The sequence below is a fragment of the Bufo gargarizans genome, chromosome 4, assembly GCF_014858855.1.
Source record: "Bufo gargarizans isolate SCDJY-AF-19 chromosome 4, ASM1485885v1, whole genome shotgun sequence".
Taxonomy (NCBI): domain Eukaryota; kingdom Metazoa; phylum Chordata; class Amphibia; order Anura; family Bufonidae; genus Bufo; species Bufo gargarizans.
In genome coordinates this window covers 108,674,983-108,747,071 of record NC_058083.1, presented here as the reverse complement: position 1 = coordinate 108,747,071, position 72,089 = coordinate 108,674,983, and positions in this window count along the sequence as shown.

The window sequence follows — 72,089 nt, the reverse complement described above, 5'->3', positions numbered from 1 at the left end:
TTTGTTAGTCAATTGACCATTATTATTTTTGAGGAGGCCACCGAGGGGCAAAATGACAGTGTGGAGCTGGCAGCAGCAGCATCAGGAGGCCACAGAGTAGCACAATGACAGTGTGGAGGTGGTGGCAGCATCAGGAGACCACAGAGTGGCAATGTGACATAGTGTGTAGATCGCAGCAGCATGAGGAGACCACTGAGTGGCAAGGTGACTTATTGTGGAGGTGGAAGCAGCATCGGGAGGCCACAGAGTGGCAAGGTGACATAGTGTGGAGGTTGCATCAGCATGATGAGACCACAGCGTGGCCCTATGACAGAGTCTGGAGGTGGCATCAGCATAATGAAATGGCCACAGAGAGGCATAATGACAGTGTGGAGTAGGCAGCAGTGTCAGGAGACCACAGAGTGACCCTGTGACATAGTGTGGAGGAGGCAGCAGCATCAGAAGACCACAAAGTGGCAAGGTGACATAGTTTGGAGGTGGCAGCAGCATCAGTAGACCACAGAGTAGCAAGGTGACATAGTGTGAAGTTGGAAGCAGCATGAGGAGACCACAGAGTAGCCCTTTGACATAGTGGTGAGGTGGAAGCAGCATGAGGAGGCCACAAAATGGCAGAATGACGGTATGGAGGTGGCAGCAGCAGCCTCAGGAGGCCATAGAGTGGCGCAATGAAATAGTGTGGAGGTGGTGGCAGCAGCGGCATCAGGAGGAGGCCATGGAGTGGCACAATGACAGTGTGGAGGTTATGGCAGCATTAGGAGACCACAAAGTGGCAAGATAACATAGTGTAGAGGTGTCAGCAGCATGAGAAGACCACAAAGTGGCAAGGTGACATAGTGTGGAGGTGGCAGCAGCATCAGGAGGCCACAGAGTGACATGGTGACATAGTGTGGTCGTGGCAGCAGCATGAGAAGAAAACAGAGTGGCCCTATGACATAGTGGTGAGGTGGAAACAGCATGAGGAGACTACATAGTGGCAAGTTGACATAATGTGGAGATGGCAGCAGCATCAGGAGGCCACAGAGTGGCAAGGTGACATAGTGTGGAGGTGGCAGCAGTACGAAGAGACCACAGAGTAACCCTCTAATATAGTGGTGAGGTGAAAGCAGCATGAGGAGGCCACAGCATGGCACAATGACAGTGTGGAGGTGGCAGCAGCAGCATCAGGAACCCACAGAGTGGCACAATGACAGAATGCGGAGGTGGCAGTAGCAGCATCCGGAGGAGGCCACAGAGTGGCACAATGACAGTGAGGAGATGGCGACAGCATCAGGAGACCACAGAGTGGCAAGGTGACATAGTGTGGAGGTGGCAGCAGCATGAGGAGACCACAAAGTGGCCCTATGACATAGTGGTGAAGTGGAAGCAGCATGAGGAGGTCACAGAGTGGCACAATGATAGTGTGGAGGTGGCAGCAGCAGCATATGGAGGCCACAGAGTGGCACAATGACAGAGTGTGGAGGTGGTGGCAGCAGCAGCTTCAGGAGCAGGCCACAGAGTTGCACAATGACAGTGTGAAGGTGGCTGCAGCATCAGGAGACCACGGCAAGGTGACATAGTGTGTTGGTGGCAACAGCGTGAGGAGACCACAGAGTGACCCGGTGACAGCGTATGGAGGTGGCAGCAGAATAAAGAGGTCACAGAGTGGCAAGATGACATTGTGTGGAGGTGGCAGCAGCATCAGGAGAACACAGAGTGACCCGGTGACAGACTGGAGAGGTGGGATGACAATGGTGGGTGTAAGAAGAAGCAGTTGGAATCAGATGTGTGGCATCAGGCAGGTGGTAGTATCAGAATAGTAGCCGAGGCAGGTAGCCAGAATAAACCTGTCTCTTTCATCAAGGTTTGGGTGAGGCAGCATGGATGATCTAATTTGATGCATCAGGCATTGATGGTTGGAAATCCTGGCTGATCCACAACTGATTCATCTTGACAAAGGTGGACAGGTGAGTACTTCTTGGGGTAACTATGGCCCTCGCCGCACTAGACACCCACTCTGATGCCACACTGCTGGATGGGCAGGACAGCTTTTCCAGGGCAAACTCTGCCAGTTGCGGCCACAAATCTAGGCTTCCCAGTAGTCCAGCGGATCTTCAATGACGGCTGGCAGGGTGCAATTCCAAGTATTCCATCACCTGCTGGTTCACCCATTTCGCTACACATTGCTCGTGCTCCAATGTCCTCCTCCTCCTCCAGTTCAGCCCACACAGGGCTCATGTGGCCGTGAGATCTAGGCCCCACGTTTCCAGTCCCCTGACCAGCCATATTTACCAGCATCTGTTCCAGGACATGAAGCAGTGGAATGACATTGTTCATCCCGTAGTCCTGGCGACAGACAAATAAAGTGGTCTCCTCAAAGGGCCTGATCAAACGGCAAGTGTCATGCTTGAGCTGTCACTGGCTGCCATCGAAGTACTCCTGTCCACTTGGATCATCAAGAAATTATTTATGGCCTTTCTCTGTTCGTATAGTCGGTAGTGTTGAACACGAATATTCGAAAAGCAAATTTTTGTCTCGAATATCGCCACTTCGAGATTTTGCAAATATTTCAAATATAGTGCTATATATTTGTTATATCGAATATTCGTCATTTTTTACATCTGAACTCATGAATCCTCCTTGCTTCTTGTTTGTGGGCCAATGATTCATTGGCCCACAAGCAACTTAAGCAGGGAGAAATCATGACTTTACATGGAAAAAAAATGACAAATATTCTAAAAACAAATATATAGCACTATATTGAATATAGTGCTATATATTCGTATTTTAGAATAGTCATAATTTTTTTTTTCCATCTGAATGGAACACTGTTCACTTCAGATTGAAAAAAATGAGGACTATTCTAAAATACGAATATATAGCACTATATTAAATATAGTGCTATAGATTTGTTTTTTAGAATATTCATAATTGACGAATATTCTAAAAAACAAATATATAGCACTATATTCAATATAATGCTATGTATTTGTATTTTAGAAAAGTCATTACATACCAGAAAAAAAGTTTGTTCGCCTTAGAGGCAGACGACTGGCATTGCACTCTGTTATTTAGTTTCTAATCTACTAATACTAGGCATGATCAAACTTGTGTTTTTTAAGTTCAGTGTAAAGGTTTTGGATTATCTAAGAATTACGTTATGGATTCCACTACCACGGACCATAACAGAATTCTAAGATAACCAAACCTGAACCTTGTACCCCGAATGTGAAAACACAAATTCGTTCAACACTAACTAATACACCAAGACTCTCCCAGCTTTACTCCCCCTAGGACAAATGCTGCGTGCAGATTAAAAGGTCCTAGGTTCATCATTTTACATTTATCTATATTGAACCTCATTTGCCAAGTGGAGGCCCAATCAGTAAGTTTTCCCAAGTCAGCTTCTAGCTTATTAACATCTTCCATAGACTGTACCGTATCACAAAGTTTGGTGTCATCTGCAAAAATAGAAACAGTACTATTAAACCCATCCTCTATATCATTAATGCATAAGTTAAATAATAGCGGACCCAGCATAAAACCTTGGGGTACACCACTTATAACCGGGGACCATTCAGAGTAGGAATCATTGACCACAACTCTTTGGATACGATTGTGAAGACAATTACAAATTATATTTTCTAAACCAATAGACATCAATTTACCCATTAGACATCCCTGCAGGACAATATCGAACACTTTTGCAAAGTTAAACAACACAATAGCCACAGCTATCCCTCTGTCCAGGCTTCTATCCACCTCAGGTTAGTTTGATAGCTTCTATTTTTAGAAAAACCATGTTGGCTATCATTTATTATATTATTTAAAGTTACATAATCCTGTTTGCAGCCCCGTAGAAGGCCCTCAAACATTTATCCCCACAATGGATGTTAAGCTTACTGGTCTATAATTTCCCGGTAAAGACCTAGCACTCTTTTTGAAAATGGGCACCACATTCGACCTTGTGCCAGTTCCTTGGTACAATGCCTGTCATTAACCCCTTAGCGCAGAACGCTGTACATGTACGGCGGGGGATGCATTGTCAGAATGCATTCCGCCGTACATGCGCGGCGGGATGATCGGTCGGGCACCGGAGCGGTGTGCTCCCGATCACTGCAGGGGTCCGGCAGTCCTTGGTAGCCGGGCCCCTGCTGTATCCGCCGGCATCGCTGTTTACAGCGATGCCGGCGGATTAACCCCTTCTATGCCGCGGTCCGCGCTTACCCCGACCTAGAAGTTGTTTGCGGCAGGTGAGTGATCGCATCGAATCCCCGCGCTGCTGTGGCGGGGACCCGATGCGTGACAAGGCAGCCAGATGCCATGCAGAGGCTGCCCAATGCCCTGCACGGCATCAGGAACTGCCTTCTACGGGAGCCGAGGAGATCCAGCCTCAGGCTGGGTCTTCTAGGCAACCTGTTAGTGTATGACTCGGTGTCATACACTAACAGGCAATGCATTACAATACAGATGTATTGTAATGCATTGCAGAGGGGATCAGACCCCTAAAAGGGTGGGACAGAAATAAAGTTTAAAAAAAAAATAAGTTAAAAAAAGTGTTTTGAATAAACAAAATAAAGTTTAAAGTAAAAAAAACAAAAAACACCCCATTCCCCTGATTTTCTAATAGAAAAAAAAAAAAAGAAAAACCGCACATATTAGGTATTATCAAGATCCGTAACGAACGGCTCTATAAATATATCACATAATCCACCCTATCCGATAGACACCATAAAAAATAAAAACTGTGTATAAAAAAGCCATTTTTGTCAACTTCCATCACTAAAAGTGCAACACCAAGCGATCAAAAAGGCATATGCCCCCCAAAATAGTACCAATCTAACCGTCACCTCATCCTGCAAAAAATGAGCCCCTACAATCGCCCAAAAACTGAAAAAACTATGGCTCTCAGACTATGAAGACACTAAAACATAATTTTTTTTTGTTTCAAAAATGAAATAATTGTGTAAAACTTAAATAAATAAAAATTTATATATTGGGTATTGCCGCGTCCGTATTAACCTTCTCTATAAAAATATCACATGACCTAATCCCTCAGGTGAATACCGTAAAAAATAAAAATGATGTAAAAAAAGCCATTTTTTGTCACCTTAGATCACAAAAAGTGTAATAGCAAGCGATCAAAAAGTCATACACACCCCAAAATAGTGCAAATCAAACCAGCATCACATCCCACAAAAAATTAGACCCTACCTAAGATAATCGCCCCAAAACTGAAAAAACTATGGCTCTCAGACTATGGAGACAATAAACCATTATTTTTTTTTGTTTCAAAAATTAAATTATTGTTTAAAACTTAAAAAATTAAAAAAGTATATATATTAGGTATCACCGCGTCTGTAATAACCTGCTCTATAAAAATATCACATGACATAACCCCTCAGGTGAATACCTTAAAAAATAAAAACTATGTAAAAAAAGCCATTTTCTGTCACCTTAGATCACAAAAAGTGTAATAGCAAGCGATCACAAAGTCATACACACCCCAAAATAGTGCCAATCAAACTGTCATCTCATCCCGCAAAAAATGAGACCCTACCTAAGATAATCGTTTAAAAACTGAAAAAACTATGGCTCTCAGTCTATGGAGACACTAAAACATGATTGTTTTTGCTTCAAAAATTAAATCATTGTGTAAAACTTACATAAATAAAAAAAAGTGTATATATATTAGGTATCACCGCGTCCGTAATAACCGGCTCTATAAAAATATCACATGACCTAACCTCTCAGATGAATACCGTAAAAAATAAAAAAGGTGTAAAAAAAGCCATTTTTTGTCACCTTAGATCACAAAAAGTGTAATAGCAAGCGATCAAAATTTCATACGCACCCCAAAATAGTGCCAATCAAACCGTCATCTCATCCCGAACAAAAATGGGCCCCTACACAAGACAGTCGCCCAAAAAATAAATAAAACTATGGCTTTCAGAATGTGGAGACACTAAAGAATCTTTATTTTTTTTTCAAATTCTTTGTTATGTAAAACTGAAACAAACAACAACAAAAAAGTTGTCATATTTGGTATTGTCGCGTCCGTAATAACCTGCTCTATAAAAATATCACATTACCTAACCCCTCAGATGAATACCGTAAAAAATAAAAAAGTGTAAAAAAAGCAATTTTTTGTCACCTTAGATCACAAAAAGTGTAATAGCAAGCGATCAAAATGTCATACACACCCCAAAATAGTGCCAATCAAACCATCATCTCATCCCGAAAAAAATGAGCCTCAACACAAGACAGTCGCCCAAAAAATAAATAAAACTATGGCTTTCAGAATGTGGAGACACTAAAGAATCTTTTTTTTCAAATTCTTTATGTAAAACTGAAACAAAAAACAACAAACAAGTAGTCATATTTGGTATTGTCGCGTCCGTGACAACCTGCTGTATAAAAATACCACATGATCTAACCTGTCAGATGTATGTTGTAAATAACAACAACAAAAAATGTGCCAAAACAGCTATTTTTTTTGTTAATTTGCCTCACAAAAAGTGTAATATAGAGCAACCAAAAATCATATGTACCCTAAAATAGTACCAACAAAGCTGCCACCCTATCCCGTAGTTTCTAAAATGGGGTCACTTTTTGGGAGTTTCTACTCTAGGGGTGCATCAGGGGGGCTTCAAATGGGACATGGTGTCCAAAAAAACTGTCTAGCAAAATCTACCTTCCAAAAACCGTATGGCATTCCTTTCCTTCTGTGCCCTGCCATGTGCCCGTACAGCAGTTTATGACCACATATGGGGTGTTTCTGTAAACTACAGAATCAGGGCCATAAATAATGAGTTTTGTTTGGCTGTTAACCTTTGCTTTGTAACTGGAAACAAAATTGTAAAATGGAAAATTTGCCCAAAAATTGAAATTCTGAAATTTCATCTCTATTTGCCAATAACTATTGTGTAACACCTAAAGGGTTAATGACGTTTGTAAAATCAGCTTTGAATATCTTGAGGGGTGTAGTTTCTTAGATGGGGTCACTTTTATGGAGTTTCTACTCTAGGGGTGCATCAGGGGGGCTTCAAATGGGACATGGTGTCCAAAAACACTGTCTAGCAAAATATACCTTTCAAAAACCGTATGGCATTCCTTTCCTTCTGCGTCATACCGTGTGCCCGTACAGTGGTTTACAACCACATATGGGGTATTTCTGTAAACTACAGAATCAGAGCCATAAATATTGAGTTTTGTTTGGCTGTTAACCCTTGCTTAACACCTAAAGGGTTAACAAAGTTTGTACAATCAGTTTTCAATACCTTGAGCGGTGTAGTTTCTAGAATGGGGTCATTTTTGGGTGGTTTCTATTATGTAAGCCTCACAAAGTTACTTCAGACCTGAACTGGTCCTTGAAAAGTGGGTTTTTGAAAATTTCTTAAAAATTTCTAGATTTGCTTCAAAACTTCTAAGCCTTGTAACATCCCCACAAAATAAAATGTAATTCCCAAAATGATCCAAACATGAAGTAGACATATGTGGAATGTAAAGTAATAACTATTTTTACTATGTATTATAGAAGTAGAGAAATTGAAACTTGGAAATTTTATTTTTTTTACTTAATTTTACCAGTGTCATGAAGTACAATATGTGCTGAAAAAACAATCTCAGAATTGCATGGATAAGTCAAAGCATTTTAAAGTTTACACCGCTTAAAGTGACACTGGTCAAAATTGCTAAAAATTGCCTTGTCCTTACTTAAGGTGAAAATGTGTTCGGTCCTTAGGGGGTTAAAGAATCTGTAAATATTATAAACAATAATATTATAAAAATAACTAAACTGAGTTCCTATAAAAATCTAGGGTGTAATCCACCTGCTCCCGGGACCTTGTTCACTTTAACTTTTGTTAGCATATTAAGGACCATATATATAGCCAGCCAATTAAGTATGCTATTTGAGGTTTTTACACCAGTGCACCAGTGGTTCTACCCTCATGAAATGCCCTCTCTCTGTTGTTTTGTATATACAAAGCTATATATATATATATATATATATATATATATATACAGTACAGACCAAAAGTTTGGACACACCTTCTCATTCAATGAGTTTTCTTTATTTTCATGACTATGAAAATTGTAGATTCACACTGAAGGCATCAAAACTATGAATTAACACATGTGGAATTATATACATAACAAAAAAGTGTGAAACAACTGAAAATATGTCATATTCTAGGTTCTTCAAAGTAGCCCCCTTTTGCATTGATTACTGCTTTGCACACTCTTGACATTCTCTTGATGAGCTTCAAGAGGTAGTCACCTGAAATGGTTGTCACTTCACAGTGTGCCCTGTCAGGTTTAATAAGTGGCATTTCTTGCCTTATAAATGGGGTTGGGACCATCAGTTGCGTTGTGGAGAAGTCAGGTGGATACACAGCTGATAGTCCTACTGAATAGACTGTTAGAATTTGTATTATAGAGTACAAACAGTGGATAGCTCACCACCTCTCTCAAAACGGAACTGGTGCTCTAGCCCAAAGACTGATCACCCTATCAGTCAAAAGTTGAATTATAAAGCAAATATAAGGCTGGCACTCAAATATGTGGGATCAATCAGGAAATTGATTTATTCACATATACAATTCAGACATAAAATTAAGACCATATAATAATTATAATAAAAAGTGATAAAACCTGTGGAAATATAACACAATGTATATATAACAATATATAAGAGAATAAGACCGCAAATCAATTGACACTGGGGACGACAATCTGTAGGTGATTGACAATCACCTACAGATTGTCGTCCCCAGTGTCAATTGATTTGCGGTCTTATTCTCTTATATATTGTTATATATACATTGTGTTATATTTCCACAGGTTTTATCACTTTTTATTATAATTATTATATGGTCTTAATTTTATGTCTGAATTTTATATGTGAATAAATCAATTTCCTGATTGATCCCACATATTTGAGTGCCAGCCTTATATTTGCTTTAGAATTTGTATTATGGCAAGAAAAAAAACAAAGAAACTGGCTCACATGCGAACCGCCCCAGGAAAGGAAGACCAAGAGTCACCTCTGCTGCGGATAAGTTCATCCGAGTCCCCAGCCTCAGAAATCGCAGGTTAACAGCAGCTCAGATTAGAGACCAGGTCAATGCCACACAGAGTTCTAACAGCAGACACATCTCTAGAACAACTGTTAAGAGGAGACTGTGTGAATCAGGCCTTCATGGTAGAATATCTGCTAGGAAACCACTGCTAAGGACAGGCAACAAGCAGAAGAGACTTGTTTTGGCTAAAGAACACAAGGAATGGACATTAGACCAGTGGAAATCTGTGCTTTGGTCTGATGAGTCCAAATTTGAGATCTTTGGTTCCAACCACTGTGTCTTTGTGCGACGCAGTAAAGGTGAACGGATGGACTCTACATGCCTGGTTCCCACAGTGAAGCATGGAGGAGGAGGTGTGATGGTGTGGGGTGCTTTGCTGGTGACACTGTTGGGGATTTATTCAAAATTGAAGGCATACTGAACCAGCATGGCTACCACAGCATCTTGCAGCGGCATGCTATTCCATTCGGTTTGCGTTTAGTTGGACCATCATTTATTTTTCAACAGGACAATGACCCCAAACACACCTCCAGGCTGTGTAAGGGCTATTTGACCATGAAGGAGAGTGATGGGGTGCTGCGCCAGATGACCTGGCCTCCACAGTCACCGGACCTGAACCCAATCAAGATGGTTTGAGGTGAGCTGGACCGCAGAGTGAGGGCAAAAGGGCCAACAAGTGCTAAGCATCTCTGGGAACTCCTTCAAGACTGTTGGAAGACCATTTCAGGTGACTACCTCTTGAAGCTCATCAAGAGAATGCCAAGAGTGTGCAAAGCAGTAATCAAAGCAAAAGATGGCTACTTTGAAGAACCTAGAATAGGACATATTTTCAGTTGTTTCACATGTGTTGATTCATAGTTTTGATGCCTTCAGTGTGAATCTACAATTTTCATAGTCATGAAAATAAAGAAAACTCTTTGAATGAGAAGGTGTGTCCAAACTTTTGGTCTGTACTGTATATATGAGATCTGCCTTCTCTTGATCCCCAGCCACCATCATTTAGGGGCCCTATATGTTCTGAGTTTTTAAGTGTTTTTTTGCATTTACTGTATGTATTGCTTTTTTGGCCACATGTATTTCACAGATTTTATCTTAAATCTTAAATAATTTATTTAGTTCTTTATACTTTTTATTTAATTGAGGTCACTGTTACCAAGATTTTCATGGACAGCGACATTATCCACAAGCTCTGCATTGTTAGAAATTATAAACTACTATACAAAGAAAAACAAACCCGCTGATAGTTACTACATCTTCTCCCTTTTGCAACAGAGGCAGAACCATGGGTAATTAAAATCTCCCATTATCACCACTGTGCCAGCTTTTGCTGCTCAGAAAAGGTCCATCAATGCCTTCAGCTCAGAACTTGAAAACACCAGTGGGACAATGGTACACCCATTTACTCTTCTGAAAAGTCTGGTCAAAAGTGGTTTTCATGAAATAATTGTGTCCATAAAGCTATACTTTTGTATAAAAGTGTGCCCTTTGAAAAAGCGCGTTAGCGAAACGGACATCGGGCCGTTCCTCCAGCCAGGTTTGGTATTTTTCACAGGTTTATGCTTCTCACTGTTGTCTGTGTTTTTACCAGTATTATAGTGGTCATCTACTTGCATGCTGGTTGTCCCTACTTTTCATTTCATGTTCAATCTTGCATATGCCAGTTTATTGGCACAATTATATACTTGTCTGTAGGGCCATACTCAGCATATCCTTCTTTCTGGTGTATCACACGTACAACAGTGATTTTTTGCAACATCATTACTGCATTATTCTTGGTCCTGGAGGTTTTTATCCACACTCCTCTGCACTTCTTGATTTTATCATGCATGTCATTATATTTGTTCAATAAAGATTGATGTAGTAACTATCCGCAGGTTTGTTTTGCTTTGTATAGGAGTTTATGGTTGCTCACCGCATGGTATAATTTGCTGGTCCCAGCTAGTGCTGGTATTTAATTGTTAGAAATTATTAGATCTAGAAGAGCATCTCCTCTAGTAGGATCTTCTACAAACTGGCGCAAAAATTTGTCCTGCAAAAAAAGCTAAGGCATGTTCTCCCTTTTGCAGCAGAGGCAGAACCATGTATTATTAAAATATCCTATTATCACTGTGCCAGCCTGTCCTGCTCAGAAAAGGTCCATGAATGCCTTCAGCTTAGAACTTGAAAACACCAGTGGGACAATGGGACACCCATTTACTCTTCTGAAAAGTCTGGTCAGAAGTGGTTTTCATGAAAGAATTGTGTCCATAAAGCTATACTTTTGATGTAGAAAAAAGGCAAAGCAAACTATGCATGGAAATGTATCACGTTCAGAAAAAAAACTGGTGCTCTAGACTAATGAAACAAATATATATTTGGGCCTGTATTTCAGAATTAATGGTGTTCTTAATACTGAGAAATACAGACAGATACGTATCCGTCATACAATACTGTATGAGAAGCATCTGGCTAAAAATTCTGCAGAAGAACAATGACCCAAGCATACAGCCAATATCATTAAGTATTAACATTAACTATATTCAGCATAAAGAAGATCACAGAGAAATAGAAGTGATGCTATTTCCCACACAGATCCCTGATCTCAACATTATTGAGTCTATCTGGGATTACATAAAAAGGCAAAAAGATATGAGCAAGTCTACATCCTCAGAAGATCTCTGCTATAATGTCACAAGTCCAGGCCCGCCTCTGCCATTCTACTAACCATGCTGCCCAGTGTCCTCTGCAAGCTGCTGTCTCCATTGCTCTATTGCTCCAGTCTCTGTTCCCTTAGGGCACTTGCACTCTCACCTGTGGTTGCAGGATGTTCTAAACATATTGCTCAGCTGTCAGTGTCACTCGTATCACTATTAGGGGTGACAGACTGTCATATACAATGACTCACCAGATCATTACACTAGCTATTGGGGTCATGTGTCATGCTACAAAAAAGGCAGGATTGAAGTCTTCAAATCCCAAACAGAACTTGGATTATTCACTAGACGCTGGATCAGCAATGTTCAACACTCTAGCTATGCTGAAACTACAACTTCCAGCATGCATACTTGCTTGGCTATTCTTGGAACTCCCATAGATATGAATGAAGCATGCTGGGAGCTGTAGTTTCACAACAGCTGGAGTGCCGGAGGTTGCTGACCCCTGCACTAGATAATATGGTTTCAGTCTGTAGCAGTTCAGGTTTCTCATTCACTAAACCACTGCAAACGAAGAGACTGGCTCTCAATGGCAGGACATCTAATGGATGCTATGACACCAAATTTGCTTTTGTTAAGTGCCTAGAAATGGTCCAGGCAGAGACAGGAATGGGAATGAAGTTGTCCCCTTTGTCTGGATGGCAGATAATGAAACTGCGGGAACTGCTCTTGCTTTTAGGTGGATCAAACTATCCTCTCTAGCTGTGGTTTGTCTGGGCAGTCTGGTCCTGTTGTCTAGGTCTCAGGAAGACGCTGGTTGCTTTATTTGGGAAGGAACCAGTAGTCTCATTCCCTGCCACCATTCCTAGGGCCTTCCAGGGTGTGTGTGCCCTAACTTAACCACTACTCCCAACAACTCCTAAAAACTAGGTCAGAATTGGCTAGATGGTGAGGAATTTGTTAAAACAAACTCTTACCGTTTTTCTCAGTTCAATTAAGTGCCCCCTCTCAAAGTCTGTCAACTGGGCAAATGGCTTTGAGTGTATTATAGAGGCATGTCTTGTAGTGTCTCTCAACAAAAGGTACACTACCCAAGAGTAGCCTCTGAGACCTTTTTTTTTTATAGGGCAGTAGGGAAAGCATGTTAAGCCCTCTTGTGGAAATACAACCAATCAGATTCCACCTTTCGTTTTCCAAAGAAGCTCTGAAAAATTAAAACAGGAATCTGATTGGTTGCTATGCGCAACTAAGAACATTTTTCTTTACACCAGTTTTGATAAATTTCCCCCAGTGTCTAATCAGACCACACCTCTAATCATTTACATACCTGCCTGAGACATAATTGAACGCTGGACTTTGCATAGTGTATATATAAGCACATTTCTCTAGATTCAAGTTATAATTGGAGATGTATAAAACAGGCATGTCCTAAATTAAAACATGACACTTCTAAAAATATTATACTTGTTTCCAAAATTAATTGTATTATAAAATCAGCACTATCTGAAAATGGAATAAAAGCAATTAAAAGTAGCATATTGGAACATCTGAACAAGCATTACAAAAATCTATACATTTTGCATTTAAACTTCACACCTTTCCTAGATAGCATCTTATCTGAATATGGAGTTGCCAGAAAGATATATTATCTATTAGTCATCAAACCTCTGCCACTAAAATGATATATAGAAGTGATACATCATAACCTCTCCATCCGTTCTTTGATATATGACTTGGTGTATTACATAGTGAACTGGCAAAAATTATTCTGGGCATTCAGCAATTTTTAATATGTCATTTGAAAAGGATCATTACTTAGTGCATTATGCATGGGTACATAAAAAAAATTAATTTTATTAATTGTCAGCCAGAGTAGAAAATTTATTAGATGTGTCTTTGCATTCTCTGCTACAAGAGCAGAAACAATTAAGCTCTAAATGAGTTTTATCATTTTTGAGAAGTTAAATATTTTATATAAATAAAGTTAGATATTTGCCCCTTATATGAACTTTAAGATAATTATTAATGAATTATTACCATATACACCATAGAGTAATAATATTGACAAAATTAGCTTCACTGTAATGACACAGCTGAAGATCAGATTGCCTGAATATATGCTCCAGGCATGTCTTCAGGTATTTAATTTACAGTATGTTTATTATCATTTGTATAACAGTACTCTGAATGCTGTGATGTATTTTATAGCTGACACCAATAGCTGATGACTAGAGTTGAGCGAACACCTGGATGTTCGGGTTCGAGAAGTTCGGCCGAACTTCCCGGAAATGTTCGGGTTCGGGATCCGAACCCGATCCGAACTTCGTCCCGAACCCGAACCCCATTGAAGTCAATGGGGACCCGAACTTTTCGGTACTAAAAAGGCTGTAAAACAGCCCAGGAAAGGGCTAGAGGGCTGCAAAAGGCAGCAACATGTAGGTAAATCCCCTGCAAACAAATGTGGATAGGGAAATTAATTAAAATAAAGATTAAATAAATAAAAATTAACCAAAATCAATTGGAGAGAGGTCCCATAGCAGAGAATCTGGCTTCACGTCACCCACCACTGGAACAGTCCATTCTCAGATATTTAGGCCCCGGCACCCAGGCAGAGGAGAGAGGTCCCGTAACAGAGAATCTGTCTTCATGTCAGCAGAGAATCAGTCTTCATATCATAGCAGAGAATCAGGCTTCACGTCACCCACCACTCTAAGAGTCCATTTTCATAAATTTAGGCCCAGCACCCAGGAAGAGGAGAGAGGTCCCGTAGCAGACAATCAGGCTTCACGTCAGCCACCAGTGCAACAGTCCATTGGCATATATTTAGGCCCAGCACCCAGGCAGAGGAGAGAGGTCCCGTAAAAGAGAATCTGTCTTCATGTCAGCAGAGAATCAGTCTTTATGTCATAGCAGAGAATCAGGCTTCACGTCACCCACCACTGTAACAGTCCATTTTCATAAATTTAGGCCCAGCACCCAGGCAGAGGAGAGAGGTCCCGTAACAGACAATCTGGCTTCATGTCAGCAGAGAATCAGTCTTCATATCATAGCAGAGAATCAGGCTTCACGTCACCCACCACTGTAAGAGTCCATTTTCATAAATTTAGGCCCAGCACCCAGGCAGAGGAGAGAGGTCCCGTAACAGACAATCTGGCTTCATGTCAGCAGAGAATCAGTCTTCATATCATAGCAGAGAATCAGGCTTCACGTCAGCCACCAATGCAACAGTCCATTGTCAGATATTTAGGCCCAGCACCCAGGCAGAGGAGAGAGGTCCCGTAACAGACAATCAGGCTTCACGTCAGCCACCAGTGCAACAGTCCATTGGCATATATTTAGGCCCAGCACCCAGGCAGAGGAGAGAGGTCCCGTAACAGAGAATCTGGCTTCATGTCAGCAGAGAATTAGTCTGCATGTCATAGCAGAGAATCAGGCTTCACGTCACCCACCACTGTAACAGTCCATTTTCATAAATTTAGGCCCAGCACACAGGCAGAGGAGAAAGATCCCGTAACAGACAATCAGGCTTCACGTCAGCCACCAGTGCAACAGTCCATTGGCATATATTTAGGCCCAGCACCCAGGCAGAGGAGAGAGGTCCCGTAACAGAGAATCTGGCTTCATGTCAGCAGAGAATTAGTCTGCATGTCATAGCAGAGAATCAGGCTTCACGTCACCCAACATTGGAACAGTCCATTGGCATATATTTAGGCCCCGGCACTTAGATAAAGGAGAGGTTCATTCAAATTTGGGTAGCCTCGCAATATAATGGTAAAATGAAAATAAAAATAGGATTGAATGAGGAAGTGCCCTGGAGTACAATAATATATGGTTAAGGGGAGGTAGTTAATGTCTAATCTGGACAAGGGACGGACAGGTCCTGTGGGATCCATGCCTGGTTCATTTTTATGAACGTCAGCTTGTCCACATTGGCTGTAGACAGGCGGCTGCGTTTGTCTGTAATGACACCCCCTGCCGTGCTGAATACACGTTCAGACAAAACGCTGGCCGCCGGGCAGGCCAGCACCTCCAAGGCATAAAAGGCTAGCTCTGGCCACGTGGACAATTTAGAGACCCAGTAGTTGAATGGGGCCGAACCATCAGTCAGTACGTGGAGGGGTGTGCACACGTACTGTTCCACCATGTTAGTGAAATGTTGCCTCCTGCTAACACGTTGCGTATCAGGTGGTGGTGCAGTTAGCTGTGGCGTGTTGACAAAACTTTTCCACATCTCTGCCATGCTAACCCTGCCCTCAGAGGAGCTGGCCGTGACACAGCTGCCTTGGCGACCTCTTGCTCCTCCTCTGCCTTGGCCTTGGGCTTCCACTTGTTCCCCTGTGACATTTGGGAATTCTCTCAGTAGCGCGTCTACCAACGTGCGCTTGTACTCGCGCATCTTCCTATCACGCTCCAGTGCAGGAAGTAAGGTGGGCACATTGTCTTTGTAGCGTGGATCCAGCAGGGTGGCAACCCAGTAGTCCGCACACGTTAAAATGTGGGCAACTCTGCTGTCGTTGCGCAGGCACTGCAGCATGTAGTCGCTCATGTGTGCCAGGCTGCCCAGGGGTAAGGACAAGCTGTCCTCTGTGGGAGGCGTATCGTCATCGTCCTGCCTTTCCCCCCAGCCACGCACCAGTGATGGACCCGAGCTGCGTTGGGTGCCACCCCGCTGTGACCATGCTTCATCCTCATCCTCCTCCACCTCCTCCTCATCCTCGTCCTCCTCGTCCTCCAGTAGTGGGCCCTGGCTGGCCACATTTGTACCTGGCCTCTGCTGTTGCCAAAAACCTCCCTCTGAGTCACTTCGAAGAGACTGGCCTGAAAGTGCTAAAAATGACCCCTCTTCCTCCTCCTCCTCCTCCTCCTGGGCCACCTCCTCTTCCATCATCGCCCTAAGTGTTTTCTCAAGGAGACATAGAAGTGGTATTGTAACGCTGATAACGGCGTCATCGCCACTGGCCATGTTGGTGGAGTACTCGAAACAGCGCAACAGGGCACACAGGTCTCGCATGGAGGCCCAGTCATTGGTGGTGAAGTGGTGCTGTTCTGTAGTGCGACTGACCCGTGCGTGCTGCAGCTGAAACTCCACTATGGCCTGCTGCTGCTCGCACAGTCTGTCCAGCATGTGCAAGGTGGAGTTCCACCTGGTGGGCACGTCGCATATGAGGCGGTGAGCGGGAAGGCCGAAGTTACGCTGTAGCGCAGACAGGCGAGCAGCAGCAGGATGTGAACGCCGGAAGCGCGAACAGACGGCCCGCACTTTATGCAGCAGCTCTGACATGTCGGGGTAGTTGTGAATGAACTTCTGCACCACCAAATTCAGCACATGCGCCAAGCAAGGGATGTGCGTCAAACTGGCTAGTCCCAGAGCTGCAACGAGATTTCGCCCATTATCACACACCACCAGGCCGGGCTTGAGGCTCACCGGCAGCAACCACTCGTCGGTCTGTTGTTCTATACCCTGCCACAACTCCTGTGCGGTGTGGGGCCTGTCCCCCAAACATATGAGTTTCAGAATGGCCTGCTGACGTTTACCCCGGGCTGTGCTGAAGTTGGTGGTGAAGGTGTGTGGCTGACTAGATGAGCAGGTGGAAGAAGAGGAGGAGGAAGTCGAGTAGGAGGAGGTGGCAACAGGAGGCAAAGAATGTTGCCCTGCGATCCTTGGCGGCGGAAGGACGTGCGCCAAACAGCTCTCCGCCTGGGGCCCAGCTGCCACTACATTTACCCAGTGTGCAGTTAGGGAGATATAGCGTCCCTGGCCGTGCTTACTGGTCCACGTATCTGTGGTTAGGTGGACCTTGCCACAGATGGCGTTGCGCAGTGCACACTTGATTTTATCGGATACTTGGTTGTGCAGGGAAGGCACGGCTCTCTTGGAGAAGTAGTGCCGGCTGGGAACAACATACTGTGGGACAGCAAGCGACATGAGCTGTTTGAAGCTGTCTGTGTCCACCAGCCTAAATGACAGCATTTCATAGGCCAGTAGTTTAGAAATGCTGGCATTCAGGGCCAGGGATCGAGGGTGGCTAGGTGGGAATTTACGCTTTCTCTCAAATGTTTGTGAGATGGAGAGCTGAACGCTGCCGTGTGACATGGTTGAGATGCTTGGTGACGGAGGTGGTGGTGGTGTTGGTGGTACATCCCCTGTTTGCTGGGCGGCAGGTGCCAACGTTCCTCCAGAGGCGGAGGAAGAGGCCGAGGCGGGCAGCAGCAGAAGAGGCCGAGGCGGCAGCAGCAGAAGAGGTAGCAGGGGGAGCCTGAGTGACTTCCTTGGTTTTAAGGTGTTTACTCCACTGCAGTTCATGCTTTGCATGCAGGTGCCTGGTCATGCAGGTTGTGCTCAGGTTCAGAACGTTAATGCCTCGCTTCAGGCTCTGATGGCACAGCGTGCAAACCACTCGGGTCTTGTCGTCAGCACATTGTTTGAAGAAGTGCCATGCCAGGGAACTCCTTGAAGCTGCCTTTGGGGTGCTCGGTCCCAGATGGCGGCGGTCAGTAGCAGGCGGAGTCTCTTGGCGGCGGGTGTTCTGCTTTTGCCCACTGCTCCCTCTTTTGCTACGCTGTTGGCTCGGTCTCACCACTGCCTCTTCCTCCGAACTGTGAAAGTCAGTGGCACGACCTTCATTCCATGTGGGGTCTAGGACCTCATCGTCCCCTGCATCGTCTTCCACCCAGTCTTGATCCCTGACCTCCTGTTCAGTCTGCACACTGCAGAAAGACGCAGCAGTTGGCACCTGTGTTTCGTCATCATCAGAGACATGCTGAGGTGGTATTCCCATGTCCTCATCATCAGGAAACATAAGTGGTTGTGCGTCAGTGCATTCTATGTCTTTCACCGCTGGGGAAGGGCTAGGTGGATGCCCTTGGGAAACCCTGCCAGCGGAGTCTTCAAACAGCATAAGAGACTGCTGCATAACTTGAGGCTCAGACAGTTTCCCTGGTATGCATGGGGGTGATGTGACAGACTGATGGGGTTGGTTTTCAGGCGCCATCTGTGCGCTTTCTGCAGAAGACTGGGTGGGAGATAATGTGAACGTGCTGGATCCACTGTCGGCCACCCAATTGACTAATGCCTGTACCTGCTCAGGCCTTACCATCCTTAGAACGGCATTGGGCCCCACCATATATCGCTGTAAATTCTGGCGGCTACTGGGACCTGAGGTAGTTGGTACACTAGGACGTGTGGATGTGGCAGAACGGCCACGTCCTCTCCCAGCACCAGAGGGTCCACTAACACCACCACGACCATGTCCACGTCCGCGTCCCTTACTAGATGTTTTCCTCATTGTTATCGTTCACCACAACAACAAAAATATTATTTGGCCCAATGTATTGTATTCAAATTCAGCTGAATATAAATTTGAGGCCTAGTATTTAGGCGCTGGGTGACCGGTATAGATTTACTGACAGAATTAGACTTGGAAATGCACAGTAGCGTGTGTGTGAAGTTATTCTGAATGACCCTATGTGCACCTTGAATATTATATACCCTTTTAGGGATAGATTTCAAATAGCTCTGATACAGCAGAAACCACTAAATTATGAAATTGCTAAATTGGGAATTGTATTTCAACCCAGAACAAAAAATGTGCTTTGACGGACACTAAATAACTTGCCCAGCCAGAACAGTACAGCGGTAACGACAGATTTAGCGGGATATAAATTTGAGGCCTAGTATTTAGGCGCTGGGTGACCGGTATGGATTTACTGACAGAATTAGACTTGGAAATGCACAGTAGCGTGTGTGTGAAGTTATTCTGAATGACCCTATGTGCACCTTGAATATTATATACCCTTTTAGGGATAGATTTCAAATAGCTCTGATACAGCAGAAACCACTAAATTATGAAATTGCTAAATTGGGAATTGTATTTCAACCCAGAACAAAAAATGTGCTTTGACGGACACTAAATAACTTGCCCAGCCAGAACAGTACAGCGGTAACGACAGATTTAGCGGGATATAAATTTGAGGCCTAGTATTTAGGCGCTGGGTGACCGGTATGGATTTACTGACAGAATTAGACTTGGAAATGCACAGTAGCGTGTGTGTGAAGTTATTCTGAATGACCCTATGTGCACCTTGAATATTATATACCCTTTTAGGGATAGATTTCAAATAGCTCTGATACAGCAGAAACCACTAAATTATGAAATTGCTAAATTGGGAATTGTATTTTCAACCCAGAACAAAAAATGTGCTTTGACGGACACTAAATAACTTGCCCAGCCAGAACAGTACAGCGGTAACGACAGATTTAGCGGGATATAAATTTGAGGCCTAGTATTTAGGCGCTGGGTGACCGGTATGGATTTACTGACAGAATTAGACTTGGAAATGCACAGTAGCGTGTGTGTGAAGTTATTCTGAATGACCCTATGTGCACCTTGAATATTATATACCCTTTTAGGGATAGATTTCAAATAGCTCTGATACAGCAGAAACCACTAAATTATGAAATTGCTAAATTGGGAATTGTATTTCAACCCAGAACAAAAAATGTGCTTTGACGGACACTAAATAACTTGCCCAGCCAGAACAGTACAGCGGTAACGACAGATTTAGCGGGATATAAATTTGAGGCCTAGTATTTAGGCGCTGGGTGACCGGTATGGATTTACTGACAGAATTAGACTTGGAAATGCACAGTAGCGTGTGTGTGAAGTTATTCTGAATGACCCTATGTGCACCTTGAATATTATATACCCTTTTAGGGATAGATTTCAAATAGCTCTGATACAGCAGAAACCACTAAATTATGAAATTGCTAAATTGGGAATTGTATTTCAACCCAGAACAAAAAATGTGCTTTGACGGACACTAAATAACTTGCCCAGCCAGAACAGTACAGCGGTAACGACAGATTTAGCGGGATATAAATTTGAGGCCTAGTATTTAGGCGCTGGGTGACCGGTATGGATTTACTGACAGAATTAGACTGGGATATGGCCAAAAAATAACCACACTATTGCTGGTTAAATGCACTTGGTGTGACAGCTTGACCAACCACACTACTGAGGGTTAAATGCACTTGGTGACAGGCGCAGCCTGCCCCTGATGTAGTACATGGTTAAAAAATGAACAGACTATTGCTGGTTAAATGCATTTGGTGTGACAGCTTGACCAACCACACTACTGAGGGTTAAATGCACTTGGTGACGGGCGCAGCTTGCCCCTGATGTAGTATATGGCCAAAAAATAAACAGACTATTGCTGGTTAAATGCACTTGGTGTGACAGCTTCACCCTGATGTAGGCTTTAGCCAAAAAACAACCACACCATTGAGGGTTAAATGCACTTGGTGACAGGCGCAGCTTGCCCCTGATGTAGTATATGGCCAAAAAATGAACAGACTATTGCTGGTTAAATGCACTTGGTGTGACAGCTTGACCAACCACACTACTGAGGGTTAAATGCACTTGGTGACGGGCGCAGCTTGCCCCTGATGTAGTATATGGCCAAAAAATATACAGACTATTGCTGGTTAAATGCACTTGGTGTGACAGCTTCACCCTGATGTAGGCTTTAGCCAAAAAACAACCACACCATTGAGGGTTAAATGCACTTGGTGACAGGCGCAGCTTGCCCCTGATGTAGTATATGGCCAAAAAATAAACAGACTATTGCTGGTTAAATGCACTTGGTGTGACAGCTTCACCCTGATGTAGGCTTTAGCCAAAAAACAACCACACCATTGAGGGTTAAATGCACTTGGTGACAGGCGCAGCTTGCCCTGATGTAGTATATGGCCAAAAAATAAACAGACTATTGCTGGTTAAATGCACTTGGTGTGACAGCTTCACCCTGATGTAGGCTTTAGCCAAAAAACAACCACACCATTGAGGGTTAAATGCACTTGGTCGCAGCTTGTGCTGGCGCACCACAAGCCACAAAATGGCCGCCGATCACCCCAGAAAAAAGTGACTGACAAACGGTCTGGGCAGCCTAAAAACAGTGAGCAATTGAGTATCAGCAGCTCAATGATGCACAGCTGCAGATCGATCGATTAATCAAGTCCTTTGGAGGAGTTAATCTGCCTAATCTCGCCCTACTGTCGCAGCCGCAACCTCTCCCTATGCTAATCAGAGCAGAGTGACGGGCGGCGCTATGTGACTCCAGCTTAAATAGAGGCTGGGTCACATGGTGCTCTGGCCAATCACAGCCATGCCAATAGTAGGCATGGCTGTGACGGCCTCTTGGGGCAAGTAGTATGACGCTTGTTGATTGGCTGCTTTGCAGCCTTTCAAAAAGCGCCAAGAAAGCATCACAAAAGCGCCAAGAAAGCGACGAACACCGAACCCGAACCCGGACTTTTACGAAAATGTCCGGGTTCGGGTCCGTGTCACGGACACCCCAAAATTCGGTACGAACCCGAACTATACAGTTCGAGTTCGCTCATCCCTACTGATGACGCACATGTAAAAAAAAAAAAATAATAAATACTGTATATATTTAAGGAGAGACTGAACAGGGGATCTGCAGTTTACGAACATTAGATATATTGCCCAAAAGTGCATGGGCCCCTGCGGTAACACCTCTAGCCAGCTACAGTCGAGTCACATCACAGGGGGACCCTGTCGCCTCACATGACGCCGCCGGGGCCTACACCTTTAACCACTTAAGGACTCAGCCCTATTTCACCTTAAGGACTTGGCCATTTTTTGCAAATCTGACCAGTGTCATTTTAAGTGCTCATAACTTTAAAATGCTTTGACTTATCCAGGCCATTCTGAGATAGTTTTTTTGTCACATATTGTACTTCATGACACTGGTAAAATGAAGTTAAAAAAAATATTTTTTTGCATAAAAAAATACCTAATTTACCAAAAAGTTTGAAATATAAGCAAATTTCAAAGTTTCAGTTTCTCTACTTCTGTAATACATAGTAATACCCCCAAAAATTGTGATGACTTTACATTCCCCATATGTCTACTTCATGTTTGAATTATTTTGGGAATGATATTTTATTTTTTGGGGATGTTGCAAGGTTTAGAAATTTAGAAGCAAATATTGAAATTTTTCAGAAATTTACAAAAACCCAATTTTTAGGGACCACTACAGTCACTTTGCGAGGCTTACATAATAGAAACCACCCAAAAATGACCCCATTCTATAAACTACACCCCTCAAGGTATTCAAAACTGATTTTACAAACTTTGTTAACCCTTTAGGTGTTGCACAAGAGTTATTGGCAAATGGGGATGAAATTTGAGAATTTCATTTTTTTGCCTAATTTTCCATTTTAACCCATTTTTTCCTCTAACAAAGCAAGGGTTAACAGCCAAAAAAGACTGTATCTTTATTGGCCTGACTCTGCCGTTTACAGAAACACCCCATATGTGGCCGTAAACTACTGTACGGCCACACAGCGAGGCGTAGAGTGAAAGGTGCGCCGTTTGGTTTTTGGAAGGCAGATTTTGCTGGACTGGTTTATTTACACCATGTCCCATTTGAAGCCCTCTGATGCACCCCTAGAGTAGAAACTCCCTAAAAGTGACCCCATCTAAGAAACTACACCCCTCAAGGTATTCAAAACTGATTTTACAAACTTTGTTAACCCTTTAGGTGTTGCACAAGATTTAATGGAAAATAGAGATACCATTTCAAAATTTCACTTTTTTGGCAGATTTTCCATTTTAATATTTTTTCTAGTAATAAAGCAAGGGTTAACAGCCAAACAAAACTCAATATTTATGGCCCTGATTCTGTAGTTTACAGAAACACCTCATATGTGGTTGGTAAACCGCTGTACGGGCACACAGCGGAATGCCATACGGTTTTTGGAAGGCAGATTTTGCTGGACTGGTTTTTTTGACACCATGTCCCATTTGAAGCCCCCCTGATGCACCCCTAGAGTAGAAACTCCAAAAAAAGTTAACCCATTTTAGAAACTACAGGATAAGGTGGCAGTTTTGTTCGTACTAGTTTAGGGTACATATGATTTTTGGTTGCTCTATATTACACTTTTTGTGCGGCAAGGTAACAAGAAATAGCTTTTTTGGCACCGTTTTTTTTTTTGTTATTTACAAAATTCATCTGAAAGGTTAGATCATGTGGTAATTTTATAGAGGAGGTTGTCACGGACGCGGCGATACCTAATATGTATACTTTTTTTTTATTTATGTAAGTTTTACACAATGATTTCATTTTTAAAACAAAAAAAGTTTTAGTGTCTCCATAGCCTAAGAGCCATAGTTTTTTTCAGTTTTTGGGCGATTATCTTGGGTAGGGTCTCATTTTTTGCGAGATGAGATGACGGTTTGATTGGCACTATTTTGGCGTACATGCGACTTTTTTGATCACTTTTAGTACCTTTTTTGGGAAGTAAGGTGGGCAAAATTTCAATTTTATCATAGTTTTTATTTTTTTATTTTTATGGCGTTCACCTTCTGGGGAAAGTAACATGACCGTTTTATAGATCAGGTTGTTACGGACGTGGCGATACCAAACATGTGTAGGGAATTTTATTTTTTTAATTTTTAATTAGTGATAAATGTGTTTATTTATTTTCACTTTTTTTTTCCCGTTTTCTTTTTTTTTTACCCAGACCCACTTGGTTCTTGAAGATCCGGTGGGTCTGATGTCTGTATAATACAGTACAGTACAATATATATGCCTTTAGCATAGATCTGTTCAGCACCATGGACAGCAGGACGCCTGAGAAGGCGTCCTGTTGCCATGGGAACCTTCCCCTGCTGTGAAGTTGTGGCCACAACTTCGCAGACGGGGAAGGGTAAGGACTGGGGCTCCCTCCCTCTATCACCCCATCCTGTTGGGGGTCTGCAAAGGCACAGCAGCCCCCCGATGGGAGAGGGAGGGAGCCGCATCTTACTGTTAACTCTTTCCATTCACGGATGTCAGCCGTTTATACCAGGGTGTCAGCAATGTGCTGACACCCTGGCATACCCACTAGAAGCCAACAATTATTCGGCGGGAGGCGGGCGGGGGATCGCAATCCCGCCTGCCGCACCGCCCGCCTCCCGCACCGCCCGCAACACCCCCCCTGCACCTCCCACCTAAAATCATGCAGGGATGCAGGGGGGGTGATACATATATATTTGTGCCACACCAAAGTTTCTGATTGTCGCGGTCAAGGACTGCGGCGATCAGAAACAGCAGAAATCGCAACAAACCACAGGTCTGAATTGACCTGCGGTTTGCTGCGATCGCCGATATGGGGGGTCATATGACCCCCCCAAGCGTTGTGACAGGATGCCGGCTGAATTATTTCAGCCAGCATCCTGTGCGGATTAACCCCTGGGGCGCCACAATCTCACTTTAAACTCATGACGTACCGGTACGTCATGGGTCCTTAAGGACTCAGGATCCATGCCGTACCGATACGTCATGGGTCCCTAAGGGGTTAAGTTGAACAACCGCAGCCATTGAGGTGAGATCACAATCTTCAATATAGAGTTGGGGTTGTCCCCTGTCCATGCTTAAGAGGAGACTGTACAAAGGACTTAGTGTCACTATGACCTACACTGTTCTCATTCCCTCATGCCAGCCTCTTTCTACTTATATGTTATTTTTATTTTTTTCTTATTACTGACAGTTTTTCTGGTCTGTGTTTTATTTTGCCATTTTTTGAAGTTTGTACAATAAATTGGCAATTGTCTGCTGTGATTCGCTTTTTACAAGACTCAGAGTGTCTTGCGCTTCTAAATGGTACCATAAGTACCACCATTCGGTGAAGATTTCATATGTGAAGGAGAGTTATTCAGCTTAATAAGGAGCCTAGAGGTCTTGCTCCCATTACTAAAGGAGCATCAAACTGCACTGCTACAAACATAGTCAGATACAGAAAGCGACAATGAGGACTCTGTTGATGTCTCAACCAACCCTCCTATCTCTGGATCTTTTATATCACTTTCACGGGTAATGGGGAGGGGATAACACCAAATGCCACACAGAAGGAATAGACTGGAATCTGGGCCTCAAAGCTAAGGGAGAAGGATGGTGACCTCATAGGAATCCCTAGACCTCACCCTGACTCCTGCCAGTATGAGTAGACTGTGAAGGTGGAAATACTCATACATTGGAACCTAGGCACTGAAGACCCTGGAAGGCCCTAGGAATGGTGGCAGGGAATGAGACTACTGGTTCCTTCTCAAATAAAGGAACCAGTGTCTCCCTGAGACCTAGACAACAACACACACAAGCAAACAACAAAATGCAAGACAAATGCACTTAGCTTAAAGTATAATGGAGGAGCAGGAGATCCAAAGGAAAAACACACCAGCTCAACCAACTCCAGCAGGAAATATCAACCACATGGTAAGCAGTGTAAGTCAGAACTAAATAGGGCCTTAGTAATGACTACAAGCTGCACCTCACAAGAGGTGTGGTCATTACCAAACATAACATTGAAAGAAAATAACAGAGAGACTGTCAGATACACTCACGTGCCGCCAGTCTCTCCGATCTTCTCACCTCTGTCATGGGAGGGACTGTGACAGTAACCCCCCTGCCCCTCTACAGATGACCTCCGGACACCCAGGAATGACTTTATCAGGATGCACCCTGTGAAAGGATTTCACAAGGCAACTGGCATTAACATCAGTCGCAGGAACCCACATTCTTTCCTCTGGACTGTAACCTTTAGAGTGCATGAGTTCTGCACTATCCTGGAAATTTGAAATTCAAGATTACCGCCCACCAAGTCCGGAGCCGGAGGTAACGATGAGAGTTCAGCAGGTTTGACATATCTTTTCAGTAATGATTTTTGAAAAACATTCTGAATTTTTAAAGCCTGCAGAAGTTCAAGACGAAAAGCAACCGGATTAATAATAGAAGAGATCTTATATGGCCCAATAAACCTTGGCCCCAACTTCCAAAACAAAATTTTTCTTGTGGACAATGAAATAGAGTCACCCATTCTCAGGTCCGGACCACTCATATGTCTCTTGTCAGCCATACGTTTATACTTTTTGCCAATTTTTTATAATTTTTTTTTTTTAATTTTCCACCAAATAGAAGACAATGAAGAGAAAAATCTTTCCTGTTTCGGTATACCAGAAGTTTCAGTACCAGAAAATGTGCCAAACTACGGATAAAACTAGTGTTGATCGAGGACCAAAGTACTCGGGTGCTCGGGTGCTCTGGCCGAATACATCGGGATGTTGTATAATGGAAGTCAATGGGAGAACCCAAGCATTAAACCAGGAACCCCCTGCTTTGAAGAGGGGGGGTGCCTAGTTCATAGGAAAAGGTCAGAAAACGATGGAAACACCACAAAATGGTTCAGGAATAGCATGGGGAGGATGTCTGGATGCATCTTGGACTCCCAGGTCGCTGCTGGGAACGATGTTGTCTGAGTAGTACGCCAGTTTTACAGACTGACAATAATACACATCAAACCGAAGATAAAGGAGGGCCTCATTCACATTGTTGTACAATTGTTCAGGTAGTGGAACTCCTACACTCATAAAGCCTATGCAATAAGTGAAAGGGCTGCCAAAAATTACAAGGATCGGGCACCCTAAAACACCCTTTGTTACACATAAAGGCGGGCATCATACACACCCTTGAAAAATTAGGATTGATGGCCTGCTGGTGACTCTCAATAACATTTGGAGCAAGGGCTTGCTGATCTGACCATCTAAAACCTTAGGGGTGAGGGCCTGCTGCCGCATTGGTGACGCTAGATAACCTCTGGGCAATTGCACGTCCCAGTGACGGCGACAATCCATTTGTTGCCTATCAACTTTTGATGTTCTTTTCTGTGCCTACCATGGTGATCATAGAAACATAGAAACATAGAATGTGTCGGCAGATAAGAACCATTTGGCCCATCTAGTCTGCCCAATATACTGAATAATATGAATAGCCCCTGGCCCTAGCTTATATGAAGGATGGCCTTATGCCTCTCCCATGCATGCTTAAGAGGAGGCAGTGATGTGACCCTCAGACCCACATTGTGGACCCAGGTGTTCGGCCCACTTATTAGGGTGCTTGGATGCCATGTGGCGGATCATGCTGGTGGTGGAGGTTGCTAGTCTTCACGCCTTGGCTGATTTTAGTACGGCACAGGTTGCAAACTACCACTCTTTTGTAGTCTGCACGTTCATCAAAAAAGCGCCATACTGTGGAACACTTACCCACAGAAACACACAGAATATGGACACTATATTATTGGATTATTGGAATTTGTCCTAAAGAAACAGTTTTCGGATGGTATACTGTATATATATCAAAGAAAGCCACACACTATGGACACTAGATTAGGCCCAGATTATTAGAATTTTCAATACAAACTCAGTTTTCGGATACAGGACAGTATATGTCACAGAAACCCACAGAATATAAACACTATGTTAGGCCCAGATTATTGGAATTTGCCCTAAAGAAACAGTTTACGGATGGACTACTGTATATGTCACAGAAAGCCACACACTATGAATTGGACACTAGATTGAGCCCAGATTATTTAAATTTACACTAAAGACACAGTTTTCGGATGGAGTTCTGTATATGTCACGGATGTGTATTACACACACTACAGAGACAGTAAATGAGGACTGGCCCCTGATTATTTAAATTTACGCAAAAGAAACAGTTTTCGGATGGCGTACTGTATATGTCACAGAACACCACAGAATATGGACACTATTTTAGGCCCAGATTATTGGAAGCTGCGGTATAGACACTGTTTTCTGATGTAGTTTATATTTATATTTTTCCCTATATATGGGCTTGACAACCACACATGGTATTGAGGCTTAGATCACACAATTCACGGGTTACACCGTTGACAGCAAAATTGTGGACAGATTATGGGCTAAAAATTGTTTTCTGTATTTAATTTTTTTTCCCTATATCTGGGCCTGACAACCACACAAGGTATTGAAGCGCAGATCACATAATTCACGGATTACAATTGATAGGTTATGGGAGAAAAATTATTGTTTTCACTAATATTCTTCCTATCTCTGCCCCTGACACACAGAAGGTATTGCTGCACAGATGTCACAAGTCACTGCAGACACATTCTATATAGCAAAAGAATCGCTATTTCACAAAGTATAAAAATTTTTATAAATTTGAGTACTACTTTGCACATTTAAATTGCTGCCACCACACACAATAGTCCTAAAAAAGGACTTTTGGGTCTTTGAAACGTTATTCACTGGAATATATTGCGATCACAATCTCCCTACACTATCTGTCCCTTCTTAAGCGCAGCTCTCCCTGACTCGCAATGAGCTGAACCTGCAGCATCGGGGGCTATATAGCACCCGATGACGCGTTTTGGCCAGCCAATCACTGTTATGCCAGTAGCCAACATAACTACTGGCATTACAGTGATGGCAGTACTTACCAGCACATTTTTTGGCTGCCTAGCAGCCGCAAAATGTGCGGGATGGGGACTCGAGCATGGCGCTCAAGCATGCAGTCAGGTCCATAAATATTGGGACATCAACACAATTCTAACATTTTTGGCTCTATACAAACACCACCACAATGGATTTGAAATGAAACAAACAAGATGTGCTTTAACTGCAGACTGTCAGCTTTAATTTGAGGGTATTTACATCCAAATCAGGTTAACGGTGTAGGAATTACAACAGTATGCATATGTGCCTCCCACTTATTAAGGGACCAAAATTAATGGGACAATTGGCTTCTCAGCTGTTCCATGGCCAGGTGTGTGGTATTCCCTCATTATCCCAATTACAATGAGCAGATAAAAGGTCCAGAGTTCATTTCAACTGTGCTATTTGCATTTGGAATCTGTTGCTGTCAACTCTCAAGATGAGATTCAAAGAGCTGTCACTATCAGTGAAGCAAGCCATCATTAGGCTGAAAAAACAAAACAAACCCATCCGAGAGATAGCAAAAACATTAGGTGTGGCCAAAACAACTGTTTGGAACATTCTTAAAAAGAAGGAACGCATCGGTGAGCTCAGCAACACCAAAAGACCTGGAACCCACGGAAAACAACTGTGATAACCAAATAATTATTGCCCTGGTGAAGAAAACACCCCTCACAACAGTTGGCCAGATCAAGAACACTCTCCAGGAGGTAGGTGTATGTGTGTCAAAGTCAACAATCAAGAGAAGACTTTACCGGAGTGAATACAGAGGGTTCACCACAAGATGTAAACCATTGGTGAGCCTCAAAAACAGGAAGGCCAGATTAGAGTTTGTCAAATTACATCTAAAAAAGCCTTCACACTTCTGGAACAACATCCTATGGGCAGATGAGACCAAGATCAACTTGTACCAGAGTGATGGGAAGAGAAGAGTATGGAGAAGGAAAGGAACTGCTCATGATCCTAAGCATACCACCTCATCAGTGAAGCATGGTGGTGGTAGTGTCATGGAGTGGGGATGTATGGCTGCCAATAAAACTGGTTCTCTTGTATTTATTGATGATATGACTGCTGACAAAAGCAGCAGGATGAATTCTGAAGTGTTTCGGGCTATATTATCTGCTCATATTCAGCCACATGCTTCAGAACTCATTGGACGGTGCTTCACAGTGCAGATGGACAATGACCCAAAGCATACTGCAAAAGCAACCAAAGAGTTTTTCAAGGGAAAGAAGATGAATGTTATGCAATGGCCAAGTCAATCACCTGACCTGAATCCGATTGAGCATGCATTTCACTTGCTGAAGACAGAACTGAAAGGAAAATGCCCCAAGAACAAGCAGGAACTGAAGACAGTTGCAGTAGAGGCCTGGCAGAGCATCACCAGGGATGAAACCCAGCGTCTGGTGATGTCTATGCGTTCCAGACTTCAGGCTGTAATTGACTGCAAAGGATTTGCAACCAAGTATTAAAAAGTGAAAGTTCGATTTATGATTATTATTCTGCCCCATTACTTTTGGTCCCTTAAGAAGTGGGAGGCACATATGCAAACTGTTGTAATTCCTACACCGTTCACCTGATTTGGATGTAAATACCCTCAAATTAAAGCTGACGGTCTGCAGTTAAAGCACATCTTGTTCGTTTCATTTTAAATCTATTGTGGTGGTGTATAGAGACAAAAATGTTAGAATTGCGTTGATGTCCCAAAATTTATGGACCTGACTGTATGTGGTACTCGGCCGAGTACCACCATGTGCAGAGCATAGCGATGGTCGAGCCAAACAGGTATTCGGCTGAGCATGCTCGCTCATCACAAGTGTTAAAGTATATACTGTGGGGTGTTAAACTATATATTGCATACTGTGGGCATTAGGAAGAGAGACTGTTCACGTGCCATTACCTAGATATGTAGTAGTGAATGCACAGTAACTGATCTGGTAGCACAAGCAAAGCTTTTGCACTTGTGCCACTACTCAGAGCAGCGGCCCAGACGTAAAATTGTCAGGGCCAGTGAGATGTCCAGATGTCAATCAAGCATCAGAGGGAGCTTCTTCAGCAGCGGGGACACCCCATCATAGGTGAAGAACTTTTGTTGATGAAACAAATTAATCAACTGATTTACTTATTCCTACTGATAGGCTAATTTGGACTTTATATTGTGAACTCCAATGGAGACAGAGAGATGTGAGTGATAACAATCTCTGTACAGCCATATAGAATATTTTGGCACTATGTATAGTAAAATTATAGTAAACATTTAGCTCCATTTTACCCCAATCATGGCAGAGTAATTGCTTTGTAAGGGTCCATTCACAAGTCCGTAGTGTATTGCGGATCCTCAATACACCGGGCCGGCACCCCTATACAAATGGCCATACTTGTCCGCAATTGCGGACAAGAATAGGAAATGTTCTATTTTTTCGGGGCCGTGGAGCGGAAGTACGTAGCCGCGGACTGAAAATGTGGATGCGGACAGCACAATGTGTGGTGTCCGCATCCTTTCCGTCCCCATTGAGAATGAATGGGTCCACAACCGTTCCGCAGAATGGATGCAGACCCATTCTACGGACGTGTGAATGGATCCTTAGGCTACATTCACATGACAAAAGACGACCATATGACGACTGTTGAAAGTTGAAATGAATGTGGCTATTCACATGGCTTCTTTTTTAACGGCGAGTGAATAGCAGATGTAAAAAAATAAAACGTTCTATTTTGTGCTGTTTTTACGGCTAGACAGACCTCATTGAAATCAATGACACCATGTTTAATGACAGGATTGTACCCATCTTACGGCTGTTAAAAATGTTGCTCTTATGCAATATGGCTTTTAGGGTAAAAAAAATAAATAAAAATCATCCACTTGCACATGCAGAGACAGATTTTCAAGGATCTGCCAAAGGACCTGCACTGAAGCGTGATGACTTCACCACTCAATCATGCTGGGAGCACATGGTGACGTTCTGGTCACACTTCGACCACAGGTTCTTTGGCAGGTGCTTCAGAATCAAAAGATTGTGCGTGCAAGTGGATGAGGTGAGGGAATTTTTTGCCTGAAAAACAAACATTATTACAGCTGGTAGCCACTATGGGGGACATCATAACTACTGGGGGCCACTATAGGGGACTTTAATAATTCTGGGGGCCACTATGGGGGACCGTATTACCGCTTGGGGCTACTATTGAAGGAAATTATTACTTATGGGGGACATTATTATCGCTGAGGGCCACTATGGGGGACATTATGTACAATGCAGGGGGTGAGAAAAAGCCAATAAAATTCACCCATTTTTAATGGTCATGGAAAACTGATGTAAAATGGCCATTGAAAACAGACAGACGGCAAGAAAAAGGATAGAAAAATAGTTTAAAAAAAATGGTCATGAAAAACTGACAATGCATTGTGTGGATGTAGCCTTCCTATATGCAGGTTGGAAAGCTATAGGGTGAGTAACTTTATACATTGTTTTGGGCTGTTTTTGTGGAGTTTTGTATCTTTTTGGCACTTTTATTTGTTGGTGTTTTTGCTGAATTTTGTTAGGAAAAATGCAAGTTGCAGATGACACAAAGGCATTTTCTTCACCCATGCAGGCATTTTTGGGTCAATGGCATTTTTTTTTCAAATCACAGCATATTCTGGTTATGAAGTCTTTTCTCTCATTGCCTGGGATTTTTTTTAATGATGTTTTTGCATGGCTTATTTTAAAGTGCTTTTTTTCACATAAAGCTCAACAGAAAAAGTGACATTTTAAGGGAAACATTTCATCTATAAAAAAAAAAACTATATCATTAAAGTGCCAGTTTCAAACTATAAATGTGTTTTTATATATTCATTGTATAAATTCATTATATAAATTCATTATTTATTTCTGGATATCCTGCATAGTATGGATTTGGATCACAGTATAATATGTTTAAAGGCTCATGCACACAAACGCATGCCGCCCATTCTGTGCATTGGGGACCGTAAATTGCGGTCCCCAGTGCACGGGCATTGTTCGTGTGGCTGGTGCATATGAATGCTGACCCATTCAACTTGAATGGGTCTGTCATCTGTCTGCACCGTAAAGAAATAGAACATGTTCTATTTTATTTTTTGTGGGCTGCAGGCACAGATTGAAATGCCATGGAAGCACTCCACTCTGTGCCTTCACACCATCTGGATTGCTGACCCATTCAATGACATCCGTGTGCATTCCATATTTTGCAGAATGGAACAGCTGGCCCCTAATAGAACAGTACTATCCTTGTCCGTAATGTTTTTGTGGAACGGAAATACGGACATGCGGGTACCTTCCGTTCTTTTGCTGAACCATTGAAGTGAATGGTTCCCAATACAGTCCGCAAAAAAACGTAATGGACACGGAAAGAAAATACATTTGTGTGCAAGAGGTATCATCTAATTTCCAGAAAATATGAAATGCCACTTCCAGACGATATTGCTTGTGCTCCTTAAATTCTGTTTGTAAATCCCCCTCCACTAGAGGTGTTTTCATTTTAGTGAAGGACTTTGTCCTTTTTTCTATTATGAAATTGGAAAAAACTTAAAGGTCCTTCATAGAGGAACCACAAGTTCCAGCCAAGTGACAAGTTCCTCTGTAGCCTGCTATAATCCTGTAAGGATGCCTTCACACAGCAGATTTTGTGGCAGAAAATTCTGCGACTGAAAAAAAGTTCCATTCATTTGAATGGGGCACATCGATTCCTGCAAGCCCCATTGTAGCGAATGGAATTGATTTTTAGCTGCAGAATTTTTCTGCCACAAAATCTGCTGCGTGTGAAGGCACCCTAACCTGTCTGAGGTCTCACAAGTGCTGATGGTTTTGGTTGCTTGACATTAGGAGCTACTTAAGTTCATTAGGGCATTCTGGTCTGAGGACCAGGAGACTGCCGAGGGGATGGATCAGACTCCACCTTTAGGGCTGTTTCACACGAGTAGATGCCGTGCGTGACATCCGCTGCGTGAATGACAGCCAAGACCCGATGCGGACAGCAGAGGCACGGAGCAGTAACATGACTGATAATGCTCCGTGCCTCTCTGTGATCTCTTTACTACGACATCACAGTGAGATAAAGTTGTCACTGTGATTTCGTAGTAAAGAGATCACAGAGAGGCACGGAGCATTATCAATCATGTTAATGCTCCGTGCTTCTGCTGTCCGCATCGGGTCTAGGCTGTCATTCACAGAGCGGATGTCACGCACGGCATCCGCTCGTGTGAAACAGCCCTTAGGGGGCCCAGGGTTTTTGACGTAAATGTCTCCCATTCAGCATTGTTGTCCCAGGATTAAGCTTGTAATACCTGATAAAGCTTGTAATAAAGGGTTTAAGCAGATGTTTCCTCTCCAGCAGGAACAGCAGCTAGCATGGCTGTTTCTCCCAAAATGGATGTGGTTATCGCCAAATTATCAAAGTGGTTCATAATGGCTTCTAATGGCTTCCCACAAACAGAAATGTATGAGTCCGCAATCCGTAAGGTGCAGTGCAGAACGGAGGCATGGAACCCCATGGAAGCACTACAAAGTGCTTCTGTGGTTTTCTGTCCGTGTCCCCGCACAGCAGGAAAGTTGTGCATGCACTACTATTTGCGGTGCAGAACATCAGATGCGGATCATGGGCCCCATTCAAGTAAATTGGTCCTGTATCCGCATACAGAGGCCCTATGATCAGTGGCCATGCATTTGCAGACTGCAGCACGAGCCTGGTTGGCACTCATTTGTGTGCATGAGCCCGTAGGCATTATTCATACTTCAGTGTTTTGGTCAGTGATTTCTGTGACGGCATCATGCTCACTGATATAACACCTGGCCACATGTAGGGTGGATTGTTCTTGATTTACACTAGGTATACTGTTTCTTTGTTCATTGTTTTGGGGAGGCAGTCAGGGACATAAGCTATTATTTAATGTGTCTTTCCTGTAGCTGTCTCATGACACCCCTGAGGAAGCTGGTTGACCCAGCGATATGCACCATGCCTGCCTATATCTACATTTGATGAACATTTGTCTTATTTTTCTGTCATATGTATTGCATAGTATGAATTTTGTACTCTTTTAGCGGCTTATATTTGTCCATATTTATGACTTGGTGATCTTAGGTTTGTGGATTGGACGTATGGTTTTGTACAAACACATGGTTGTTATTGTATACAATGCTTTAATCTTTTGCTTTGTGTTGCTAAATAAATTATAGATTTTAATAGGTGGGTGCCAGCCCAAAGCGGGGTTTTACTGACTGGAGTAGTTCGTCCTAGCTCACCCTGAAGTTGTAGAGGTTTAATCCCTGGCAAGTCACCGGAAGGGTGAATCGTTGTCATCACTTTCACATGCGCCATCCTTTGTCCTTTTTGAGACTGTATTGTATGCTGCTGGCTATCCAATAAAGTCTTCCTGGAGTGTTGTACCCTCACACTGTGCTGTCTGAGTAGTGATCCACCCATGGAAATGGAGCACGATCTTTATAAAGATAGCCAGAGCGGCAGACGAGAGAACCCACTGACCCTCGAGTCTCCACTATTTCCATTAGTGATTGTGAACCAAAACCAGGAGTAGAACTTTCACAGAAATACACGACTCACAAAAGTCAGGGATATTTGGTTTGTGGATGAAATTTCAGGATGAACCTAAAATGCACTCTAACCTTTACAGTTGAACTTAATGTCACCTTATCTAAACTTTTGAATGCACATGTCTAACTGTTCTGTGTTTTGGTACTTTTTGCACTAAATTCATAACAGGTGTTTGAATCGCTCAATAAATTTCCTGGTCCAATTAAAATTTGTATTTAAACAGTCCTCATCATTTAAAGAAAGTGAGAGGCACCCAAGTGTCACGTCAGACCATTCAAAACCATTTACATCAGCATGGTCTACATGCTAGACGAGCTGCAAGGATACCTGACCACACCATCAGACACATTTGTCATTGTCTTAAGTGGGCCAGGGAGCATCTACTTTGGAAGAGGGACCAGTGGGTTTCAATGCTGTTCACTGATGAAAGTCGATTCACGCTTAGCAGAAATGATGGCCACCAACGATGTTGGAGACGTCAAGGAGAGCGCTATAAATCAGCCACTGTTGTCACCAGACGAGCCTTTGGTGGTGATGGTGTTAGTGTGGGCAGGTGTGTCTAGTCAATACAGACCTGCCCTACACTTTATGCATGGTACAGTGACAAGCTCATACTACTTGAATAACATCATTAGTCCAGTCATTGTGCCTCTGCATGAACAACACAGGCCTAATTTCATCTTCATGGAGAACAATGTCAGATAGTTTGGAGGGCACTCAAATATCTAGTGTTGCAAGGAATCATCTGAAAAATAGATGTATTTAAACCATTTATTACAATATAAACAAAATTATCAAACAATTACTAATAAAAAGTAGAATAAAAATATACTGACAATATCTGCAGATCGGCAATAATAATATGGGAATTAAAAGATAAAAATAAAAGTAAAAATAATAAAAATAAAAATGCAGTCACATTTATAGTAGCATTAATTAGACAATAAACTGATTCCAATATGCCATTAAATTACAAGAGCATGATTATTGCATTTGTAAATATAAAAGTATACTCATAAGTCACGTGATTTGCAGTAAAATTCCATAACGTACTTAATGCGTACTATTACATGAGTAGTTGTGCAAACCAGTGTAGATCAGTGATCCTCTCAGATATAAATAGAATCTGGTCTGTGCAAATGGTACAGTGAACTTAAACCAATGAGTTAATAATGAATAATAATTAATGTACATATACTTGGCCAGTTTGTGTTAGGATATAGTAATACGGCTCATGTCAGTCCCTCTAGTATAATTCTCAGTTGTGCTGATATTAGTACATAAATATTATATTGGAAGTAATTAATATCCCCTCTATACAAGCAATTTTTTCTTCCTTATATTCTTTATATATTGTTAGATTGTTGTCAATTGATAAAGCCTTAAGTTGTTAGTCCTGGTTAATGTAACAAAACTTGCTAGTTCATTACCAATACTTTAATATTAAAAAGGAGTGCTATATCCTATCCTAGTTGAAGCGGTAGTAAAGTGTTAGACATTGTTTCTACGTTACCAGTCTCTTGCTGTAGCAAGGGGATTTTGCATCCAGAATCAGGCTTTGATGACGCAGCTTCTGAGCTATGTCAGCTCAGTTCTTTCACCGTCTCAGTTGGTAATGGTACGGATGCTGAGCTGTGTCTCCTCGGATCTTTGACCGTCCCATGTGGCGTCCCACGTGTTGGGAGGCTATTAGTTCGATCTGTCACTAGTAACCTGCAGGTAAATGTTTGATAAAGATCACACCTCTTACAATTGATGATCTGGTTATGAATTTTATTTAAATTTATTTATATATTAATGACATTGAGGACAAGATTAATAGCACCATTTCTATTTTTGCAGCTGATACTAAGCTGTGTGGAACTGTACGGTCTATGGAATATGTCCATAAACTACAAGTTGACTTGAACACTCTGAGTGATTGGGAATCAACTTGGCAAATGAGGTTCAATGTGGATAAATGTAAAGTTATGCATCTTGGTAGTAATAATCTCCATGCTTCATATGTCCTAGGTGATGTAACACTGGTGAGTCACTTAAAGAGGCAGATTTGGGTGTTCTTGTGGATAGTAGATTAAATTACAGCATACAATGCCAATCAGCTGCTTCTAAGGCCATCAGGATATTGTCACGCATTAAACGAGGCATTGACTCGCGGGGGAGGGATGTATTACTACCACTTTACAAAGTGCTGGTGCTGCCTAATCTGGAATATGCAGTTCAGTTCTGGGCACCAGTACATAGAAAGGATGCACTGCAGCTGGAAAAAGTACAGAGGAGGGTGACTAAACTGATAAGGGGCATGGAGGGTCTTAGTTATGAAGAAAGATGAAAATAATTAAATTTATTTAGTCTTGAGAAGAGACATCTTAGAGGGGGAAACATGATTAACCTATACAAATATATAAATGGGCCATACAGAGAATACGGTGAAAAACTGTTCTATGTAAAATGCGCTCAAAAGATAGGGGGCACTGCCTCCGATTGGAGAGGAAAAATGTCACTCTCCGGAAGCGTCAAAGCTTCTTTACTGTAAGAACTGTGGAGCTGTGGAATAGACTTCCTCAGGACGTGGTCACAGCAGGAACAGTGGACAGTTTAAAAAAGGGTTTAGACAAATTCTTAAAAGTAAACATCATTAATGCTTATGAAAACATGTAGAAATCTGAGTCTCAGTTCCTTCTGGGATTCACATCCCCACCTATCCCTTGGTTGAACTTGACAGATTTGTGTATTTTTTCAACCCTATTAACTATGTAACTAAGTCCAGTTATAAGGACACAACCATCTACTTCTTTAATATAGTAGGCTGTAAGTAGATAGAGAACCGCTCCAATGTTTGCTACCTATCCAATTTTTTCCGAACGCGTTTCGGAGCCTAGTGCTCCTTCTTCAGTGGTTAATAGTGAACATATCCATAGGTCATATTTAAAGGATAATACCTTAATCAAGGGGAGGTGTTTGTTGTAATAAATGTTCATATGAAAATGCGGACTGAGTTATCTCAACTGAGTAATCCAAGGTAACATGATAATAATAAGATATCTCATTAATAATTCAGCTAATTAAATATGTATAAATAAAAACTATGGCCTAATATATATATATATATATATATATATATATGGTAAAAATAAGCATTTGACAATAACTAAATTCATATAGAATACAATAAAATGAGCCTATATAAAATAAAGTAAACCTATATAAAAAAAATGTAAAAAATAAATAAAAAAATGGACCTATATAGAATAAAAAAAGTCCAGCAATTGTACCCTGTTCAATAATTAGATAGCTAAATTTAATGAGAATAATAGACTAACCTCTACATAGTCATTCGGGTGGGCCACGACACAGTTAGACACACTATGTGAGTGGTGGGGGAGATGTCCCTACCACTGCTACCCTAATCTGATCCTCTGCCCAGGGACGTCCCCTAGTGGTGGGGACTCCCTGTCCTCGTGCCTAGCCTCACCTCCTGTCTAACCCTGATAAAGGTGACAGGTGGAGAGAAGCTAGTGTCAGAGTGGCCCCCCAATGGATGACTAGCACAGACAAAAAAGAGGAAAAGAGGTGTCCACTGTATACAGCCCTCGTGACGGATCGCCAGGAGGTACAGGGTCCACCTAGTAAGTAAAATACGCAGACAAACACACGCACATGAACACACTGATACGATAGTTAAGTGATATAAATATGATACACTACAACCCCGACGCGTTTCACCCACAAAGTGGGATCATCAGGGGGTAATACGAGGTAGGTATAATACAGACAAGGAGCCAATAAAAATAAATAAAGCAGGCACCGTCCGATAATGATGCGTAATTTAAAATTGCGTTAGAAAATTACGTAAAGACAACAGACCCATACTTAATATGAAGGAGAATAGATAAATCTGTGCCAAATGGCGGAGTACATACGGTCACTTGGCAGTGAAATTGACGATGGAGTATGACGAACGCATGCAAAATGCAAATCTCTGCAAAGGATAAAAACAGAGATGGGGACATATATAGATGTGAAAACTAGCCATGGGAATGCACATCCAATACTTAATAAATACCTGAAGTCACAGAGGGCACCAAGTCACAAAATGATAAATTGTGAGAGTGCTCATGAAAGGGCATCAAAGGTAATAGCCCCGAACCTTCATAGGTATAGCTGTAAGAAAAAGGATGGTCACCATGCTAATATTGTTTATAACCCCCCAGATGTAAGAAATGGAAGTAGAAACAACTCAAGTACCTGAAAGTAACTGCCAATGCAGAGCGGTCCCGCAGGCTATGGCTCCTAAAATATAGAGCTACCAACCATATAGTGCCTGGAATGTAATGAAGGCTATAATGTTACAGCTGTGGACTGACTTTCAAGAAGATATAAGGATAGCGAAGTGTGTACTCACATAGCGCCGCCGTCGATATGGAAAAAGGGTCTGAAGCAATAGTAACAGGTTCCCCCACCCTTTAAATACCCAGCCCGCCAACTAGTGGGGGGCAGCAAGCCCCAGGTGGAGACATCCACAGAGCTGCTGGCTCATAATTGCCATTGTGCGTGCGTTCCACAGTGGAACGCACAACGAGATGCACCCCTTCAGACTGCCGCCGGACGGATATCCGGCATGTGAGACGCAGCTATCCAGGTGCTGCGTGGCTAGCATTAGGCGTGCGTTCCACCGTGGAACGCACGCCGGAATGGACACTTCTGGGCTACTGCCAGACAGGATGTCCGGCGTATGGAGCATATAACACAAGCGCACAATTACCCCATCTGCTGTATTAACCCTATAGGAAACCGGGCAATCTAATTTGGTAGGTGTAGTCAGGTGGTAGGTGTAATCTAAGAGGAAGTGTCTTAGATGTAATAGAGCTGACATTAACCCAATGTGGGGTAAGACGCCATGAAAAATAAAAAAATAAAAACAACGGGCATAATGATGGTAAAGGTTAGGGCTGGAGGAGGGAGAAAAAAAGGGGGAGGGGGAGAAATTGTGCAAAGAATGTATATATACAGGGAATGCAGAATTATTAGGCAAGTTGTATTTTTGAGGATTCATTTTATTATTGAACAACAACCATGTTCTCAATGAACCCAAAAAACTCATTAATATCAAAGCTGAATATTTTTGGAAGTAGTTTTTAGTTTGTTTTTAGTTTTAGCTATTTTAGGGGGATATCTGTGTGTGCAGGTGACTATTACTGTACATAATTATTAGGCAACTTAACAAAAACAAATATATACCCATTTCAATTATTTATTTTTACCAGTGAAACCAATATAACATCTCAACATTCACAAATATACATTTCTGACATTCAAAAACAAAACAAAATCAAATCAGTGACCAATATAGCCACCTTTCTTTGCAAGGACACTCAAAAGCCTGCCATCCATGGATTCTGTCAGTGTTTTGATCTGTTCACCATCAACATTGCGTGCAGCAGCAACCACAGCCTCCCAGACACTGTTCAAAGAGGTGTACTGTTTTCCCTCCTTGTAAATCTCACATTTGATGATGGACCACAGGTTCTCAATGGGGTTCAGATCAGGTGAACAAGGAGGCCATGTCATTAGATTTTCTTCTTTTATACCCTTTCTTGCCAGCCACGTTGTGGAGTACTTGGACGCGTGTGATGGAGCATTGTCCTGCATGAAAATCATGTTTTTCTTACCTTGCAGACTTCTTCCTGTACCACTGCTTGAAGAAGGTGTCTTCCAGAAACTGGCAGTAGGACTGGGAGTTGAGCTTGACTCCATCCTCAACCCAAAAAGGCCCCACAAGCTCATCTTTGATGATACCAGCCCAAACCAGTACTCCACCTCCACCTTGCTGGCGTCTGAGTCGGACTGGAGCTCTCTGCCCTTTACCAATCCAGCCATCTGGCCCATCAAGACTCACTCTCATTTCATCAGTCCATAAAACCTTAGAAAAATCAGTCTTGAGATATTTCTTGGCCCAGTCTTGACGTTTCAGCTTGTGTGTCTTGTTCAGTGGTGGTCGTCTTTCAGCCTTTCTTACCTTGGCCATGTCTCTGAGTATTGCACACCTTGTGCTTTTGGGCACTCCAGTGATGTTGCAGCTCTGAAATATGGCCAAACTGGTGGCAAGTGGCATCTTGGCAGCTGCACGCTTGACTTTTCTCAGTTCATGGGCAGTTATTTTGCGCCTTGGCTTTTCCACACGCTTCTTGCGACCCTGTTGACTATTTTGAATGAAACGCTTGATTGTTCGATGATCACGCTTCAGAAGCTTTGCAATTTTAAGAGTGCTGCATCCCTCTGCAAGATATCTCAGTATTTTTGACTTTTCTGAGCCTGTCAAGTCCTTCTTTTGACCCATTTTGCCAAAGGAAAGGAAGTTGCCTAATAATTATGCACACCTGATATAGGGTGTTGATGTCATTAGACCACACCCCTTCTCATTACAGAGATGCACATCACATAATATGCTTAATTGGTAGTAGGCTTTTGAGCCTATACAGCTTGGAGTAAGACAACATGCATAAAGAGGATGATGTGGTCAAAATACTCATTTGCCTAATAATTCTGCACGTAGTGTAGAGTAATAGAAGATATCCTCAGATATAAAACTAGCCACCTTCCCGATAACAAGGTGCCACATTATCGATGTGTGCAGATAAAGGGCCACACCACAATAAATATTACATTCGGGTACTTCGCGTACCCAGGCTAAGTAACGGGGAATACATAATATTTTCACTGATGGCCACAATTGCTAAAGGGACACCCCACCTACAGGGCAATCCCTACACTAGGCCAGGGCTGCAGCAAGACAGGATAAATTCAGTATTAATGGGAATAAAGGAAATATTGTGATGATAGATAAGTACCCCCGAGGGGGGGAGGGGAGGAAAAAGGGAGGGAGTATAGGCGGGCACAAGTGAAAAAACGAAGGCAGTCAGTTTTCATAGAAAACATGAAAACGTGAGTCGCTCGTTGAGTCCCCGGGGAGATTGTGAACGGAACCTATGTATCCACTCGCTCTCCTTTTGTAAAATTCGCCTGTCCCAGTCACCCCCTCGTGGGGACAGGGACACCAGCTCAAGGACAGTGAAACGGAGAACTGAGGGATCTCCCCCATGACAATCATTGACATGGGTGGCTACCGGTGTTGGCTCCTTCTTATTGACATCGTTAATATGTTCAAGGATTCTTCTCCTGAACTCGTGTATGGTCTTTCCCACGTAGTCCATGGGGCATGGACACTGGCATAGATACACCAATCCTTTAGACACGCAATTGATGAAATCGCGAACCTGATAGGAGTGACCCGTGACAGAGCAAGTAATTGTCTTTGCAGTCGAGACGTATTGACAGGCCTTACATTTACCGCATTTAACCTCCTCCCGTCACACTAACGCCGAAAGGCGTCAATGCTGCGGCGCTCCCAGGTCACACTAACGCCGATTGGCGTCATCTCGCGTGAGCCGAGATTTCCTGTGAACGCGCGCTCACAGGAGCGTGCGTTCACAGGATTGCGTAGTTCACAAGTTCATCTGCAGCCTGCCGGCCGCGATCATTGGCTGGCAGGCTGTGGATTTTTGAATCGTCCAATGAAATGGTTATGTCAGACGCTATTTTGAAAATAGCGTCTGATATAACTCCTGCCTGGTCCTCTGGTGGTCCCTTTTGCTTGGATCGACCACCAGAGGACACAGGCAGCTCTGTAAGTAGCATCAAATCACCACACTACACATTAGTGTCATGGTCTTACCTTCTTGCTGTTCTCCTTCGTTTGACATGTGCTGGCGGCCATCTTGGTTTCTGGGTTTCTTGTAGCCTCCCACCCTGCGGCTTCTCCTTCCCACTGGGAGGAGCTGGATGCCTAGCTCATATATATAGGAGGTCTGTGGCTTCAGTTCCTTGCTTGGTCCTCCTGTGTTCACATGCTTCTAAGACTGCTGCTGCTTCTTGTTCCTGATCCTGGCTTCGTCTGACTACCCTTCTGGTTCCTGATCCTGGCTTCGTCTGACTACCCTGCTGGTTCCTGATCCAGGCTTCGTCTGACTACCCTGCTGGTTCCTGATCCAGGCTTCGTCTGACTACCCTTCTGGTTCCTGATCTCTGGCTTCGCAAGACCCTGCTTCGGTTTAGCCATCCGTTTGGACTTTTGCCTTACAGCTTGATTTTCAATAAAGCCTTCTTATTTCCACTTATCTCTTGTTGTACGTCTGGTTCATGGTTCCATGACAATTAGATATTACCCTGTCATTTATTTAACCCCTTATTTAGCACCTGATCACCCATATTAGACTCCCTGATCACCCTGATCACCCCCTTATCCACCCCCCTGTCATTGATCACCCCCCCCTGTTAGGGTCCCTCATCCCTGACAGGTAGTTAGCTACTTGCTAGGTAGTTTAGCGCCCAGCCCACCGCACCGCAGTCACTGATTTGTCGCTGATCAGCGTCATCGCTGTCACTAATCAGCACTAGTACTATATAGTATCTGTAAGTGATCAATACTGATCGCAATCAGATCTATATAAGTATATTAGGGTCAGGCCTGATCTTGTGCGCACACTTGCGTTCAGTCCGCCCCACCGCAGTGACAGAATTTTTTTTTTTCTGATCACTGCAAAAACCGTAAAATCGCTGCGCCGCTATAAAAGATCACTTTTGAGCTTTTTGGATCTTTATTAGCGATCGCAGCTTTACTTCGCAAGCACTTCTTTTTACTAGGTAGGTTTGCTCTTTTTCCTGGGTAGTCTCAGAGGAATACCCCCTAAATTTAGTGAACCCAAAATGTCAAACAAGGGGTATTCCGCTGAAGAGGCCTACAGGATTCTGACCGTGATGGATGAAAGCGATGGGGACGCCTTATCCGCTGAATCCAGTGGTTCAGAATATGAACCTGTAGACAGCAGTGGCACTCTAACGGCTAGTGAGGATGACGAGGTAGAGGTCCCTGCTACGGCCAGACGTACCCGATCCCATGTAAGAGTTCTGCCTACCCTGCATGATGATCCTCATTTGCAGCAGAGTGGTGCTAGCGCTGATCTTGTTTATGGTGCGGCATACACCAGCAGCGCAGCACAGCCTGGACCTTCTACCAGCACTGCCGTAGTCCCTGGTGAAGTGGCGAGCACCAGAAGGGCAGTTCCAGCTGGTACGGTGGCACGTGCAATAACTCCCCCGTCGCAGCCACCGCGTTCACAGGCCCGTAGAACCCTTAGTCTCCCAGAGGTGCTGGCAAATCCTAATTGGCAATCCCCTGATTCCGCCGCACCCGTATTGCCCCCTTTCACCGCCCAGTCTGGAGTTCGCGTGGAGACGGCTCATTTAGGATCGGCCCTTCAGTTTTTTGAGCTGTTCTTCACTGCGGATCTCTATGACCTAGTTGTGGCTGAAACCAACCGCTACGCCACACAGTTTATTACCGCCGATCTGGAAAGCTACTATGCCCAGCCTTTCCGGTGGAAACCAGTCACCGTTTCCGAGTTAAAAAAATTTTTGGGCCTTATCCTCAGCATGGGTCTAACAAAAAAAAATGTATTGCGGTCATATTGGTCTAAAGACCCAATACATTTCATGCCCATGTTCTCTGCTGCAATGTCCAGGGCACGTTTTGAGGTCATCATGTGCTTTATGCATTTCGCGGACAATAGCACCTGTCATCCAAGAGGCCACCCTGCTTATGACCGGCTCCACAAAATTCGGCCCCTCATAGACCATTTGTCATCCAGATTTGCAGATGCCTATACCCCTAATCAAAACATCTGCATAGACGAGTCCCTAGTACATTTTACCGGGCGCCTTGGCATAAAACAGTACATCCCCAGCAAGCGCGCCCGGTATGGGGTCAAACTGTATAAGCTCTGTGAAAGGGCCACAGGCTATACATATCGTTTTAGGGTCTATGAGGGAAAAGACTCAAAACTGGAGCCGGTCGGATGTCCTGACTACCTGGTGAGCAGTGGCAAGATTGTCTGGGACTTGGTGTCACCCTTATTCCACAAGGGGTACCACTTATACGTGGACAATTTTTACTCAAGCGTGGCCCTCTTTCGGCACTTACATATAGTCGGAATTCAATGCTGTGGTACCGCGCGACCTAGTCGCCGGGGCTTCCCCCAACGGCTCGTTAGTACCCGACTTGCACGGGGGGAGAGGGCTGCCTTGTGTGACCAAGAACTGCTCGCGGTGAAGTGGAGGGACAAGAGGGACTTTTACCTTCTGTCCACCATTCACGCAGACACGACTGTACAAATTGAAAGGGCAACTGGTGTCATTGTGAAACCCCTCTCTGTCCACGACTATAACCTTTACATGGGAGGGGTGGACTTCAATGACCAGATGTTGGCTCCCTATTTAGTTTCCCGCAGAACCAGACGCTGGTATAAGAAGGTGTCTGTTTATTTGATCCAATTGGCGATGTACAATAGTTTTGTTCTCTACAGTAAGGCTGGGAGAACAGGATCCTTCCTAAAATTCCAGGAAGAGATCATTTCGGAAATCCTGTATCCAGGAGGGTCCGTGCCCCAAGGCCCTGATGTAGTGAGCCGGCTACATGGCAAACACTTCCCGTCTGTCTATCCTGGTACCCCAACTCAACGTTCCCCAAGAAAAAGATGTCGTGTCTGTAGCAGGGGTGGAATAAGGCGTGACACCACCTTATTTTGTCCTGACCAGCCTGCCCTATGCATAGGAGAGTGTTTCCGCAAGTTCCACACTCAGGTACACTATTAGCATAGGGATTGCGTACACAGGACAGGCACACAGGGGTCTTAGGGCCCTTTCACACAGAGCTGCCACAAACCTCTCCTTTCACCTGGGACAAAGTGCATAATGCACTTCGCCACATGTTTGGGCGATTTGCGCTTTGCACATTGTCCCATGGGGAAGGAGAGGTTTGTCCAATAAAGGTAAAAAAAAAAAAAAAAAAAAATCACCGGTAAGCAACAAAGTTATTGTTCTGTTTCTAAAGTTTAGAAAAGTTAATGTTCTCTAAAGTTAATGTTAATAAAATTATTGCGTTGCGGCCTGGTTTTTTTTTTTTTTTTTTTTTTTTTTTACCTTCCAGGTGGACAAAGCGATCAAGCAGCTGCAGCACTGATGTGCATTCTGACAGAAGCATTGCGCTGCTGTCAGATTACACGCAAGTCGGTGTATGCGGCGCTGCAAGACGAGATTTCTACTCTGCAGTAACAGATACGTTTTCCGAAGCATACGAGCTGAGGAGGAGGCGGCGTTCCTATGCTTTGGCAAACACTTTGTATGTAAAAAAAAAAAAAAATCCCGGCAATGATTTATTCATCCACATCGATTGATGTGAATGGAGAAATCTGGTTTGCCAGGGCATACGAGCTAAGTGAGTATGGATGTTGGGCGGAGCTCCTATGTCCTGGCAGACGCCTTTCCCCTCCTTTTTTTTTTGGGCAGAGATTTTTTCATCCACATTGATCGATGCGAATGAAGAAATCTGTGCCGTTCATTTTTTTCTTTCAGCCCAGAGGCTGAACGGAAAAAAAAATCTCATTACCTGTATGCTCAATATAAGGAGAATAGCAGAAACTCCTAATGCTGGCCATACATGTAATGATTGCGGAGACCCTCAAATGCCAGGGCAGTACAAACACCCCACAACTGACCCCATTTTGGAAAGAAGACACCCCAAGGTATTCGCTGAGGAGCATATTGAGTCCATGAAAGATTGAAATTTTTGTCACAAGTTAGCGGAAAGTGAGACTTTGTGAGAAAAAAACAAAAAAAAAATCAATTTCCGCTAACTTATGCCAAAAAAAAAAAATTCTATGAACTCGCCAGGCCCCTCATTGAATACCTTGGGGCGTCTTCTTTCCAAAGTGGGGTCACATGTGGGGTATTTATACTGCCCTGGCTTTTTAGGGGCCCTAAAGAGCCAAAAGAAGTCTGGGATCCAAATGTCTAAAAATGCCCTCCTAAAAGGAATTTGGGCCGCTTTGCGCATCTAGGCTGCAAAAAAGTGTCACACATCTGGTATCGCCGTACTCAGGAGAAGTTGGGGAATGTGGTTTGGGGTGTCATTTTACATATACCCATGCTGGGTGAGATAAATATATTTCTCTCACCCAGCATGGGTATATGTAAAATGACACCCCAAAACACATTCCCCAACTTCTCCTGAATACGTTGATACCAGTTGTGTGACACTTTTTTGCAGCCTAGGTGGGCAAAGGGACCCACATTCCAAAGTGCACCTTTCGGATTTCACCGGTCATTTTTTACAGATTTTGATTGCAAACTACTTCTCACACATATAGGCCCCTAAATTGCCAGGGCAGTATAACTACGCCACAAGTGACCCCATTTTGGAAAGAAGACACCCCAAGATATTCCGTGAGGGGCATGGCGAGTTCCTAGAATTTTTTTTTTTTGTCGCAAGTTAGTGGAATATGAGACTTTGAAAGAAAAAAAAGAAAAAATCATCATTTTCCGCTAACTTGTGACAAAAAATAAAACATTCTAGGAACTCGCCGTGCCCCTCACGGAATACCTTGGGGTGTCTTCTTTCCAAAATGGGGTCACTTGTGGCGTAGTTATACTGCCCTGGCAATTTAGGGGCCTATATGTGTGAGAAGTAGTTTGCAATCAAAATCTGTAAAAAATGACCGGTGAAATCCGAAAGGTGCACTTTGGAATGTGGGTCCCTTTGCCCACCTAGGCTGCAAAAAAGTGTGACACATCTGGTATCGCTGTACTCAGGAGAAGTTGGGGAATGTGTTTTGGGGTGTCATTTTACATATACCCATGCTGGGTGAGAGAAATATCTTGGTCAAATGCCAACTTTGTATAGAAAAATGGGAAAAGTTGTCTTTTGCCAAGATATTTCTCTCACCCAGCATGGGTATATGTAAAATGACACCCCAAAACACATTCCCCAACTTCTCCTGAGTACAGCGATACCAGATGTGTCACACTTTTTTGCAGCCTAGGTGGGCAAAGGGACCCACATTCCAAAGTGCACCTTTCGGATTTCACCGGTCATTTTTTACAGATTTTGATTGCAAAGTACTTCTCACACATATGGGCCCCTAAATTGCCAGGGCAGTATAACTACGTCACAAGTGACCCCATTTTGGAAATAAGACACCCCAAGGTATTCCGTGAGGGGCATGGCGAGTTCCTAGAATGTTTTATTTTTTGTCGCAAATTAGTGGAATATGAGACTTTGAAAGAAAAAAAAAATAAAGAAAAAAATCATCATTTTCCGCTAACTTGTGACAAAAAATAAAAAATTCTAGGAACTCGCCGTGCCCCTCACGGAATACCTTGGGGTGTCTTCTTTCCAAAATGGGGTCACTTGTGGCGTAGTTATACTGCCCTGGCAATTTAGGGGCCCAAATGTGTGAGAAGTACTTTGCAATCAAAATGTGTAAAAAATGGCCTGTGAAATCCGAAAGATGCACTTTGGAATATGTGCCCCTTTGGCCACCTTGGCTGCAAAAAAGTGTCACACATCTGGTATCGCCGTACTCAGGAGAAGTTGGGGAATGTGTTTTGGGGTGTCATTTTACATATACCCATGCTGGGTGAGAGAAATATCTTGGTCAAATGCCAACTTTGTATAGAAAAATGGGAAAAGTTGTCTTTTGCCAAGATATTTCTCTCACCCAGCATGGGTATATGTAAAATGACACCCCAAAACACATTCCCCAACTTCTCCTGAGTACAGCGATACCAGATGTGTCACACTTTTTTGCAGCCTAGGTGGGCAAAGGGACCCACATTCCAAAGTGCACCTTTCGGATTTCACCGGTCATTTTTTACAGATTTTGATTGCAAAGTACTTCTCACACATATGGGCCCCTAAATTGCCAGGGCAGTATAACTACGTCACAAGTGACCCCATTTTGGAAATAAGACACCCCAAGGTATTCCGTGAGGGGCATGGCGAGTTCCTAGAATTTTTTATTTTTTGTCGCAAGTTAGTGGAATATGAGACATAGTAAGAGAAAAAAAAATAAAAAATTCATCATTTTCTGCTAACTTGTGACAAAAAATAAAAAGTTCTATGAACTCACTTTGCCCATCAGTGAATACCTTAGGGTGTCTACTTTCCAAAATGGGGTCATTTGTTGGGGTTTTCTACTGTTTGGGCATTGAAGAACCTCAGGAATCATTACAGGTGCTCAGAAAGTCAGAGCTGCTTCAAAAAGCGGAAATTCACATTTTTGTACCATAGTTTGTAAACGCTATAACTTTGACCCAAACCATTTTTTTTTTTTTTACCCAATCATTTTTTTTTTATCAAAGACATGTAGAACAATAAATTTAGTGAAAAATTTATATATGGATGTTGTTGTTTTTTGCAAAATTTTACAACTGAAAGTGAAAAATGTCATTTTTTTGCAAAAAAATCGTTAAATTTCGATTAATAACAAAAAAAGTAAAAATGTCAGCAGCAATTAAATACCACCAAATGAAAGCTCTATTAGTGAGAAGAAAAGGAGGTAAAATTCATTTGGGTGGTAAGTTGCATGACCGAGCAATAAACCGCTAAAGTTGTGGAGTGCCGATTTGTAAAAAAGGGCCTGGTCACTAGGGGGGTATAAACCTGTGGTCCTTAAGTGGTTAAAGACCCCCATGGGTTTGCGATCTAGCCAGGAACCACATTTAGCTGATGGGGAAAAGTGGCTGCAGACGAGTCGGTCCTTCAGGCTCCTACCCCGTCTATAGGAGACCGAAGGATGTTTACTCACAATATCCAAAAGGTCAGAGTCCATATGCAATATAGGCCAGTATTTTTTAAGCACTTCCCTAATTTCCCTAGAATACACCTATATAAAATACTGAATCTTATACAAATTAACGCTTCGGCATTATTGGTGTGTTTCCAGTGTGCTATCACCTATAATAAAAAAAAATGGGATTTTAGTGTGTTTTTTGTATATGCTGTTAATAGGTGCCTATTTAATATATAAAGGGTGAAAATTAAACCTAATAAATAATTTTGAAAAATGTGTTTTTAGTGAATTTTTGTGCCTATTTCATATATAGATGGCAATATAAGTCAAATAGATAATTATAACATTCCATGTTTCCCAAATATGGAGGGTGCAGACATGTGGGGATGAGGGCCTGCCAAGGAGGGGAGATCAAGGTGCTTGTAGACAGCTGGACCTCGATGTCCTGTTCCTGATTGGCACCCATCCCAATTCTACAATAATCCGAATAGTTCCATCTCCGCAAACTGGAATTATGGTGTCAAATTCAAAACTTCTTCTTGACTCTACTCTAGACATATTGGCTATGTGTTTACCTCCTCTTCATGATCTTTTAAGCTTTACAAAAGGTACAAAGGCTGCAAAACTGAGTTTACTGGGATCTTTATGATAGTAGTCCTTAAAATGTTTTGAGACAGTGTTGTTTAAATCAGTTTTTTATATTAGTAATGTGTTTTTCTACCTTTTCTTCAGTGTTTGTTTCGTTCTTCATATATATTGTTTATGACATGGGCATTCCAATATATAAAATGCATCAGTTGAATCACAAGTGAGACTATCTTTACTTTTGCAAAAAAAGGAATCATGTGTTGAATGTATTTCTATGGTTTTCTTAGGGAAATTAGTGATTTTACAATTACTACATCTACCGCATTTATAGAAACCTTTTAAGAATAGCCAATTGGACTTTGTCCCCACTATTTATCTCTTTACAGTTGGTGACATTTTTAAACATAGGTTTGGAGCTTTAGTGTATATTATTTGAGGAGTGGTTGTTAAAACTGGTCCTATGACTTTGTCTCTGAGGAGGTAATGCCAATGTTTATTGATCATTTTTTTTGATTGTTCTATATTGTGCATTAAATGGTAATGTGAAACGAGGATTGTCATCCTGCTTCGTATCCCTTTTAGTGGCTGTAAAGGTGTTCCTATTCATGGTCCTGACTTTATCCAGGGACATTTCCAATGTCTTATTTGGGTATTTTTTTTTTTTTTTTGCCAGGAACTTTTTGGTATGTGCTACATGCAAGATTATGATTATCAATTTTGACTATTAGATCTAGAAACTCAATTTGTGTTCTACTTACATTAGTGTGAATTTCAAATTCCTCTCATTTATATTAATTTCCTGTAGGGAGATATTCAGGTTGTCCTCCCTTTTTTGCCAAACAAAATAATATTGTCGATACAACGACGCCAGAGTACCAGACTTTCCCCCAATCTAGGTTTCACCACATCCTCCTTCCACTGTGCCATGAAGATGTTGGCATAACTGGGGGCAAAACTGGTACCCATTGTTGTATCTGTCTTCTGAACATAGAATTTCAAATTATGGGTAAGTATATAGTCAACCCCCTTTAATACAAATCCGATTTGGTCTTAATATAACTGAATGTTTTATTCTAGTTGTTTTCCTAATGCTTCTATTCCCTGATGGTATATAGGGAATGGTATATAGGGAATTGACATCCATTGTGCCCAGTATCCAGTGATCCTGGAATTCTAAATGCTCTAGTACTGATACAATGTCAGTCATATTTTTTTTTATATATGATGGTATCTGCTTGACGACAGGTTGTAATATTTTATCTATGTATTGTGATAGATTTGAAGACACAGAACCAATACCTGAAATAATAGGTCTTCCCGGCGGATTATGATAATTTTTGTGGATTTTTTAAATACAATAAAAGTCAGGTAGTCTTTTTTGCGTACCAGCTATATATTTATAATAAGATTCCAGAATGATTCCTTTGTTATATCCTATGTCGCATGATTTTACTAGTGTTATTATTCTATTACAAAAATCCACAAAAATGATCATAAGCCACCGGGAAGAACTGTTATTTAAGGTATTGGTTCTGTGTCTTCAAATCAATCACAATATATAGATAGAGATGTTGCGAACATAATATTTTCCGTTCGCAAACGCGAATTTTCGCAAATGTTTGCGATCGGACGAACCGGGCGAACCGCCATAGACTTCAATAGGCAGGCGAATTTTAAAACCCACAGTGACTCTTTCTGGCCACAATAGTGATGGAAAAGTTGTTTCAAGGGGACTAACACCTGGACTGTGGCATTCCGGAGGGGGATCCATGGCAAAACTCCCATGGAAAATGACGTAGTTGATGCAGAGTCGGGTTTTAAACCATAAAGGGCATAAATCACCTAACATTCCAAAATTGTTTGGAATAACGTGCTTTAAAACATCCAGTGTGTGTATACGATCAGGTATGATGTTGTATCGATCAGGTAGTGCAAGGGTTACGCCCGCTTCACAGTGACAGAGCAAACTCTGACAGACCAAACTCCCCGTTTAACGCACTGCAAACAACCGCAAACAGTCCATTTGCATAACCGCAAACTCCCCATTTGCACAAGGTTGGATACCAAGCTAGCCATGTCCCGTTCCTTGTCCTCACTGATGTCATTGAAGGTCTCTTCCTCCACCCAGCCACGAACAACATCAAGGGTCCCCGAAAAGTGACAACAAGCCCCCTGGTCCATAAATTCAGGACCTAACCTGGGCAAGGTTAATCACAACTGTATTTACAAATGCCTATGAGGGCAATAGAAACCTATCTTGGCCCAAGTTTAACTAATACTTCACTTTTATTATACTATTTATTAAAAAGTGTCAATGGTAATTGTGATTCACATGTGATGGGACACAGACAAACAAACAGAATAACCTTCTAAGGTATTAAAAACACAGTCTACGGCCCACTGTGAGAGATGGTGGATATCACCGGTTGGAGGCGATGTGTGTAATCGCTCGCTCCAAACAAAAATGAGAGCAGCAAATGGTACTGCCACATGCCCACAAGTGTTATTCCAACTAGGTACCAGCTGGAATTGTCAATTTATATTATCAGATATCAATAGTGGGAGACTAATGCCATCGTCCCACTATATGGATTAAGAGACTGTTTGACAGCCTACAGTTTACCAACACACAATGCACTTGTCATATGTGCGGTAGACTGGAGTGTGTGAGCTACTGATAGTGCCAGTCAAGTACCAGTGAACGGGCCCAGCCACTGTTTATTACTGACAGGGTACGTTATCACGTCTGTAAATGCTGTTGCCGACTCAAGCTAGTTGTCAGCAAAGAACAACAAATTTACGAGTTGTTGCCCTTTGTTTGTGAGGGGGAATTTGTGGCATCCACCCTCCACACAATTGAAAGTGCTCTTTAGCAACTAGCCATTAGATACAGACGATGGCTACACTGTTGGTCACCTGAATGTGCAGCCTGCTGGTGAATACCAGACAGTTCATGTCAGCACATTCAGGGCTAACAACACCGTTATCCACCTAAAAATACAGCCTGCTTATAATGTCAGGCAGGTGCTGATAATGCATGTGGGACTGGCAGAACTGCTGTCCTCCTAAATGTGTGGCCTGTCGTTGATGCCAAACAGGTCACAGTGTAACATCCGGACTGCTGATAATCTTCAACAGTGGGCCAAATGCCTGCTAATTAAAACCTAGAACTGCCCCCCGACATGTTTCGCCAGTATCTCTGGCTTCCTCAGGGGTAACGGGCAGCAATGGATGGGATCCTGTACCGGAAGTCTACATAGTGTCCCCGTGATTGACAAGTGCTTCCAGGCCATCAGTGATAGGGGCGGAACCTGCCATCAACCAATCGCCGTGACAGAGGAGGCTGACATCATCTCCCTGTGCCAGCCCTCTCTGTCACCTCCCACTATAGCGTCATCGCGGCGTCAAAGTCCCTCACCGCGCATGGGCCGGCACTCCGACGTTGGCCCTCCGGCAGGGCAGCTCAGTGCGCATGCACTGCGCAATGGATAGCTGCGCACCGACTTTGGACAGAACGGATCACTCCGCACCAGGTCTTGTCTCACACCAAAAAAGGGGGAGGGATATATTGACAGTCATTGTGGGAGAGTGTAGCTAAGATGACAGGTGTCATTGCAACTGCTGAGTATTCACATGAAGCAATGCTGGTAATTAGTATCAATGACACAGAGAGGGCTGGCACAAGGAGATGATGTCAGCCTCCTCTGTCACGGCGATTGGTTGATGGCAGGTTCCGCCCCTATCACTGATGGGCTGGAAGCACTTGTCAATCACGGGGACACTATGTAGACTTCCGGTACAGGATCCCATCCATTGCTGCCCGTTACCCCTGAGGAAGCCAGAGATACTGGCGAAACATGTTGGGGGGCAGTTCTAGGTTTTAATTAGCAGGCATGTGGCCCACTGTTGAAGATTATTAGCAGTCCGGATGTTACACTGTGACCTGTTTGGCATCAACGACAGGCCACACATTTAGGAGGACAGCAGTTCTGCCAGTCCCACATGCATTATCAGCACCTGCCTGACATTATAAGCAGGCTGTATTTTTAGGTGGATAATGGTGTTGTTAGCCCTGAATGTGCTGACATGAACTGTCTGGTATTCACCAGCAGGCTGCACATTCAGGTGACCAACAGTGTAGCCATCGTCTGTATCTAATGGCTAGTTGCTAAAGAGCACTTTCAATTGTGTGGAGGGTGGATGCCACAAATCCCCCCTCACAAACAAAGGGCAACAACTCGTAAATTTGTTGTTCTTTGCTGACAACTAGCTTGAGTCGGCAACAGAATTTACAGACGTGATAACGTACCCTGTCAGTAATAAACAGTGGCTGGGCCCGTTCACTGGTACTTGACTGGCACTATCAGTAGCTCACACACTCCAGTCTACCGCACATATGACAAGTGCATTGTGTGTTGGTAAACTGTAGGTTGTCAAACAGTCTCTTAATCCATATAGTGTGACGATGGCATTAGTCTCCCACTATTGATATCTGATAATATAAATTGACAATTCCAGCTGGTACCTAGTTGGAATAGCACTTGTGGGCACGTGGCAGTACCATTTGCTGCTCTCATTTTTGTTTGGAGCGAGCGATTACACACATCGCCTCCAACCGGTGATATCCACCATCTCTCACAGTGGGCCGTAGACTGTGTTTTTAATACCTTAGAAGGTTATTCTGTTTGTTTGTCTGTGTCCCATCACATGTGAATCACAATTACCAGTGACACTTTTTAATGAATAGTATAATAAAAGTGAAGTATTAGTTAAACTTGGGCCAAGATAGGTTTCTATTGCCCTCATAGGTATTTGTAAATACAACAAGCCCCCTGGGATGCCTGCTGTGGTTGGTCTTCCACCTCCTCAAAGCCACCTTCCTCCTCTGACTCCTCTTCTTCAGACTCCTCTCTCTGAGTTGCCGCAGGTCCAGCAATCGACAATGACAATGCTGCTTCTGGTGGAGATGGTGACCACAACTCTTCATGCTCATCTACGCAGGGCACGCTCCAGAAAAAACGCATATGGGATGAGTTTGATGATGTTGCCTTGGGTTTGACTGACCAGGTTTGTCACCTCCGCAAAAGGACGCATGAGCCTACAGCCATTGTGCATGAGCGTTCAGTAACGTGGTCAAAAAATATCCAGCTTCGCAGAGGCTGTCCTCTTTTAAAAAAAAAATCTGTTCTTAACAGTTTAATCTCTGTTTTGTCCCCTATCAGGGGCCGGTGTATGGAATAGATTTTAGGAACCGGGAGATGGAAAAAGATGCTCGGTCGGTCCTCTTACTTCCAATTTAGGGCACGGTGCGTGCACCGTGCAATGTACTGTGCTACCAGATATGAGTGGTATGTTAAGTAGTACTATTCCTATCAGTTTAATCCCTGTTACGTCCCCTATCAGTGGCCGGTCTATGGAATAGATTTTAGGAACCAGGAGATGGAAAAAGATGCTTGGTTGGTCCTGCTACTTCCAATTTGGGGCACTGCGCATATGCATTGCAATGTACTGTGCTACCAGATATGAGTGGTATGTTAAGTAGTACTATTCCTATCAGTTTAATCCCTGTTACATCCCCTATTAGGGGCCAGTCTATGGAATAGATTTTAGGAACCGGGAGATGGAAAAAGATGCTTGGTCAGTCCTCTTACTTCCAATTTGGGGCACTGAGCATGCGCCGTGCAATGTACTGTGCCACCAGATATGAGTGGTGTGTTAAGTACTACTATTCCTATCAGTTTAATCCCTGTTACGTCCCCTATCAGGGGGCGTGTATCAAATAGATTTTAGACAACCGCAAAGAGTTGTCAATAGTTGACACACTGATGACATTTTTTTCCTCTATGTGTCAATCTTGGTGTAGTGATGACTGTGCTCATGCACACGTTTGGGAAATTGCAGGCAATGGCATTTTTTCAAAGCCTATGGTCGTGCTGAGGTAGTTCAGTGACAGTTAAGTGACCCAGAAAACAATGATTCTGCAGTGTGGGTCCATTGTTGGTCTAGTAGGCTTTAATGATCACCTTAGATGATCACAAAGAAAATTAATGTTTTTTCTATGCAAAATTATCCAGCCTATCACTATTGGTCTGTTCACAATGAAGCAACGACCTTATCATCTGGGGTGTGCCAACATTGTCATTGCCAACACACTCATAGAGGTGATCGCTTCATTGTGATATGCAAGCCCCTTCACCACAACAAGGTAATGATCACGAAGGGAAATTGACACATGTATGTGCCACAGCGCAGCCACAGTGCAGCACCAAAAGCCAGAAAAATTAGGCATGTACACATGCCTGAAAAATGAGGTATTGTTGCCTTTCCAGGAAGAAAGTGCACTAAAACATTGCTGCTTGAACCCTAGTTGGTGGCAGAAAAGTCATGCAAGTCATCCGGCATGCAGAGATAAAATACAGCAGCGTGTGGACCATTTTTAGCCCAAGGCATCTCATCAGGCCTTTTTTAGTCAAATGTATCGCTCACTGTCATTCCCTTCGGGATCCATGCCTCATTCATCTTAATAAAGGTGAGGTAATCTAGACTTTTTTGACCTAGGTGACATTACCTCCTGCTGCACTGAAGGTCCTTTCTGACAGGACACTTGAAGCGGGGCAGGCCAGAAGTTCTATTGCAAATTGGGATAGCTCAGGCCACAGGTCAAGCCTGCACACCCAGTAGTCAAGGGGTTCATCGCTCCTCAGAGTGTTGATATCTGCAGTTAAGGCGAGGTAGTCTGCTACCTGTCGGTCGAGTCGTTCTCTGAGGGTGGACCCCGAAGGGCTGTGGCGATGCGTAGGACTTAAAAAGCTCTGCATGTCCTCCATCAACAACACGTCTGTAAAGCGTCCTGTCCTTGCCGGCGTGGTCGTGGTAGGAGGAGGATTACTTTCACCTCTTCCCCAGTTAGATTCCCGTTGTGCTGTGACATCACCCTTATACACTGTGTAAAGCATACTTTTTAACTTGTTTTGGAACTGCTGCATCCTTTCCGACTTCCGGTAATTCGGTAACATTTCAGCAACTTTCTGCTTATACAGGGGGTCTAGTAGCGTGGCCACCCAGTACAGATCATTCTCCTTCAGCCTTTTTATACGAGGCTCCCTCAACAGGCACAACAGCACGAAAGACCCCATTTGCACAAGGTTGGATGCCGAGCTACTCATGTCCCATTCCTCATCCTCACTGATCTCACTGAAGGTCTGTTCTTCCCCCCCAGCCACGTACAACACCACGGGTACCAGATAGGTGACAACAAAAAGCACCCTGGGATGCCTGCTGTGGTTGGTCTTCCTCCTCCTCAAAGCCACATTCCTCCTCTGACTCCACTTCCTCAGACTCCTCTTCCAGCGTTGACGCAGGTCTAGCAAGCGATGCTGATAAGACTGTTTCTGGTGGTGATGGTGACCACAACTCTTTCTCTTCCTCTTCACTCTCATCTACGGCCTGATCCAGCACTATTCGCAGGGCACACTCCCGGAAGAAAACAAATGGGAGGCTGATGGTGCCTTCGGTGCGACTGACTATATTTGTCACCTCCTCAAAAGGACGCATGAGCCTACAGGCATTGTGCATGAGCGTCCAGTAATGTGGCAAAAAAAATTCCAGCTCCACAGAGGCTGTCCTAGCACCCTGGTCATACAATTACTCGTTGACTGCTTTTTCTAGTTGAAGCAGGCGGTCAAACATTAGGAGTGTTGAATTACAACGTGTCGGGCTGTCGCAAATCAAGCACCTCACTGGCATGTTGTTTTGCCGCTGAATATCTGAAAAGTGCGCCATGGCCGTGTAGGAACACCTGAAATGACCACACATCTTCCTGGCCTGCTTGAGGATGTCCTGTAAGCCTGGGTACTTATGCACAAAGCGTTGTACTATCAGATTCAACACATGTGCCATGCACGGCGCATGTGTCAACTTGCCCAAATTCAATGGCGCCAACAAATTGCTTCCATTGTCACACACCACTTGGTGATCTCCAGTTGGTGCGGAGTCAGCCACTGATCCACCTGTGCGTTTAGGGCAGACAGGAGTGTTGGTCTGGTGTGACTCTCTGCTTTCAGGCAAGTCAACCCCAAGACGGCGTGACACTGTCATATCCGGGATGTGGAATAGCCCCTGGGGAGCTGGGGGGGTGCAGTTGATGTGGAGCAAGACGCAGCAGCAGAAGAGGACTCAGCCGAGGAGGTTAGCGAAGAGGATGGAGTAGGAGGAGTAGAGGAGGTGGCAGCAGGCCTGCCTGCAAGTCGTGGCAGTGTCACCAACTCCTCTGCAGAGCCACGCATTCCATGCTCGGCAGCCATCAGCAGGTTTACCCAATGCGCAGTGTATGCGATATACCTGCCCTGACCGTGCTTTGCAGACCAGGTATCAGTGGTCAGATGGACTCTTGCCCCAACACTGTGTGCCAGACATGCCATATCTTCCTTTTCCACAATAGAGTACAGGTTGGGGATTGCCTTTTGTGAAAAGAAATTTCGGCCGGGTACCTTCCACTGCGGTGTCCCAATAGCTACAAATTTTTTGAAGGCCTCAGACTCCACCAGCTTGTATGGTAAAAGCTGGCAGGCTAAGAGTTCCGACAAGCCAGCTGTCAGACGCCGGGCAAGGGGGTTACGCTCAAACATTTCCTTGACAGACACCTGATTGTGGGCAGATGAGCAGGAACTGCTCAAGGCGAGAGGCGGAGTGGCGGGTGGTTGAGAGGGGGCAAGGAGGAGAGCAGTGTTTGACGTGGCTGAAGATGCTGGACCAGGAGGAGGATGGTGGCTTTGAGTTTGTGTGCTGCTTGTACTCATCATCATGTGTTGATCCCATAGGCGTTTGTGATGTGAGATCATGTGCCTTCGCAAAGCAGTTGTACCTAGGTGGGTGTTGGACTTCGCTGTTATCAGAGGCAGACACACTGCTGAGCTTTGCAATGACGGCATTCTGGTGGTGGCAACAGCATGCGTTGATTGGCGTGCTGTCTGGCTGACCCCGGGTGCCGATACATGCTGTCTGTCTGGGCAGCGGGGTGGCCTGCCTCTGCCTGTCATATTTTTTTAGATTAGTTGTACTAGGCGTGCAAGCTACTCTGACACCAGATATGTGTGGTGGCACTGTGCACTGGCAGTAGTTGGCACAGTACACGCTGTAGGCCTGACACACACACTTGCAGGCAACTTACTGCAATTATATTACAGTCAAAATTTATATATATTTTTTAAATGTAATCTACTATGACACCAGATATGAGTGGCACTGTGCACTGGCAGTAGTTGGCACAGTACACGCTGTAGGCCTGACACACACGCTTGCAGGCAACTAACTGCAATTATATTACAGTCAAAATTTATATATATTTTTTAAATGTAATCTACTATGACACAAGATATGAGTGGCACTGGTGGCACTGTGCACTGGCAGTAGTTAGCACAGTACACGCTGTAGGCCTGACACACACGCTTGCAGGCAACTAACTGCAATTATATTACAGTCAAAATGTATATATTTTTTTATGTAATCTACTGTGACACCAGATATGAGTGTCACTGGTGGCACTGTGCACTGGCAGTAGATGGCACAGTTCACGCTGTACCTGACACACACGCTTGCAGGCAACTAACTGCAATTATATTACAGTCAAAATTGTTTTTGTTTTTTTAAATGTAATCTACTATGACACCAAATATGAGTGGCACTGGTGGCACTGTGCACTGGCAGTAGTTGGCACAGTACACGCTGTAGGCCTGACACACACACTTGCAGGCAACTAACTGCAATTATATTACAGTCAAATTTTTTATTTATTTTTTATGCAAGCTACTGTGACACCAGATATGAGTGGTGGCACTGGACAATTGGACACAGTATATGCAGTGGGCCTGACACACACGCTGGCAGGCAACTGCAATTAGATTACAAAGGAAAAAAAAAAAAGCTGACTGATATACTAGCCCTAAAAAAGGGCTTTTTGGGGTGCTGTCAGGACGCTGTCCTTACAGCAGATCAGATAAGTCTTTCAGGACTGGAGTGGACACTGAATACACTGGCCTAGCTATCGATTTCCCTATTAAATCAGCAGCATCTGCTCTGTCCCTCCTCTCACTAAGACTGCAGCTTCTGAATGATGGATGCTGTCCTTGCTTTTTGCTAGGAGGTGGGAGGGTCTGGGAGGGAGGGTATGCTGCTGATTGGCTGGAATGTGTCTGCTGACTGTGATTTACAGGGTCAAAGTTTGCTCAATGATGACAAATAGGGGGCGGACCGAACATCGCATATGTTCATCCGCCGCGGCGAACGCGACCAAGCGATGTTCGCAGGGATTTGTTCGCCGGCGAATAGTTCGGGACATCTCTATATATAGATAAAATATTACAACCTGTCGTCAAGCAGATACCATCATATATAAAAGATACGAATGACATTGTATCAATACTAGGGCATTTCGAATTCCAGGATCACTGGATACTGGGTACAACTGATGTCAATTCCCTATATACCATATAGAACCAAAATGTCAAACTGGCCCTAATTTTCTCTGTATTGGCCTTGATTAAATATGTAAACCTGGTGACAGAATTGTTGTCTGTTTTTACTGTGTCCCAGTTTAAATGGCTGCCTTGCAACATGCACTCTCCGTAACGGGCAGGAACACTACATTTAGTTAGAACCTTGGCAGAGATAAAATACAAAAACAGGCTGTGTAACTACAAGATTTGTCCAAGTAGACTTTGTAGAGCAGAACTAGATGAGCTGATTGGAAACTTTTCTGGTAGGAAGGGCAAGCTCAGACCATGTGCCTGAACTTAGATTGCAGATTAAAGCTTGAGGCCTGGCAAGCACAAGCATGGGGAGACTGGCTGAGTATGCCTGGTTTTGTTGACTATTTTCAAAACAGACCACTTACTCAGAAAAGAACCAGCACCATGCTACAAGTGGCTCTTTTTCAAAACAGACCACTTACTCAGAGGGAAATCAGAACTATGATACCAGTAACTCTTTTTCAAGACAGGCCACTTACTCAGAGGGAAACCAGAACTGTGATACCAGTGAAAAGAACCTGGATTTCTTATGTCAGGAACAAACCAGTTGGAGGTTGCCTCCTTCATTTTTATTCCCGACTGGGAGAACAATGTTGTAGATGTTGTAAATAAATTTCCATCTCTAGGGCAACTGAATAACAGCAGCTGGGTAAGCCCATAGTCTGTGCACTAGATACCATAGAACAACTCTTCAGAGGAAGAAAATGGTGAAAAGCTAAATCTCTTCAAAGCAGAGAGAGAAAGCATAGCTTGGTCAGGCAATCCAGTAAGACCAGGAGAATGCCCAGAGGGAGAATAGTGACAACGGACTGGAAACTTAAAGTAGCCCTGAAAAGAAAAAAAAAAAGAAAAATAACAATGTCCCCATGTTGTAGATGGGTTCAAATTCTGAGAAGTAAGTAGACAGGGCCAACATAAGTAGGCAGGGCCAGCAATACTGCCTTTTTTTCTTCCCTCCACTTAAAAGATCTCAGTTTGTTTTTCAATTGAGTGGTAGAGTTTATAGGTCATATTAAAGGTGAAAAAAGTTCTGAAATGATTTATCTTTGTCTCATTTTTTTACATTACAGAAACCTAACATTTTAACAGGGTGTGTAGACTTTTTATATCCACTGTACATACATCTTCTGGTATACCATTATCCTTGCCGTAATCAATGCTTGGCTCCTCTACAAACAGGACTGCAAAACTCTCAGCATTCATAAAATGGAGATTCTGAACAGGAGACATTTTCAGGCAGAACTAGCATCCTTTCTCATATTGTTGAATGTAGCTCCCAACAAGAGCTACAGTAAGAGCCCAGTAACATCAAGGAGCCCTTTAAAGGGGTTCTGCATTTTTTTAAAACTTATGATCTATCCTTTATCCTCACTGTTTACCACAGGCCCAGTGATGCCATGACTAGTATCACTGGCCGGGGCGCAGCTAAGCTCCATTCAAGTGAACCGAGCTTAGCCCCGCCCAGGCAATTGATACTAGTGATGAAGTCACTGGGCCTGCGGTAAACAGCGAGAGGGCGGCGGCACTACTGCTAGCGCCGCAGCCTTCTCAAACAGCTGATTGGCTGGGGTCCTGGGTGTCGGACCCTCGCCAATCAGATACTGATAATCTATCCAAAATGTTTGCACATTTCCCAGTGAAAAACCATGTGAGGACGCTGCAGACACAGTGATAAAGGATATACCAGCACACTGTGCAGCAATTGCAATGTCCGTCTCTGTTTTTCAGATGATAAGAACTGTCTTTGGGACTATCACTGTAAATGAACACTGTTATGAGTAGGGTTGAGCGAACCTGAACTTTGTAAAGTTTGGGTTCATACCGAACTTTAGGATTTTTGGACCCCGGACCCTAGTTAGGTGTTTGGCGATTTAATGGCACTTTTTGAAAGGCTGCAGAGCTGCCAATCAACAAGCGTTTAACTCTAGTGCCCTTAGAAGCCATCCCAGCCATGCCTACTAATGGCATGGCTGAGATTGGCCAGTGCAGCATCTGACTCAGCCTCTATATAAGATGGAGACACGTAGAGCTGCACGTCACTCTGCTCTTACTAGTGTAGGGATAGGATGCTGCTGCTGTGAGGGAGAGAATAGGAGAGAATCTGTTATCAGAAGTGCTTGGTAATTCTGCGATCTACAGCGATTTTGTTTTGTGGGTGCAGTGCACCATTTTTTTACCCTGCCCTGAGCCCAGTGACCCAGAAAAATTACTTTTATCCATCTGTTAGTTAGGTGGGGGTCGGCGGCCATTTAGGGCAAGGTCAGTGCACAAGCACAGCATATGTGGATTTGTGTCAGTCAAATACATGCTTTAAATACTGCAGTTATATTCAGAGTTTAAAAAAACACCCATTTTGTGCAAGACCCTACATCTGGGGCCTTTGCTGTATTTGCCATAGTCAAATACAAGCTTTAAATACTGCAGTTATATTCAGGGCTTAAAAAAAACACCCATTTTGTGCAAGACCCTACATCTGGGGCCTTTGTTGCATTTGTCATAGTCAAATGCAAGCGTTAGATACTGCTGTTATATTCTGATCTTTAAAAAAAAAAACACACATTTTGTGAGAGACACTACATTTGGTGCCTTAGCTTATACAGGCTCTATAGAATTACCACTCATTTTAAAAGTTCAATATGTCTCTCTATCCGTGTGTGTGTGTGTGTGTGTGTGTGTGTGTGTGTGTATAAAAAGATGATTATTCACAGGATACAGTAAATGCAATGCTCAAATTAGCATGATATCTTTCAGAGGCAAATTTGCTACTGTAAGTAATAATAGTGAATAACCCTGTTTGATTATTTATGAACATGTCACATTAAATTATATGACTGTACAGAATAGTGTTTAGAGATATAATAACCTAGAAGTTAGACAGATCAATTCAGTATATTGCTCAAAAAACAAACCACAATAATGTGGTCTATTTTATCTATTGACTGTGCTTCCTATAAGCATAGGTTACATTAGAGGAAGCTAATGTATTTTATCTATGCACATGCTTTACTGGTAATGCATCTATTGATGGTAAATTTGGCACAGTTGCTACAGTGATCAAACAAATGTTCCATTTCTATAACTCAGGCGATGATATAGTTCATTTAGCCATGGAAAAATAATCTGTAGATGGATCTTTACACAAAGGAGTTTAAAGGAGAAATAAGCCCAAACTGGGATTGTCATAACATTTGTTTTGTTTTTTGTTATTTTGATTTTTTTAACAAATTTATTTTTATTAAAGGCTTTTCAATTACAATGCAATACAATAAAAATAAATAAGTAGTCAGACACATATGAGTGAAATCAGTGCAATGATGAGGTTGTTACAGTAGGAGATGCAACTAATGAAATATACTAAAGAAAAATATAGTCCAGGGGGGGAGACATAGAGTAGGGGGTTGTGAAGAAGGGGGGGTAGCGAAAGGGGAGAAGGTACATCACAAAGGTAATTAAGGGGATGCACATGGACATGTCCTTGCCAAGGATTGAAACATAGTTCTATATAATAATCTTTAATATGTTTGCAAGGAAATATAAATAGAACGTCTCATAACTAGCGTGAACAACCTTGGATAATCTTGAGTCGGAGGGTAAAGGAAGAATCCAATTTTCCCTGTAACCATACAGTGATCCAAAGACAGCTAAGTCTACATCCTAACCAGTAGCTTTATAAAATGGAAAATAAAGGGGGTAGGAGAAATAGTGAATGCAAGAGTATGAGAGAAAATGTGAGAGAATGTCAGGGTTTATTTGGGCTGAGTGGTGTTGGCTGACAAAGGACTTTTCATAGGGGTCTAGCCAGTAGAAGGGGCATGGAGTTATCCTGTCTGGAGTCGACGGAAAGATTTCCAAGGCACACACATTTTTCCAAATTTAGAGTGTGTTCTTTTAGCCCAACTTGCCAGTTCCTCCTTCAAGTGTATCTGGACTATTTTTGCATATCACTGCTCCAAGCTGGGGAAGGGGGGTAGTGCTTAGCCGTTTCAGAGGGATTAACAGTTTGGCTGCCTGTATCAGGAGAGTTGGCAGATCAAAAAGTGCTGGTTGCCATGTCTCAGAGGGAAGCCAAAACAGAACAGGTGAAGGAGAAAGCTTTATTGAGGTTTTGCATATATCATTAGATCTACATTTAATTAGCTCCCAATAAGGACATATAAGAGAGCAGAACCCCATTTCCACCCATTTCAGTGGGAGTGAGTGTCCTGTCTAGATCCCTTTGCCAAGCTGTAATAAAAGCGGGGACTTCCTCTCCAGACAGATAAACAAGATACTTATCTACAGTAGGAGCGAGATGGTGTGTTTTGGCATGGACTTGCCTGAAGCAAGTTTCTCAGACCACAGAGGGTCAGAAGTAGTGTTATATTTGGTGCATAGTGCCAAAGATGAGTGTCTGAGTTCTTGTCTATCCAAGAAGTTCCCTTCGATACGAGAAGCAGAGATGCCAATGTCTTTCTTTGATTTAATGTCTGCTAAGAGCGTGGAGCGTGTAATATCATTTAAGAGACTCTAAAAATGAGGGGGGGTAAGGTGGATGGCTGTAAAAGATAGGGAATTAGGGCTGATGGCAGGTTTTTTGGTGGGGTAAAAAAAAAAAGGGAGTATCTGGATGTATGGAGCGGATGTTTACGCTCATTTAGTGAGAATATCTGGGGCCATTGGTTAGTCAATAAGTCCCCATAACCCTGCATACCACCTGTCAGATAGAAGCGCTAATTCAATATCTGAGCCTAAGGTTCTATAGCTTGGGACACATAGCTGTAGTCATCTTTTCTGTTGTATAGGTGTCACGACTGTGGCTGATCCAGACAGGTCTGGGAGGAGAAGGTCGCAGCGACTTGCTACTCGCGATAGCTTGTGAGTTTGCTCCGTGGTTCAGGGTATGTCAACCGGGTTTTGCCTTATGAACCTTTTTTTCCTGACTGGGAGTTTGTAGGCATCCTTCTCAGGCGAGTCCTGTCTGCCACTCCCAGCTACTATATTAGTTTCAGTTTCACTTGCAGTCATTGCCAGATATAGTCCTTACTTCCAGTGCTATTCTGACCTTTGAAGGAGATTGTTTGACGGTATTGCTGTGGAGCTCTTGTCTGGTGTGGACTGTCGTTATTGGGATCACCTTCTCTGCTCGTGACTGGATAAGTCTATCTCTGCTATAGATTGTTTGTTTGTTGCTGTCTTTCCCTGTTGTTCTCCTAGACATGAGTGATGGTGACTAGTGCTCCCATCTGCCTTTCCCCAGTCTAGTCTTGCTAGGGTGAATGAGGGTTTAGGCATCCTGCTCGCTGCACGGGTTCACACCCCATCTAGGGTATCAGGGCAGACAGGTGCCAGCTTAGGGTTAGTCAGGGGTGGCCATTCTATTTCACATCTGTAGATAAGGGTCCCCCTTCCCCTCCATCTGGTGCAACACGACTGCTGCTGGGATAGCGGTCGTGACAATAGGTTAGGCAATCCAAAGCCTCCATGAGAACGGTCTTTTATTACTTTGTCATAAGCTATTCTCGGATTTTTACCCTTCCAAAGGAAGACTGTGAAGATGGTTTTGACTTGTCTAAAAAAAGGTGTGGTAGATGAAGAGGGACTATTTGTAACAGATACAGGAGCTTGGGGACAATATATGTTTGCAAAAGGTTCTTGTTCTCTTTCCAGGACACCCATGGTGAGGACAGAGATTGAGATTGCAATTGCTCATTGATCTTTCTTAAGAGGGGGAGGTAGTTGGGGTTATACAGTCTGGTGGGGTTGCCAGTGATTAATATTCCTAAGTATGGCAAATGATCAGAGTGCCATTTGAAGGGGAAGGAGGCTCTAAGAGAATTATTGTCTGGGCCAAGAGGGAAATGTTGATGGCTTCAGACTTGGAGTAAGTTACCTTGAATTTAGACAGTGAGTCAAATCTATTAAAAAGGTCAAATATTTGAGGGAATGCTTGTATGCGGTTTGTAATTAATAAAAGAAGATCATCTGTGAACGCAGCACATTTATGTTTAACAAGGAGGGGGTGAGTGGGCCGTCCAGTTGGTAATGTGGAATGCCCTCGATAGCGTTCCATTCACTCTTACCCTAGCACTGCGATGACTGTACAGGGACATAATAGCAGAAATAAAGGAGTCAGGAAATCTGTGAAGTGCACATTGCATATAAAGCCAATCCACTCTGTCAAAAGCCTTCTCGACATCAGTGCCAAGAAGGATCAGAGGCAGAGATTTTCAACCTACGAGACCCAAAACAAAACAAGTTTGCTCCGGATGGATAATTTTGGGGATGAGGGCATTGAGCCTAAATACCTGAAGTTTCAGCCATATTTTTATATCCAGATTTAGCAGCAAAATGGTCTGTAGTTGCCACAATCCCTGTCATCCTTGCCATATTTAGGTAGGATAGTGATAGTAGCTTCTAAAGCCTGCCTTGGGAAAAGTTCTCCATTAGCAAGTGCTTGACACCAGTTAGTAATATGAGGGGACAGGACAGGAAGGAGCTTTTTGTAGTATCCTGCTGGGAGGTCATCTGTTCCTGGGGCTTTGCCCATGGGCATGGATTTCGTAATCACACCAATGTCCTCCTGTGTAATGGTAGCTAATAAAGGTGAACATTCCTCAGGGCTTAGTTTAGAGAGTTTAAGGCTGGCAAGAAACTGGACAATTTAGGCCTCCCTGTTGTCTCTCTGGAAAGGGGGATTGTGCAGGGCCCAGATTATATAGATTTGTGTAAAAAGAACAAAACTCCTTTGCTATGTCTTTAGTGGACGAGACCTACTTCCAATTACAGTTTTTACTGGTGGGGATATATTGCAATTCTCAACTTTTTTTAATGAGATTAATAATTAACCTATTTCCCCTATTGCCATGTGCGTAATATTTTAATTTAGCGTATTAATATGATTTTGCACATTTAATGTTTAGGAGCTCCTTCAGTTGCTACCTACATGAAATAAGTTCCCCTTGAGCTACTACTACTTTTGTTTTATTTTTTAAATAGATTCTATTTACGCAATTTGACAGAGCAGGAGTTGAGTACTTCTGTCTACCCTTTTTGATTCTAGTACCAAGTGCTATAAATTCCCCACATACAACTGCTTGGTGAGATTCCCAAACTATGGTCTGGGACGTGTCAGATGGATAGTTGTCCTGAAAACGGAGGGATAGCATACGGGAGATGCTTGATAGGTATCTATCTATATCTAGGATAGTCTCATTTAAGTGCCATATCAATTCCCGAGAAGGGAGATTTGCAAAAGATAGGCAAGTTTTTACTGGGGTGTGGTCACTGTAATGGGGCCTATAGATGAGTGGCAAAGCATGTATAGGTGAGCTTCAGACAGCAAAATATTTTCAATCCTCTGAAACAATTGGTGGACTGAAAAAAAGAAAGTTAAATCTCTAGCATTGACATTAAGTATTCTCCATGAGTAAATAAGAAAATTATCCCGTAGCACCCTTTGAATGCCCCCAAAAGTGTTCTGGGATTTTGCTGAGGTACCAGTAGAAGAGTCTGCTAGAGGGTTCAATGCAACATCAAGGTCACCACCTATTATCTTGGTACCTTCAGCAAAATTCTGGAACTTAGACAGGGTTGTTTTAATCCATCTATGTTGATGGGTATTAGGAGAATAAAAACCTGCTAAGGATACTAAAGTATGGCCAATTTTGCCCTTAACAAAAAAGTATCTCCTTCTGAATAATGTTACACTATTATGGGGTAAAGGGAACATGTTTCGAAATTGCTATGCTATGCTCACACCTCTGGCTGACGACCTATAAGTAGAACGGCAAATTGGGAATTCTATTAGTTTTGATGTGGGTCTCTTGTAGAAAACAGTATTAAAGCCCCTGACATTAAAGGAAGTTATATTCATGGATGCCATAAAGGAATAATCTGCAATACCCATATATTGCATCAAAGAGATCATTCAAAGTATCACAAAGGGAATAACCAAAAAACTAAATAGAAATAAAAGGAAAAATCAAAACAATCTGCATAATGTACAGCAACAGTATGCTAAATACACTGAAACCCATACCATATGGCACAGGCATGAGCAGTAGAGACAGGTGAGTTGTTTTCAGCAGTCTGCCATTTAAAAGTTAAAAGTAAGTGGTTGCCGACAACCAACAACCCAATCATTGCAGACTGGGCCTGGTAAAGAGTCACATCCACCTGAGAAGAGTCATGGTTATTCATAACTTCCTGCTCTCCCTGACCACCTGCTGACGATTGACAGTCTTCTACCTAGTTTTTTCTTTCTCTCTAGGAGAGAACTGCCAACCATCAGCAGTTGGGTGAGAGTGCAGGAAATTATGAATAACCATGACTCTTCTCAAGTAGATTTGACTCTTTACAAGGCCTGTAATGATTATGATGCTTGTTCTCAGCAACCACTTACATTTAGCTCATAAGTGACACACTGCTGAAATCAGCATTTGCTTCGCTATTTTATGTTGTCCTCAGTGGGGTCAGCATAAAGTTGATGACAGGTTCCCTTTAACCTCTTGGGGACACATGACGTACCGGTACTCAAAACTGATTTTACAACTTTATTAACGCTTTAGGTGTTCAACAGTTTATGGCAAATGGAGATGAAATTTCAGATTTTCTATTTTTAGTAACCTTGCCTCACAAAAATGTAATATAGAGCAACCAAAAATCATATGTACCCTAAAAATCATATGTACCCTAAAAATCATCTAAACAAAACTGCCACCTTATACCGTAGTTTCCAAAATAGGGTTACTTTTATGGAGTTTCTACTCTTGGGGTGCATCAGGGGGGCTTCAAATGGGACATGGTGTAAATAAACCAGTCCAGCAAAATCTGCCTTCCAAAAACCACACCGCGCACCTTTCCCTCTGTGCCCTACCGTGTGTGTGTACAGTAGTTTATGGCCACATATGGGGTGTTTCTGCAAACTACAGAATCGGGGCAATAAATATTGAGTTTTGTTTGGCTGTTAAGCCTTGCTTTGTTACTGGAAAAAATAGCTTGAGTTCGGGACCCGAACTTGACCCCGAAACCAAACCCCATTGAAGTCAATAGGGACAGGAACTTTTGAGCACTAAAATGGCTGTAAAAATGTCATGGAAAGGGCTAAAGGGCAGAAAATGACAGAATGTAGTTAAGCGCATGGCAAGTGCTCTGCAAACAAAAGTGGATAGGAAAATGACTTTAAGTAACATAAAATACATTAAAAAAAATAATAGTAGGAGGTTGAGGAGCCGGTGGATGTGGCGTGTAGGTGAAAGATGCGGTGGAGGAGGAGGTAGCCTACACTGCTTTTTGGTTTAAAATTTTAATTTTAATTTTTAAATTAGGGTACATCCCAAAACATTGGGAAATATAACCTGTGATAACCCCCTCCAGTCGTGCTAAACACACGTTTAGACAATACACTGGCTGCAGGGCAGGCCAGCACCTCCAAGGCGTAAAGGGCAAGCTCAGGCCATGTGCCCAATTGGGATACCCAGAAGTTGCAGGGGGCAGAACCATCAGTCAGTTTGTGTAGGCATGCACAAGCATACTGCCCCACCATGTTGCACGTCCCCATGATTTTTATAATCCAATTGGATATCTTCTCTATCAACTTTTGATGTTCTTTTCTGCTCCTACCATGTTTATCACGGTTAGCAGCAAATCAGTTTTCCACCCCGGAGAGGAAGCGTGAGAAAGAGAAAACACATCCAAGGGAGATCAATGCATGAAATTTAATTGTGATCGAGCGGAAATGTGGGAGAAGCTATTAAAACAGAAAAATTGAAGCAAAGGAGGGGCGCACGGCAATTACCCACTCCCAACTTGTGAAGGTAGTGACGATAAATAACAATACATGACTCTTAAGATGCCCTTTTATTGGAATGATTAATAAAAAAATTATAGGAAAGTGTCACTGGTGTATTTTGGATTTGGAAAAGTTAGCCAGGAGCTGCCGCTTTGTTGACTCTAGATAACTTCTGCCTGATCGCACGTCCCTGTGACATCCACCATCCATTTGGATATCTTGTCTATCAACTTTCGATGTTCTTGTCAAGTGCCAACTTTTTATACAAAGTTGGCACTTGACCAAGATATTTCTCTCACCCAGCATGGATATATGTAAAATGATACCCCAAAATACATTGCCCAACTTCTCCTGAGTACGGCGATACCACATGTGACACTTTTTTGCAGCCTAGATGCGCAAAGCGGCCCAAATTCCTTTTAGACATTTGGATCCCAGACTTCTTCTCACGCTTTAGGGGCCCTAAAAAGCCAGGGCAGTATAAATACCCCACATGTGACCCCATTTTGGAAAGAAGACACCCCAAGGTATTCAATGAGGGGCATGGCGAGTTCATAGAATTATTATTTTTTTTGGCACAAGTTAGCGGAAATTGATTTTTGTTTTTTCTCACAAAGTCTCCCTTTCCGCTAACTTGGGACAAAAATTTAAATCTTTCATGGACTCAATATGCCCCTCAGTCAATACCTTGGGGTGTCTTCTTTCCGAAATGGGGTCACATGTGGGGTATTTATACTGCCCTGGCATTTTAGGGGCCCTAAAGCGTGAGAAGAAGTCTGGAATATAAATGTCTAAAAATTTTTACGCATTTGGATTCCGTGAGTTCATGTGAGATTTTATTTTTTGACATAAGTTAGTGGAATATGAGTTTTTGTAAGAAAAAAATAAATAAAAAAAATCCGCTAACTTGGGCCAAAAAAAAGTCTGAATGGAGCCTTACAGGGG